This window comes from Phocoena phocoena, chromosome 13 (genome assembly GCF_963924675.1).
Source record: "Phocoena phocoena chromosome 13, mPhoPho1.1, whole genome shotgun sequence".
Lineage (NCBI taxonomy): Eukaryota > Metazoa > Chordata > Mammalia > Artiodactyla > Phocoenidae > Phocoena > Phocoena phocoena.
Window position 1 is genome coordinate 23,656,512 of NC_089231.1, and position 72,089 is coordinate 23,728,600.

The 72,089-nt window shown below is 42.7% G+C and overlaps 2 protein-coding genes across 2 annotated transcripts; one reads left to right on the forward strand and one right to left on the reverse strand.

Moving 5' to 3' along the window:
• Window positions 1–33: 33 nt before the first annotated feature.
• On the reverse strand, window positions 34–14,684 carry SKA1 (spindle and kinetochore associated complex subunit 1). Its single transcript, XM_065890428.1, has 7 exons — window positions 14,505–14,684; window positions 13,895–13,993; window positions 11,111–11,235; window positions 8,878–8,975; window positions 5,286–5,423; window positions 1,180–1,349; window positions 34–336 (listed from the first exon to the last, which is right to left on the reverse strand). Exons 2-7 carry the CDS (start codon window positions 13,980–13,982, stop codon window positions 188–190), a joined length of 768 nt encoding a protein of 255 aa, XP_065746500.1. The 5' UTR covers window positions 13,983–13,993; window positions 14,505–14,684; the 3' UTR covers window positions 34–187.
• A 35,334-nt stretch (window positions 14,685–50,018) lies between these two features.
• Window positions 50,019–55,377, forward strand: CXXC1 (CXXC finger protein 1). The gene is made up of 15 exons (XM_065889664.1): window positions 50,019–50,135; window positions 50,918–51,036; window positions 51,138–51,238; window positions 51,555–51,790; window positions 51,881–52,060; window positions 52,474–52,500; window positions 52,577–52,822; window positions 52,990–53,097; window positions 53,228–53,412; window positions 53,672–53,879; window positions 53,962–54,072; window positions 54,187–54,236; window positions 54,338–54,434; window positions 54,710–54,862; window positions 54,944–55,377. Exons 1-15 carry the CDS (start codon window positions 50,133–50,135, stop codon window positions 55,088–55,090), a joined length of 1,971 nt encoding a protein of 656 aa, XP_065745736.1. The 5' UTR covers window positions 50,019–50,132; the 3' UTR covers window positions 55,091–55,377.
• Window positions 55,378–72,089: the final 16,712 nt, after the last annotated feature.

A 72,089-nucleotide genomic window follows, 5' to 3' on the forward strand; every position in this document is an offset into this window, starting at 1 on the left:
GGTAGGTGATTAAATATTTACTGCAAGGAAGTAGATTTTAAAATATACATGCTTTATTTATTTTTAAGTTTTATTTTTACAAGAAACAAAGAAAATGAAACGGCTAAAGAAATTATATATAAAGAAATTACATACAAGGAAACTATAGGAATAGCCTCTATACCCTACTGTTGGCTGGTTCAAAAGCTCATGTTATAACATATCGGGTAAGTCCTCCCCCTCGGACCTCTGATAGCCTCCGGCAGTGTCGTAAAATATTCAGTATCACGTGAAATCTCTTGTCAACTTTCAAAGCTGTGAACTCCTTTATGTCAGCTTCCACTACAAAATAATGGCCTGAAAAGAAAGATATTAATGCTAATTTTTACTAGGACAACTTTCAAGATGAGTCTTTAATGTATTACATTATGACTATGAATGGCATTAATCACTTTTTCCTATCATTATCCAAGCACAGTGAGAACTGGTATTCTTGCTAAAATAATTATTCTTTAAACTGAAGTTGCATAATGTTTACTGTAGCATTTCAGAAACGTAGCCCTGCTTATTATATCACTGGCTATCTGCTGGTATCTTCTGAACAATTCACTTTTCAAGACGCCATACGGTAGTGGTTAAGAGAATGAAACCCACAGCAGTTTTATCACTTAACTGAATGACCTTGGGCAAGTAACTTAAGCCTTCTTTACCTACTCTGAAAAACAGGAATAATAATAGTACACAACTCATAAGGGTGCTGTGAGGACTAAAGCCCTTAGTACACTATCTGGCACCTAGTAAGTGCTATAGTATAAGCATGAACAACTGTTATCATTACTATTCTAATTCTGAAAATACTGGATATCATTCCGTAATAGGCTCTAACGCCGTATTTCTCAGCCTCGGCACTACAGACATTTTAGGCTGATAATTCATTTTGTCAGGGCTGTCTTGCGCATTATAGGGTACTTTAGCAGCATCTCTGGTTTCTGCTCACTAGATGCCAGTAGCACCTCCAACCCCAGCTATAACAACCAAAAATGTCTCCAGAGGTGGCCAAATGTTCCCTGGTGGGAAAACTGCCCCTGATTGAGAACTACCTCTCTAGAGTTAGAAGTTTCTGGAATTAATCTTGTTTCTCATGTTTAGTTGCATTCCAAACAGTTGACATGTACACATATATATATACCCTCATTTTACCTTTGGTTTCCTTCGTTTCTTCATCAATAAATCTGTGATAGAGATTTCTGGCCACAGAACTCATAGACTTTTTTGGTTGATGTAAGATCTTATATTTACTAACTACTGCCTTGTTGATTTCTTTAATAACATCATTAATTTGACAATAGGTTAAGCGTGATTTCATGTACCTGTAAAAAAGAAAATGATTAATTTTTCTAAAGAATCATCATACACAACTGTTTTCTTTGCAAAACATTTACATATGATGACTTTATACAGTAGCAAAGCTATTAGTACTCTATATAAAAAATTTTATACCAACTTCCAAATAAACCAGACACATCTCAACTTTTGAAAAATTAGAGACCACAATATATTAGTGCTTATCTTCCCTAGTTATGTCTGGATACATAAATTCCTATTCTCCACCTACAGAATTAACATTACAATTTAAAATAGGCTTTCAAACTCTGATTCAAATGGACTGATTAATTGCAAATAGAAGTTTATTTACATATTTTTAAACGTTTGTGAGCAAGGGAAAGAAAAATTTTAATATTAATAAATTATATAACTCATACCACTCTAGTTTCCTGCAAAAATGGATCTGTTCAGAGAGAAAAAGGAAAAAGGAGGAGGAAGAGAGGGAAGAGAAGATGAAGGATGACAAATGTGACAACAAAGATGACCATGCTGATTGAGACGAAGAAGAACTGATGGTACAGGGGCTGCAAAGGGACAAAAGGGCCGGAAGTTAAGCTACACAGCTGGCCGGCAGAGGACTACAGGCAGCCTCGACGGACAGCTCACTATTCATTCTGAACTCAAATGCCCTTAAGCATTGTCTCTTCCACTCTAAAGCCCACTCTTCCAATCCAATCTCCCTCCTGCCCGCCCTCCCAACCACCAGGGTCTTAGAATATAAGAATAGGAGACCCTTGATTCTGAGTGGTCTGTACAGACCAAAAACAAAATTTTCATGACCTGCTTCAATTTTTCCCTTCAACAAATCATGGATTCATTATGTTAAACTCTGTCCTTTGCCTCTATTCAAAGGGGCAGTTTTCTAATCGAAACTTCCTTAAGATAAAATAATATATAAATATGTTTAAAGGAAAATGTTCATATTGACCAAAACCCATTCATTTTCATTATTCCCTTCCTTTCTAGATTCATTTTCACCACTCATTTTTCTAACCACAATTTCCACAGTTGATGCCGCAGCACAACGCAATGCAATTCCTTTAAATCATGTGAACTATTTCCTAATTTCCTCAAAACAAGTGCCAATGTTTTCCACTTTAATTCCATCTCAGTATTAACTTTTTAAAGATAAATAAAGTCCTATGCTTGGAATACATTCTTCCTTATCCTAATCTTCTAACTTCTCTCATTCGTTAAATAACTCCTTAGTTTAAAAATGAATACTCTAGGGCTTCCCTGGTGGCGCAGTGGTTGGGAGTCTGCCTGCCGATGCAGGGGACGCGGGTTCGTGCCCTGGTCCAGGAGGATCCCACGTGCCGCACAGTGGCTGGGCCTGTGGGCCATGGCCGCTGAGCCTGTGCGTCCGGAGCCTGTGCTCCGCAACGGGAGAGGCCACAACAGTGAGAGGCCCGCGTACGGCAAAAAAAAAAATGAATATTCTACCGTGACTATTCTAATATCCTCCCCTCAAGGAAGCATTTTCTGAAGACCCTTCTATTCCAATGTTCTCACAGCCATTTGTTCTTCCCTTTAGCTCAGCCGACGAGCAACAATAACAACGACAATTTAAAAAACCGAATAGCATCAAACAGAATTTTAGCGACAATAAAGCTGTCAATTAAGGAAAGGACCAAGTGACCAAATCAAACAAACCAAAAAACTAAAGAGAATTGTCAGCCTCATTCCTAGTCTCAGAACAGTGAAACTGCCAGATACTTTTCAAGTGGCTGCTATGCATATGAAGAGATGGTCAACATCCTCTGTCATCAGGAAACTGAAAAGTAAAGCAGTCAGGTACATTATACTTACTAGAATAGCTAACAGAAAAAACTGACAAAACTAAATGCAGGCGAGTGTGGGGAACAACAGGAACTCTCATTCTGCTCGAATACAAAATGGTACAGCCACAATGGGAGACAGTTTGACAGCTTCTTACAAAGCTGAACAGTTTTACCATAGGATCCAGCCATCATACTCCTAGGTGTTGACCCAAGTGAGCTGAAAACATGGCCACACAAAAACCTGCACGTGAATGTTCACAGCAGCTTTAGTCATAATTGCCCCAAACTGGAAGTAACCAAAATGTTGTTCGACAGATGAGTGAATAAACAAACTGTGCTACATCTACACCACGTAATATTAGTCAGTGATAAAAAGAAATGAGCTATCAGGCCATGAAAAGACATGAGGGGAACCTTAAATGCATATTACTAAGGCTACAGTGTATGACTCCAACTATATGACACCCAGGAAAAGGGAAACTATGGAGACAGTAAAAAGATCAGTGGCTGACAGGGGCTCAGCGGGGAGAGATGAAAGGGTGGCATACAGGGTACTTTTAGGGCAGTGAAACTATTCTTATCATGATGGACACATGACATTACGCATTTGTCAAAATCCATAGACTGTACAACACAAAGAGTGAACCCCAATATAAACTACAGACTTTAGTTAATATCTAGTTAATAGTATCTAGACTGGTTTATCAATGGTAACAAATGTACCACACTAATGCAAGATGTTAGTAATAGGGGAAACTGTTTTCAGGTATGAGAACAATGTACTATCTGCTCAATTTTTCTATAAACCTAAAACTGTTCTAACAAATAAAGTCTATTAATTAAAAAACAACAAAATCAAGATGGACAACTCTCAGACAAGTAAAATAATCATGCCCTTTGCCCCAGGGATTCTCCTCCTAGGACACTATCTCAAGGAAATAAGGAATTATAAAATAGACTCGTCCAAAAGAAACTTCATTGTACCATTCTTCATAACAATGCAGTCAACCCAAATACTTAATAAGGTCATGCTTAAATAACTTATAGAGTAGCCACACAATAAAATATTATATAACTATTAAAATCCAAGTTTTCCATGATAGTTAGTGATGGAAAAATGCTCATGATAAAAAAAAGGAAGTAAACTATATTCACAGAATAACTACGTTGTTGTAATGACAATCAGAAACAACTTGTTATGTAGGTGAAGTTAAAATACAGAAGGAAATACTCTCTCTTGTCTGAGTGGTGGAATTACAGATGAGTTATCTTCTAACAACAAACATTTTCTAACAACGTGCATTATTTGTATAAGAAAGTAAAACGAAATGTAATAATATAAAGCCAGAAGTTAAGTAAAGCCCTGGAATTATGAGAGTTTAAAAACACGATTTCCATAATTGGTTCCCCATGTCATCTGTGAAGAGCAAAGGAGCCCTCTCTCGGGGGGGCATCTTGTTTTATTCACCCTGTATTCTTTTCCTCAGCACAGACTCAAACAAGTGTGTGGCATAAATTAATGGACAAATGGAAACCAAACAAACACAGCACTCTCTGTTCTAATTCTCAAACCTATACAACACACTCACTTTCCTTAAAATTGCAGCAAAACTGAAGCTACTTCCGAAATGTAACTGGATAAATCTGTATCATAAAATGACCCTGAGAGGACTCAACAACAAATTGATCCATCTCTAGATCTCTCTATGAAAAGGTTTTACAACTAAACAAAAAACATAGTTTTGTTTTTTTTTTGCGGTATGCGGGCCTCTCACTGTGTGGCCTCTCCCATTATGGAGCACAGGCTCCGGACGCGCAGGCTCAGTGGCCATGGCTCACGGGCCCAGCCGCTCCGCGGCATGTGGGATCTTCCCGGACCGGGGCACGAATCCGTGTCCCCTGCATCGGCAGGCAGACTCTCAACCACTGCGCCACCAGGGAATCCCAAAAAACATAGTTTTAAACATCTTCAACAAAAGATTTCCTGCATTTTCACAGTACAATGTAAAACTATTTTAGAAAAGATCGATGTTGGAACACAGCATGTTACAATTAATATAATCAAGGCTTATACTTATCAACATGTATGTTGATTATTAAAGAGTTGAATTTATCTTAAAATTTATCTTAAATACTTACGCAGGAATGCCATTAAACTCATCAGAAGTTACAAATGGCATTTCTTTAACATGTTTTTGTTCTTTGGAGGGCTTCTTTGTGGGTGCAGCTTCTTCAACTTTGATGGGTTCTTCAGGGTCAAGATCTGATCCATTAACACTACAAAATAGAGATGCACAGATGTACAGGTAATCGTCAGAATTCTGCAGCATACCAGAAAGTTTTGCAACTGAAAATGATCAGTATCAAACACAGGATTCATCTTGTTATAAGTTTACAGCCCACCTTTTTTTTTCTATCCCTACCCCTAATGCTCATGAAGACCTGAATAGTGAGAATGTTAAAAAAGCAAGTCCCTAAATCTTCAGTAATATAATTGTTGTTTACACACTCAAAACACGGTGTAAGTAGAACACGCGCCAAACATCTTCATCAGTTACCCCACTGGTTCCTCAAAGTCAATGTGCGTAAAGTTGAATTTAACTTCTAAATGGCTTTTCTTCCTGACTTCCCTATTTCTGGACATGGAAACATCGATCACCTTATATTTCTATCTTTCTAATTTATCCCATTGGTTGCTAGTACAGTAGTCCCCTACATACAGATGAGTTTCGTTTCAAGAGTGCGTTCGTAAGTCCAATTTGCTCCTAAGTCCAACAAGTTAGCCTAGGTACCCGACTAACACAATCAGCTATGTAGTACTGGGCTGTAATAGGTTTATATACTTTTCACACAAATAATACCTAAAAAACACACACAAAAAATAAAGAACACATTTTTAATCTTACAGGACAGTACCTTGAAAAGTACAGTCGTACAAACAGCTGGCGCTTCTTAGCAGTACCAGCTGTATCACCGCTGCTTTTACTCGTTTCTGGATATCCCGGGCTTGAAATAAAGATACTGTACTACTGTACTCTATACAATACTGTACAGCAAAGTACACAAAAGCACAACCACTTGTAGAGGACGCACGCATGTGACAATGCACACATGTGGCAATGTACGCCAGACACATGAACTAACTAACATGATTGGACATGCGAAAGCATGTTCACATCTTTGAAAGTTTGCAACTTGAAGGTTCGTAAGTAAGGACTTACTATATCAATCCTGCCTGCTACAGACTCATTTTAGTTGCCAGCAATTAGCATGGATCACCCTTGGCTCAGTCCTGCCCAATTTCTGGAGTCAATGAGAAGCCCGATATAGCTCCTACCCACAAGCAAATAGAGTCTACAAGTAGGCTGTATCTTCTAGGTTGTTTAACTGCCAAGGAAGGAATGGAGCCCTGTTGCCAGCAGCAAGTCAAGTGATAAATGGAGATGGAGTACAGGAAAGAGAAGATCCAACCCAGGAGCAAGGGAAGGGAATCCCAGGAAAGACAGGGAGGTGAGATCCCAAGACGACAGCTGAGTACCAGACACAGAGGGCCATCAGGCCTGACTGAAGTGGTGTGATGAGGATACGGCCGCGTGGTGGGTTGTCAAGAGGAAGATGCCCGATGTTATGGCAGCATGATCCTTACATGAATCCTAACCTGAGACTCCATGGTAAGCCTGGCTGATTCTTACCTGTACTTGCTTATCTTTAGGCCCTGCTGTGTGTATCAACTGAAAATAACCATTTCTACCTATAGAAAGGTTCTGCTGTGGCCTGGCCCTAAAAGCTGACGCTAGGCCATAGTGAGTTTAGAATAAAATTCCTCCTATTCCTCGGGCCATATTCCTGCTGGGTAGCCAATGTCCAGCCCAACAACCCTGGCAGATATCCTATGATGACCTCTGTTCCTAGCATTTATTAATGACCTTGCCCACTAATTTTCTCTTCTTGGAGTGAAATTCCAAGGTACCCTGACATACAAGGGACTCTGTGGAGCTTATCTGTTCCTGCAGCAACATGGCTCTTTTCCTACACAGCAAGGTTCGTGCCTCCCTTTCAGTTTTCAAACTTAAGCAGTATGCTGTTTGTGGAAACACATACGCAAAACTGTGATTATCATAAACTCCAGGATGATTACCTCTTTGATAGAGGGAGGGTCTGCAATAGAAAAAGTGCTGTAGGTACTGGAGGGTCCTATTTCTTAATCTGACTGGTGGATACGCTGATGTTTATCATGCTTCTTTGATTTACACTAATTACTTTAATTTACACTAATTACTTTAATTACTTTTCTGTATATATGATACATTCGAAAGTTAAAAAGTTAAGTTAGCCATGGAATGTTTTTACATACTTGGAGCCCCCCTTTAGAAATACAATTTTGTAAATCAACTATACTTCAATAAAGTTAAAGAAAAAAAGAAATACAATTCTGGGCAGAGGACTGGAGAGATGGGAGTGGAGGAATACTGGAAAGACAAAACACAGGAGCTCCCCAATCATGAAGACAAAAGATGACGGAAGATCTCGTGGAGCCAGACAATCACAGGGAGGGCAGGGACAGACAAAATCCCGCAGAGGCCGAACGGACGGCTGGGGCTACGAGACAGAGAGACAGGTTGAAGATGCCAAGTTCCTGTCTAGGTGATGGGTGGGTAACAAGGAGACAGTTTAGTCTTAGACACACAAAGCTGGAGGAGAGAACAGCTCATTCATGAGATTCCCAGCAAGCGATTAAAACAGAACTAGATGCCATGTCAAGGCCAGAGTTGGACATTTGAGAGCATCAATAATGGTGTTAAGTTTAAGCGTGAGTAAAACAGAGCTTTAGGACACACTTGTAATTTAAAAGAGGGCAGAGAAAAAGGAGGCAGCCTAGTCGAAGATGTAGGATGACAACTAAGAAAGCACAGTGGCAGTACAAATAACAGAATTTCAAAAAGATGGGCAGCAAAATAAAATGTGAGAAGAATCAGGGCAGAAGAGGTATTTTTTACCTCTTTGTGACCTTCAAGCAATCATTTTCATAAGTATGGTAGTAATTAACAGCCAAAGCTAGGTTTTAGGGGCTTCAGGAAAAGGGCAGGCACGAACATACCCTGGCAGTGAACAGACAGAGGTAGGACAGTACTTTGAGGGTAAAAACAGAGCTAAGTTTTTGTTCCTTGAGCTGTTTTTAAGGTGGGAAGCTCATTAAATTTAGTTTTACCCTAAGGCAGTGGTTCTCAAGGGTCAGGGGAAATTCTGCCCCGCAGAAGACATATGGCAATGTCTGGCAACATTTTTCATTGTCACAACTGGGTGGAGGGGTGGAGGGGTGGAGGTGGGAGGGGATACAGGAGGCTACTGATATTTAGTTGGAAGAGGGCAGGGATGCTACTAAACATGCTATTTTCACAAAAAAGAATTATCTGACCTAAAATGCCAATAGAGCCAAGGTTGACAAACTCTGCTCTAAGGGAAAGAAATGAGAAAAAGTAGAAAAAGACAGTCTAGAGGAGATTTACCCTTGGGAAAGAGGGGGGACATATTTCCCAGAGACTGTGGGATAAGAAAACTGGTAAAGATGGGGGAAAGACTATTTCTTGTATAAGTAACAAAACAAAACAAAACAAAACCCTGGATAATCACTAACAAAATTGCAAGTATATAGAAAAGCAAAAAGATTTGAAGTGTTCGTTTTAATAGTTTGATAAAACCAGATAGTAAAAATAATTATAAACATACTTACAAGTTCTGGGTTACTGTTACTTGAGGCAAATGGGGAGGAATGTTTTCTTTCAGATGTTCCACATCTTTATAATCTTCTTCAAGACATTCAAAGAGTTCCTAAAATAAGAAAAGAAAAAGCTCACAAATAAGCATCTGTCCTGCCTATGTGTGCTTTAACATGTTAGATAGAACGTGAAAGGGGCTTCCCTGGTGGTCCAGTGGTAAAGACTCTGCACTCCCAATGTAGGGGGCCCAGATGCGATCCCTGGTCAGGGAACTAGATCCCGCATGCCGCAACTAAGAGCCCGCATGCCGCAACAAAGATCCCGCATGAGGCAACGAAGATCCTGCAGGCTGCAACTAAGACCCAGCGCAGCCAAATTAATTAATTAATTAATTTTTCAAAAAAAGAGCATGAAAGACTATGTACCACAATCACAATGATTCTGAGTATTCAAAACGCAGAGCGGTGAAAAAGCATTGAATACAGCAATATTTAAAAAGAGCCCTTTGGTTCTCGAGCTGATTTTGGATGGCGATATATTATTTTTCTCTACTGGATTTTTTCAGAGGACAATTGTTAGAATAACATTACAACAGGCAGGGTTGACATTCATGTCTTTCTAAAATACTTTAACCTTGGGAAGCAACTGAAAAGTATATGAAAGATTTATGTTTCTCATTCTGGTAAAGTGCTTTTGTTGACTTAGCAAATGTTCCCCAGCACCGGAGTGATAATGCATTCCCAGAATGCAACGATGAGATACTGCTTGGAACGGCTTTCATATATTCCAGTTTAATGAAAATTCCTACTTGATCATAACCACTTTCATTTTGTGTTGTCTTTATTTAACTTTCTCTAGAACTTGAGGTTATGAACTCACGCAAATTTAATAAGAAAAATACTCTGTACCTTCGGATTCCCGTCATCTGATTTTCAATCATAATGTAAACAAAAATTCCAAATAGTCTTTAATCCTGAGCTGAACATTCTCGAAACCCACACCTAACCGTGGGCATTCTTGGGCAGCGTAGAAGTGAAACCATTATTGGTTTCTGTTTTGAACTTGTATAACATCTTTCTTTTAAAGAGATGAATGATGTTCAGAGATACTAATTTCATTTCAACTGATAGTAGGATAGGCACAATCATGCCCAGTCCCAGAGCTGAAAAATCTTTACAGACATTGAAGATTGTAAGACTTAAAAAGGACCAGAGAGGCCACCTTGACCATATCAACGGCTCTAAGAGCATGAGGTAATTATGGTACAGATTGAATATTTTCCCATCCCATCAGAAAGTACACTAGCACTTTGATTAGGTGAAGGCTTATTTAGAATAAAACGTGTGTGTGAATGAGGCTCAAGTTTTTCTTTGCTTAAGAATCCTTATACTATATTCTATAGAAATAGAGAAATGCAGAATAGAAGGAACCCAAGAAATAGTTCACTATGACCCATTACTTTTCAAATGAGGACACTGAAGCCCCAAGAGGAATAATGACCTTCTCAGGGTGGCAGAAGGTGCTTCGGGGAGCCAGGGTGAGAATCCACATCTCCAAACCCCAGGGCAGGCATTCCTCCTACACCACACTCCCAGGAGATCATTTATTTAAATTAAACCTACCAAGAATTATTTAGGAGAGACTTCTCTGGTGGCGCAGTGGTTGAGAATCTGCCTGCCAATGTAGGGGACATGGGTTCAATTTCTGGTCTGGGAAGATCCCACATGCCACGGAGCAACTAAGCCCATGCGCTATAACTACTGAGCCCACGCGTCGCAACTACTAAAGTCCGCATGCTCTAGGACCTGCGTGCCGCAACTAATGAGTGCTCGTGCTGCAACTACTGAAGCCCGCATGCCTAGAGCCCGTGCTCCACAACAAGAGAAGCCACCGCAATGAGAAGCCTGCGCACTGCAAGGAAGAGTAGCCCCCGCTTGCCGCAACTAGACAAAGCCCACACACCACAACAAAGACCGAACACAGCCAAAAAAAAAAAAAAAGAATTATTTCGGATATATTCCTTTTTAGTAAATAGACTGGCTACCAGCATGGAGGAAGAAACACATCTGGAACTCTGGAGTCCTTTATACTGGGAAAATAAAATGCAAATGGCACTCTTTACCATTAATAATAACTTACAAAGCTAAGGACATTATAAACTTAAAGAATCCTTAAGAATTCCCTGGTGATTAGGGAGTCTGTATCTATTGCCTTATTATTTTGTTTTTTTCACTAGAAAACCATTACCTTGAGTGAACTGTTGGTTTGTTCTTGATACTGAATTTCCAATTCCAATTTATTTAGAAGTTCATTTACTACAATGATCTCATCTCCTATTTTATTTAATATAGTCTTCAAGGTAGGTTCTTGCCCTATTAATAAACAAAGATAAAATGGAAAATAAAATGTATAGAAAAGCAAAAAACATACATGTATCCAACTGAACTCTTGGGACAGAGCTCTCCCTTAAAGAGACACTGAGGGTTGAGAAAGAACTATTGTTTCAGCCCCTAGGAACTGTCTCTATGGATAATCTTAAGAACTCATTTCTAAGTAATATGAAAAAAAAGGAAGGGAGAGATAATTACAGTTTCCCCTGAATCTTTTGCTTCTGGAGAACTGTTCCACTAATAAAACACCTAGAAATGCTAGATAAAATACACACCCCTTTACATGCATAGTTGAGTTCTTATGAGAAAAAGGCAAATCACCAAGGGCTTCCACAAGAGCGAACCACAGACCAGGCCGTACGTGTCAGCTGATGCTGCAGCCGCCCTAATGGTGGTGGGGCGGGGGACGAGGTACAGAGGAATGCTGGAGAGAGGAGGCTGTCGCTCTCAGCAACCTAATATATTTGGTTTTAATGGGGATAAGAGCCAAGGCTTTGGGACTTCAAAGCACGGGATGCTGAAAGTGAGAATCCCTAACGAGGCCAGGATCCCTCTTCATGGGCTATATCTTCAGTGAATGTGTAAACCTGAAAAATTCTAATCACTGGCCAGGAAGATAAGCTTATGTTTGGACTGGCCTGCAAGAATGGGTGGGAGGCGACGGAGAGTAGCCTGCTCTCAAATTCCCAACCCCACCTCCTAATCCCTCTCTCTAGCTTCCTAGATACGAGGATGGGAAAACCAGAGTCCCCTCCGCCCTAGAAATAAGTAGTAAAAAAAAGAATTTTTAAGGGCAGATCAAAAGCACATAAAGGAAAACTATCCTCACAATCAAATCTTTCCATCTTCACTTCTAGCAACCAAATCATGAAGTACACATAACTGAAAACATCCTGTGACCACATCTATAGATTACGGATGCAGTAGAGTGAAATGGCTAAAGCCTCCAGGCCTGAAGTCAGAGACGCCAGTACCTGCCCTCACAGGGTTACTGAGAAGTAGGAAAGTACATATAAGATGGGTGAGCACTGTGCTTGGAACCTAGTAAAGCACTCAGTAAAGGCAAACTATTATTAATCGACGTAATCTAATAAAGCAATGCAAATTGCATTTGACAGTAGGTTCCTAACAACTAAAAGAAATTAACAAGTAAATTAGAGTATTGATGTCTCTGCTGAGATTAATTGCAGGGGGTAAAACAACTAGTTGGATATACTGGTATCTCAAATAACTTCGTCACCTAAATTTTAGGGCCTTGTTTGCTGATTTGTAGTAAAATAAATTCACTACTTTTGATAGTAGTGATCTAGTAAATTACAGCAGCCAAAGTGGCAAACAAATTACTAGGCTTTCCTAAATAGGCCATGGAACCAAACAGACAAATTGTTCTCCCCACGTACAAATGATGGTTACCCAGTGTGTAGTTATCTAACAGGTCAGACTGCTTCATCTAGGCTTCATGCTTTGATGGGGTCATTTGAATTCAAGGTTTGATCGTTAACAGATCTCTAAATTATATTTTTCCAATAGTAATCATGCCCTCAGAAAGAGAATCTAAAGAAGACTACTTATTAAAAACCTAAATGTCCTTTTTCAGATTATTCAATAAAAGTGGCATAGAAGTAGGCAAAGACTACACTGGGAATCGGGACACAAAACCTGTAGTTCCAACTGACTGTCCATAAGCTGGGGGACCGGGGCAAGTCACCTGACTTCTGAGCCTCAGTTTCCTCATGTGCGAGACCAGGGGGCTTGAGAATATGAACCCACAGTCCCTTCAGCTTTAACTTTCTACAGAATATGTCAGCCACCAACTGTAAAATGGATGAGGCTCTTTATTAGTGGTTCCCAACAAGAGATGGAGAATATCAAAGTCTCAGAAGGACATGTATAATTTGAAAGGACATTCCAACAGTATAATTTCATATTTGAATTTTTTTAAATTATTAATTCATAATACAAACTACAATAAAAGTTCAACAGGATCTCCCCAGCAGATGGAATTCCACCTATCAATAAATCTTTAGCTTTCCTACATATGGCTAGAAAGTACATCATTTTTGTAAACAATATTTTTCCAGACTTCACAAGGATCTCCTACTTCTCTGCACTTCCATTGCATCATCCACTTTCAGCACTTCAAAATATCTTGGAAGATGGTTACAATTTACAAGTTTCTGGATGTTTAAAAAATTAACTTCATTTTCAATTAGTTGTTTCCTAGTGATATATATTGATCAGCTTCCTCCAAAGCAGTCTGCAAGATGGGTTATGGGCTACTTCTATCTCTGTGGATCTTTTCCACTTCTGGTTTTTTCCTTGTCTTTTAGTATCTCTACTTAGCTCTAGAACTAGGAACATTAAATAACCCTCAAATCTTACTATTCTGCCTTGTGTGTCTCAGAAAAACATAAGTAAATAAATATAATTAATAGCTAGTTCATTGTTCAATGTAACTTACATTTTAGTATCCTCTGCAATATTCAAAATACTGAGGGCAGACTGTTTTAAGAATCACCATTCAAAACTTAAAATTACCTTTCTAAGATACATTCACTTAACCAGGCATAAGATATCAAAGTGGGACAATAATCATAATGCATTTTGTATGTACAAAGTCAGTAGAATCTGTTTTACTTACCACAATTTCTTAATGACAGAGTTTTTTTAATATTGCCAATCTTTTCATTAATATGAGAGCATAATTGTTCCAGATCTGAGGAGGCCATCCTTTAAGCCTCTGAAGAAAAAGATATACATTTATAAAAAAAGGGAAGCCAGACAAATTTATATTCACTTTCAAAATTCAAGAATGGTAAATACCCAGTAAGTCACATCTCCCTGAAAAGAAAGTACAAAAACTCAAGAGAAATATCTTTCAATTCCACAAAATTCAGTTTCTGTCCAAAGTCCAGCACTGACTTGTCTTAGAACTTTCTGTAGTTAATGCATCCCAAACCAGGGTACAGGGGATAAGCCTGTGTCATTTCCTCATAGATTTAAGGGGACAGATGCCTTTACTTACACATAAAAACAACATTGGTATTTTCTTTGAAAACTCAAAGACCCAAGAATTTTAAGGAAAAACACTAAGTTCAAAGAAACGGGTCCAGGTAAGCATTTCTCCCACGCTGTTGGGTTTGGGGCTTTACTATTTGGGGTCGGTAAGGAGGTGGAGGGAAGGGAGTAAAGAAAACAGGTGCTATTCACTCCGAGAGTTGGTGAGGTCTAAAGCATCCACCCCAGCTAACCGGGCGAAGCAAAGTCAAGCCCTCTCTTCCGCCCTACGCGGCACCGCCCCGAGCCCCCCACCCCGCCCAAGCAATGCCTTCCGCCCGCTTCCGAAGGCGGGATCCTCAACACCAGACTCCAACCTTATGCGGACCCAGGAGCAAAGGGCCCACTCAGCGCGGTCGCGAGGCGAGAAGACCCCTCCAGTCTCCACCGGAAGCCCAGGATGGCGAGACCCGGCTCCGGGAGCGAAATTCAAACTGCCCGCTGGGTCTTGGTACCGCGCAAGCGCACATCAGCGCTCGCGGAACACTGCTTAGGGGCCTCCTGCGTTTCCAGGTTTACCCAGGGCCGCAGCTGAGCGGGGCCAGGGGCGGGGCAGTGGTGCGGGGCCGGACCGGGGAAAAGGCGGGGCTGGGTTGGCTCGGGCGCGAAAGGCTGCCGGGACAAATGCCCCTCCTACTCCGTGCCGTAACGGGTGATTTCAGTCGGTCACCCAATCCTGACAGTCCCTCAGCCAGGGCCAAGCGCTCGGGGGATCAAATCGCGAGCTTAAACTGGGTCTCCAAGTTGGCTACACATTAGAATCACCAGGGCAGCTTTTACAAATTCCAGTGTCTAAGCCGTACCTCAAATCAGTGAATTCAGACACTCTGTAAGTGTTGATTTGTTTGAATTAGAATCCAAACAATAATTTGCACATTGTTATTTGGTTGATACATTTCTTAAATCTCTTTTAATTGCAACAGGCCTACTTATTTAGAGCTAAATTCTTTTAGCAGGAACAAAGCCTTTCATTGTAGGACTAAATATAAGGCTTAAAATGTCAACATTCTATGAAAAGTAACATAATAACAGAAATTCACCCTGCAGCATCAAGGACAAACATTATCAGACTACTTCCCATGAGAAAATAAACAAGAAGAAGAGAGCATAAAGGCACTGAATACAAGATGAGAGGGGGGAAATGTGGAAAAAAACCAGAAATGAGCAGTTGGATCACTGCCTACTTCTTATTTCCTTCTGGGACTGGTTTACTTGACAGGACTTCTTCAGTTGCAATGACAGAAACTCTATCCAAACTGACTTAAGCAAGGAAAAAGACTTTATATGGTGTATAAAACTGTAAAGTGTGTGTGTGTGTGTGTGTGTGTGTGTGTGTATGTGTTCAGTTACAGCTGAACCCAGGTACTCAAGAATACTATTAGGAAGCCATCTCCATCTCTCAGTTATGCGTTCCTCCCTGTTGGTTCCATTCTCAGGCGGCCTTTTCCCTATGGTGACCTCTGGTACCTCCAGACTTATACCTCAATGGGTTAGCAGTTCTTGCTTTCCTAAGAGATCTAGCAAAAACCCTAGGATGGAATCTCAACAGCCTGACTTGGGTCATCTGCCCACTCTGAATCAATCAGTCTAATTTGGAGGGGTGAAATGGTCTGATTCGCTAGGTAGCCTGGAGCTGGAAGCCAGGACAGCCCTACCCAAAACACAAAGTCTGAGAGTAGGACACAGGTAGTTTCTCAGGAAAATCTAGCTGCTTTTATGAGACAAAGGGGACAGGGAGAAGTAAAAACAAAACAAAAACCTGTCTTCTTCAAGGTTATGACTCATTCAAGGTGAAGGAGACAACTTGCCTCACAGAAATTATGTTATGGGGAATTAAAATTTATTGGTATCCCATCTCTTTCCACAGAGAAGCTATGTTCCATTGTCATGCCCAAATTACAAGTAAGAAAGAGAGCTATTCTGCATTGGAATGATTGTATTGCTGATATAATTCCTTGGGAAAATTCCAGAACCATTGCTACAATTCACTATTCACTTCCATAGTGTTCTGAGAAGGATTTTACTTATGATACTGATATTGTCAAGTTCTGAATCCTTTATATATTCATCCATTCTCATCTCCATCTCTTTCATTATGTCAAGAAGAATTTTTTTTTCATTCTTTTTCAAGCTGAGATGGTTGGTTGAGAGAAAGTTATTTGTGTTTGGAATCTCAATAATTTATTTCTTCCAGGATAGCAATGTCCTGACCTGCACCTATCTTCCCTTTCCTGTTGAAAGGGAAGTCATATGTCTGGACAGTCATATGACAAGAGGGAAAAAAATGAAAAGAACAAGATGTAAGAAATTGCTAGACTGTTCCTTGCAAGAAATAGGAGCAAAAGTAATGTGAACTCTAGTCTTCAGAGAAAAATAGTAATAACAATAACATCAATTAACATTTATTGGGTACTTATTCTAATTCAGGCATTTTACATAAATTATCCTGTTTAACCTTTGTAATAAATTTATGAATACTTAAATTATGATCTGCACTTTACAGATGAGGAAACTGAGGCTTATAATTAAGTAACTTAATTATAAGCCCAAGTCAGTAAATGGCAAAGTGGATCCCTGACCTCAGAACTGTCCTCTTTACCATGATGCTCTGCTGCCTTCCCAGGAGAAAGGGGTCATTTTCTCCCATGTTTTGTGTTTCCAAACCTATAGACTTCCATCATCATTTAATTCCCTCATGATATATCACAACATGAGCAATTTTAGATTACCTATAAATTTGAAGTTTTTGATACCCAATTGACTTTGACAGAAAAGACTTTATTCATGCTTTTTGTACTTCTCTTTGTCTTTCTCTTGCAGCTAAATGTCGAGCTTAACCTCTGGATGTCCCTAAACTGTCACTGTAGACTAGAGACCAAAGATCTCGTTAAGCAACAGGCCTCTGCATCTCTAGGCAACTTGGGAAATATTTATTCCTCTGGTTTTGACCGATGACTAGTGACCAGTGGGTCCAATAAGTTTTGGGACAGGTTCATAGCTCTCTAGCACTGATGGGTCTTCCTTTCTGAGATGCCTCACTGATCACGCAGGATAAGTCTGACCTTTTAGGGAGTTATAACATCCAGACAGATTATGTTTTTACATTTACCTATTAAAGTACTCTCCTTTAGCTTGTTTTATTTATTTATTTATTTATTTATTTATTTCTGCCCTGTGTGGCTTGCAGGATCCTAGTTCCCCAACCAAGGATTGAACCCAGGCCATGGCAACGAAAGCACCAAGTCCAAACCTCTGGACCACCAGGGAATTCCCTTTTGCCTTGTTTTTAAAAGCCATTTTCTAGATGAAAAAATTAAAATCCAAAGCATGTACTTGTAATACAGATCCCACAGGGACTATTTCTCAATTCTCATTAGCTGTCATAGCAGCTGAGGTCATCCCAGAAAATCAAAACTTGTCACTTTTACAATGTTTCATACCCTACAATGATTTATAGGGGAGTTTTTTTAAAGCGGAGAGGAGAGGAAAAAGAAAAAGAGCTTACCCTTTCCCCCAGTGGTCTTTCTTAACTTTATTGAGTCTTTATCTTATGTATAATTTTTTAGTTTTATAGTCAAGCCGCAATTTCTGTGCCAGAAGGCTGCTCTTAACAAAGGCCCAGAGGCATGTAATGTGGTTAGAGGCAGGAAAGGAAAGTCCCCAGCATGAAAACTTCCCTCTCTCTCTCTCATCTAAAAATTCCACCCAGTAGTAAAACAGAGGAAGATGCAAAACAAAACCATCAGGAGACATTTTCATAGTCCCAGCTCAGTCATTAACTGGCTCTGTGAACTTGAGAAATGAACCACTTCTGAGATCACATCCGGCTCAAAGCATCAGACATTTTTTTCTTCAAAAAATGTTTCTCTCTTCCTGTAACTTGCTTTTTAAATATAAATATGACTAGGTAAGGATAATAGACTTTTAAGTTAGAAAAGAGAACTAAGATTGTCCCATGGATTTTCCTTTCCTTACTTCTTAACAAATGTACCTCAAATAAGTTTTTTAAAAAAAAAAAACATTTTCCAAAAAACTACTAATAACTGTCGACAAAGAAAGAGAGATAATGTAAGGTAATAAACATTTAAAACTGATGTCAAGGAGGGAAACAAGATTCTGGAGCAGAGAGGAGAAGCAGAGCATGGCCTGGCTCCTAACGACACCACCACCGCAGAAATCATATTGGAGAACCTCCATATCTGAGAATTGAAGGAAATCTGAAGATTACCACCTGAGGGATAGTCTTTCTTTTTTCCCTCTTCTCGGCCATGGCTCTCTCTCTAACTGAGTCTAGTTTCCCATTGGAAAATGATCCAAAGTTTGAGCTATTCCTCAAAGCAATGGACTATTGCTTGAAATTGTGAAAAGCAGAACATTGGTTTAGGGTGTCTAACAATGAAAGAAAAAAGGGAGAAAGGAAGGCAAGGGAGGAAGAAACCATGCAAAGAAAATAAAGAAATATGAATAAAGAAAATGACTTACAGGAATACATATTTAAACGAATGGAAGAAATTTTATATCCATATGAATTGTATATATATTAATTAATTAAAAATAAGACCTCATAGAAAAGAGAATAAACAGAAACAAAGGAAAAAGATGTAAGGAGAGCATTAAACTTAAAAATATAAATTGAGGGTCCAAACACCACCATTACAGAACTAGTATACTGAAGTACAAATAGCAAGAAATAGAAAAGACACCATTGAAAATTAAGTTAAAAGAGAAGTTTAAGATGATTACAATACATGCAGTTGAAAAAAGAAAAGAAAGAAAGTAACGTAAATGCAGAGAAGCCCACAGAAACAGAAGATAGAAATGATCCAACATGAGGATAACTGGTGTCCGAAATGTAAAGTACACCAAAAATGGGCCAGAAGAATCCAAAAGATGTAATAAGGGGGGGGGGGGGGGAAACGTTGAGCCTCTAGATTGCATTCCAGGAAAATTTACTAAGAGATACTCTACAACTAGAAATATTCAAGTTAAATTATTCAACTTTAAAGACAAAGAGTTCTTTAAGCATTAAGGTAAAAAGCAAATTGGCTACAAGAAGGGAAAATATCAGGGTGCCTCAGATAACTGCACTTAACTTTTTATTTTGAAAAATTTCAAACATACATAAAAATAGAAACAGTTGAGCAACAAACACTCATATATCCTTCACTTAATTTCTTCAAATGTTAATATTTTGCCATATTTTGATATATATGTACTTCAGAAATATTATTGTATATTGCAAAATCTAGGGAAACCACTTGTATTTGGCCGTACTGCTCAGCTTGTGGGATCTTAGTTCCCCAACCAGGGATTGAATCTGCACCATGGCAGCGAAAGCGCCAAGTCCTAACCATTGGACTACCAGGGAATTCCCCAAAATTTTTAAAAAGAAGAATCACTTTTTACTAATAAAGAATGCTCAACTAAAACCAGGGAAGTTAGGAAAATAAGCCTCTGGTGACAAATAGAAAATAGTTACAAACATTGTTGGTATAATCCAAATATACCAATAATCACTTTAAATGTGAATGGGTCTAATTACACCAATTAAAAGATAGAGATTGTCAGATTGGGTTTAGAAAAAAAACACACACACACAGGACCCAACTTTATGTTGTCTATAAGAAACCCACTGTATATATAAAGAGTCTAATAGATTAAAAGTAAAGAGAGAGGTAAAGATATACCATGATAACACTAATCAAAAGAAAACTGAAATAGCTATATTAATTTTGGACAAAGTAGACTTCAGACCAAGAAAAATTATCAGAGATAAACAGAGAGAGACACTACATAATAATAGAGGGGTCATTCTCCAAAAAGACATACAATCCTAAACATGTATGCACCTAACAACAGCATCAAAATACATGAGGCAAAAACTGATAGAAACGAAAGGCAAAATAGACAAATCCACTCTCACAGTTGGAGACTCCAAAACCCTCTGTCAAATAACCAATAGATCAAGCAGGCAGAAAACATTAAGGATATGGTTTAACTGAACAACACTATCAGTTTGATCTAATTAGCATTTATAGAATACTCCATCAAACAACAGCAGAATAAACATCCTTTTCAAGCTTGAATGGACCATTCACCAAGAGAGACCACATTCTGGGCCATAAAATATACCTTAACTAATTTAAAAGAATAGAAATAATACATAGTATGTTTTCAGACAACAATGGAATTAAATTGGAAATCAATTGTAAAAAGATAGCTGGAAAATCCTCAAATATTTCGAAATTAAACAACAAACTTCTCAGCAACACATGGGTGGAAAAAGGAATCTCAGGTGGAATTATAAAATATGTGAGGGTTTCACTCCTGGGATGGCAATGTGGGGAGCCCCTAGGACCTGCTCCCCAGCAGAACAAACATAACTAGTGTAGACTGTGAAGGGGAAAAAAGCCATTTAAAATGTCTGGAAGTTGTCTGAAGGGCATACAGAAAATTAAGAAATATTTATTCATAAAGGCTTCTAAAACTTAGTTAAGACCAGTGAAAGTTTGTGGGCCTTGAGCCACCACCTCCTTCCTGTCTTTCCAACTCCAGCTCAGCTCGATGGAAGCTCTATTCCAGACAGTTGTGGCCAAGAAGACAGTGGGGATCGTTCTCCCCTCGGGTTTCTATCAGGGAACACAGTATCTCACCAGCAGGGCAAGCCACCAGTATTGCGCATTCCCTCCAACTCTGAGTTGAAAAGGCTGAATTTCTGGTGAGAGCGACCAAAAAGTCGGGGGATCCCCTTCCTCTACGCAGCCCCTCCCTACGAAGAGGCTCCACCCCAGGCTTGGCAGGCTGAGACTACTAGGGCCCCAGTGGCCCTCCCTCCAGCTCATTCACAGGGCAGAGGGTCCATGCTGGGAGGGGCCAGCCGCGAAGACCCCACCCAGCACCCAGAGTAGTGGTTCGCAGATTTTGCCCTTTGTGTAGCATTTTAATTTTCACTTTTGCCTTTTGATGTACTCTTTATATGTAAGCATCTGTCATTTTAATGAAAAAGTAAACCAGTATGGACTTTCTTTAAACGGGGTGAGGGTGGGGTTTGGACTGGAAGCAAATATGTCAAGTAGGCTAGCCGTGGTTATATCCACTGTTACTGCTGTGATAGGATTTTTGTCCCTGCATTTTCAATACACATAAATAAAGGACGCACGTTCTTAGCTTGAGCTTCTTTAACAAAATTTATAGTCTCGGTGTCTTAAACAACAGACATTTACTTCTCACAGTTCTGCAGGCTGGGAAGTCCAAGATCAAGGTGCCAGCTGATTCGCTTCCTGATGAGAACCCACTTCCTGGCTTATAGACAACCGCCTTCTCTCTGTGTCCTCCAGTGGCAGGAGTGGTTGGGTTGGGGTAGGGCGGGGATGGGGAGAGAGGAAGAGAGAGAGAGAGAGAGAGAGAGAGAGAGAGAGAGAGAGAGAGAGAGATCTCGTCCTCTACTTATAAAGGCCACCAATCCTATCGAATTAAGCTCCCCAGCCTCACGATTTCATTTAACCTTAATTGACTCCTAAAAGTCATATCTCCAAATAGTCACAATGTTGGGTTAGGGCCTCAATATATGAATTTTCAGGGGACACAATTCAGTCCACAGCAAGGTTGGCAGTCTCCAACTGAAACTGGGAGGCTAATCTTTTATATCTCTGGCTCCTAGAGTCTAGCAATTTTTAAATTTTTTAAATTATTATTTTCTTTTCAGCCACTCCCTGCGGCATGTGGGATCTTGGTTCCCAGACCAGGGATCGAACCCGTGCCCCTTGCAGTGGAAGCGCAGTCTTAACCACTGGACTGCCAGGGAACTCCCTAGATTCTAGCATTTTAATGTGACAGAATGTGTATATGTAATAGTAGGATAAGATGATAGGATCAGCTGCCTATTTAGAGGAAGGGACAAGGACACAAATGAAAGAAATTACTTAATAATTTTTCAATAATAAGAAAATCCATCCTCTTTCTCATTCACACATTCTAGAGAATGGTTGCTGCATACAGGGGTATAAAATGTCCAACGCAAACACTAGCAATGTATGAATAATCCCTTGAATCCTGGCAGGCTGTGGGTGACCTGACCTCAAGAGAGACTCAGAGCTGCCTGGAAATTGGAGCATTGGTTTCTATCAATACTTAAAAGGAAGAAGAGAGAAATATTAATAGAGCACATTTGTAGTACACAATTTCTCCAGTTTTTCACAATTAGAGGTTGTGTTTTAGCACTTTTTTGGGCATATGCTTAGTTCACACAGAGGAGGAGAATAACCACATTGTATCATTCAATACCTTGGCAAGGATCAGACTGAAAACTCAAACGGGATAATTGGAGGAGAATTTAATTAAAAAGCTACCCACAATGTGTAGGCAGAGATTACAGAAGGTAACAAGTGATGGCGAGGTTCCCTGGCGTTCACAAACTCAAGGACCAGTTATTATCTCTAAGCACGAATACTAACGGTCACATGAGCCTGGGGAGACAGTTCTATGGAGGTGCCACCAGGCAGGAGCTGTGGCCTCTGGTTAGGTTCAGAGCACACCTGTCAGGAACGTAGCAGGAAGGAAGCTGGGAGAATAAGTACCTGCCTCTACTGTCCTCCCACCTGTGGATCTTCCCAGTCCCATTGGCTACATCCATCCTGAAGTCAGAAAGCAAAGGAAACTCTTGAAGTAGTCTGTATAGGTCAGGCCCCCTGGGTCCAGGGCTGGATGGAAGGCCATGGAGAGTGGTTACTGAGGGGCAAGCGGAAGGCAGTCAGGACATAGTTAGATTGCGGCATTCATATATTGACATACTTGGTGAATTTGGTAAAATATTTCTCAGAACACACATCAATATTTATATATAAATATTTGAAATCGGGTACTGTAATGTTACATAACTGTATCTTTTATTTGATAGACACTTTTCCCAAAGCACTTAAAGGATATTATTATATTGATATTTACAAAGTGGGCAGTTGTCCGATTCTTGAGATAGAGAAGAGTAAATCTTGCCACATTTTCCAGAATCAATTAATTGTGGAAATAGCTGCCAATCAGATCTCTAATAACAGGGCAAAGGAAAGCCAGAAAAGACTGTTTGGGTATCATTTATATCAGTGTGTTCATTTTGCTGAATACGTTCTAATTTCCTGGAACTAAGGTGTTTTTCTTGCTTACCTTCTGAAAGTTCTTCTCCTTAAGAAAAACGTAGCAATGAAAAGGAAAACTCAGTTAGAATTTCATCTTATTAACTGTCATTTTGATGTCCAAGTCTGTATGATGAGGTAATTTCCATGTTTTGGAAAACTTCTGTCTGTGTGGATGCAACCAAACATACTGAAGTACATTCTGTATAACAGGTACATTTACAAATCTTGTGTAAGCCTTATCTAAATCTAAATTAATAATAACTCATGCATTTCAAAGGTGCTTATAATAAATTGCAAGATTTTCAATCTTTGCCTCAAAGATTTATCAGAAATCATCAGAGCACTCTTAGGATTTACTATATCCCCAAACCTCCAGATAAACTTCCTGGATAATCTAGAAAATGGTCAAATTACACCAGGAATCTCTCACTCAGGAGTCTGAACTGCAGATAAGGGTTCCCGGCCGCACTCACAGCAAGCAGCACCATCACGCCAGCCCACGTGTGCCTGCGCCATGCCAGTGCCTGGAGCAGCAAAGCTCGGCCCTCCAGAGCTTAGCAGTTGTGCATTCAGCAGTGCAGTGGCTCTACTCCCCTTCACCACATCCCAGTGAAGCTGCTCCCAGGACCTTCACTAGCCCAGACTTTCCCCTCTGCCTTTTCCTTTGTACCCAGCATGGGTCCTTATCATGTCTTTAACCTCAATGCCTGGACCCAGCTGTTCACCTCCCTTCTCCCCTCCACACAATGCATTTCTGCACTATCCACCCCATTGTTTGTCTGGGTCCGGATCTCCCCACCATCCATTATGCTCCATGAGTCTTGCCCAGCTGTTGTCCTGCCCCTTCCACTCTACCCTGACTCACTGCCATCCATGGCACCTTTGGATGTGGCAACAGCATTCTTCTTCCTATCTTTTGACTCACACTTGTTATTGTTTACAAAAGTCAAATCAGAGCTGTGATTCAGCCGACAGGAGGGCAGCCAAATAGAGGAGGCAAGGACGGGATGGTCAGGAGTGAGCACAGTGATCATGGTGGGTCTCAAGGCTCCCTTTCTGAAATGCTGAAATTGATGCACAAGTCCACCCTTGGGCCCTGCCTGCCTCCTCAGCTTCATCTCCCAGTACCTCTTGTTTGTAGGGATACACCCGTGCCCCTGTGCATGAGCCCTGCCAAGACACACACAGACCCTGCCAGCCCATCCATGTTATTTGACCCCTCTGTGTCTTTGCTCACGATGTTCTTGGCTATGTCCCTCTTTATTTTCTACCTCAAGCATTTCCATTCATTTTTCAAAATTCAGCAGATAAATCCGCTTCTATCCAAAGCCTTCCTGAACCCCTTCATTTGGGTTAGGTTTCCTTGCAAATTTCCTCCTGCAATTCTGATTCAACTGATCTCCGGGTAGGGTTCATGATTAGAATTTAAAAAAAATTCCTCAGATAATTTTCATGTGCTTCAGGGTTAAACACTATTGAGGGAGAAGAAAAGGAAGAGGGGAAGAACCAAGGAGCTGAGGATTTGCAGGTACCAACCTGAGGCTAACTGGTCTCCTTCTGAAATGTAACATTGGGAGGTATTATGGGTTGAATTGTGTACCCCACCCCTCAGATTCATATGTTGAAGTCCTAACCCCACTACCTCAGAATGTGACCTACTTGGAGATAGGGTCTTTCAGAGGTAACCAAGTTAACTGAGGTCATTAAGTGGGCACTAATCCAATATGACTGATTTCTTTATTAAAAGGGGGAGATTTGGACACAGATCCCTTGAAAGGGAAGATGAAGTGAAGAGACACAGGTGGAAGATGGCCAGCCACAAGCCAAGGAGAGAAGCATGGAAGGAATCCTTTCCTCACAGACCTCAGAAGGAAGCAAACCTGCCAACACTTTGATTTTAGACTTCCAGCCTCCAGAACTGTGAGACAACAGATCTCTGTTGTTTAAGCCACCCAGCCTGGCACTTTGTTATGGCAGTTCTAGCAAACCAACACAGGGCGTAACTGTAAGAAACTGCTACAGCCATGCCCTGGATTTACTGACTAGCTACAACTAAGCCTGGGTTCTTCCTGATGATGGAGCTATGTATCATTTCAAAAGACCATGAACTCCAGAGGATAGGTTGTTGTGTCCAATATATTCAGTTTAAGAATTGAGTGAGAATGTTCATTTAATGTTTATGTAGTAATGTAGAGTTAAGCCTTGAGTGGAAAACTGTATTCCCAGATGATGCAAAAAAGATGAGATATTATCACGAAACAGAATACTTTATCTGTGTTTGGTACCACTAAGTCTCAACCAAATCAAAGTTTTACCTAGAACACAGTATATTTGTTGTCTTCTTCAAACTTGATAAAACAGACTTTGGCTTTACCGGAATGCTGGTTGGAAGGCTCCCTTGCCACATGGTCACTAGATGTCAGGGCACACCATTCTTTTGAGGGCACCAGCAAAACATAATGCAAACTTAGGGAATCTTGGCCACAGATGGGCAGTCAACATGCTCTAAAAGTTTATGAAATTAAACTTCACTATCTTCCTTTTTAGCACTCGCTTTTTCTACTATAAGAGGAGCACATGTTTTTAATTGAAAATTTGAAAAACACCGAAGAGTATAAAGAATAAAATGAAAACTCTCATTACTCCACCTGTCAGAAACAAACGTAGGTCCACGTGCTTACTCCTAGGATAAAATGCGTAAACGTGGACCATTTCCAGCATTCCCTGTAAACACCCTCTGCTCATGGTTTCCTCTTCTCTCACTTATTATGACTTTTACCCAAACCTAACCATAATCCCAGCTCTGATCCAACCTTACCTAAACCATAATCTCCCTTTTAAATGTATAATGGCTATTTTTTGAAATTTGTTGGCACTGTGGGTGAAAGGATACATTCACCATTCATAGTACTCACCATGGATACCAAATCTTGTGACAACAGCAGCAGTAGGTACCAAACGAGGAAAAACAATTTTTAATTTTAAAACAGTAATTTTAAAATACAGGTGAAACACTGACACCTGAGGAAATGTCACAGAGAAATTCAACTTTGGTGAAATGTTTGTTCAAATCTATTGTCTGTGTTTTAAGATTGGGTTGTTTAGCTTTTCTTACTTTTGAGTTTTGAAAGTTCCCTATATATTTTAGATAGACGTCTTTTTAAAATATATTCTCCCAGCCCTTCTTGTGTTTTCATCCTCTGAACAATGTCATTCACAGAGCAAAAGTTTTGAGTTTTGATGAAGTTCAGTTTCTCTACATTTTTATTTAATGGATCTTAATTTGATGTCATGTCTAAGTACTCTTTGCATAACTCCAGGTCATAAAGATTTTCTCCTATGTTTCCTTCTAGATGTTTTATAGTTTCATGTTTTACATTTAGTTGTATGGTACATTTTCAGTAACTTTTTGCATAAGATGTGAGGTTTGGGCTGAGGTTCTTCTTTTTTTGCATGTGGATGTCCAACTGTTCCAACATCATTTGTTGAAAAATACTATCTTTTCTCCATTGAATTGCCTTTGCATCTTTGCAAACAATCAATTGGCTGTATTTGAGTTAGTCTATTTCTGGACTTCCTATTCTGTTGCATTGATGTATATGTCTATCCCTTCACTAATGCCATCCTGTCTGAATTACTATAGTGTCATGTCTTAAAATGAAGATGTGTGAACCTACCAAATTTCTTCTTTTAAAAATTGTTTTGGGGTTTCCCTGGTGGCGCAGTGGTTGAGAGTCCACCTGCCAATGCAGGGGACACTGGTTCAAGCCCTGGTCCGGGAGGATCCCACATGCAGCAGAGCTGCTGGGCCCAAGCGCCACAGCTCCTGAGCCCGTGTGCTACAACTACTTAAGCCTGAGCACCTAGAGCTCGTGCTCTGCAGCGAGGGAGGCCATCGCAGTGAGAAGCCCGCACACCATGCAGCAACGAAGACCCAATGCAACCAAAAATAAATAAATTTTAAAAAATTGTTTTGGCTATTCTAGTTCCTTTGTTTCCATAAAATTTTAAAATAAATTTGTGTATATATACACCAAAAATTCTGCTGATACTTTGACTGGAATTGTGTTAAATCTGTTGCTCAACTTGGGAATGACTGACGTATTAAATATATTGAATTATCTAACCCACGTATCTGACATTTTTCTCCATTTAATTACATCTTCTTTTATTTTTCTCATTAGCACTTTGTAGATTTCAGCATACAGATACAGCACATATTTTGTTGGATTTATACTACGTGTTTCATTATTTTGGAGTTATTTAAATGGTATTATTTAAATTTTTTTGCTTTCACGTTGGTATGATGTTCATATGGTCACACGATTAATTTTGTCTGTTGACCTTTTATCTTGTAGTGTTACTAAACTACTTATAAGTTATGGAAGCCTTTTTTAAAGTTTTTTTTGGATTTTCTACATAGAAAATCATGTTGTTTGAGAATAGGGGAAGTTTTATTTCTTTCTTTCCAATCTGTATGCCTTTTACTTCTTTTTATTTTCTCATTTTACTGACTAGGCTGTAAGTATGATGTGTAATAGGAATGGTAAGAGCAGATGTTGAGCAAGTGACACCTGTTGGCTAGCAGCAACAATCCCAGGGTGTCAACACTTCCTGGTTTGCAAATGTCAGGGTAGCAGAGAAAGACATGACTTGCATAGGTGCCGGATGGAACAATGCTTTCCTCACGTAGAGAAGAGACAGAGCAAGATCAGCTTCAATAGTGTCTGTCCCTCATGGCCAGCAGGGCTTGCCCAGCAGCTGACACAAGGAAATGGTCTGCATGCACCCCACTTGTGCTGCAGGTAAAGGAATCCATTACCTCCCCTCCAAGAACAGATATAGCAATGGGGTTGGCCAGGTACTATAGGACACACACCCATAAGCAGAACAAAGATGTACGCATTAAGCCTGGAACAGGGCAAGATATTCCCAAGCAAAGAGATATGCCTAGCTTGGGCTGTGAGGGCTCTTTATCTCTTTGCTAGGAAATGTTCCAGGTCAAAGGCCTCTCTTATACAACTGTGCAAGGGGCAAGAAGCTGCACGTGACTGCATTTCCCAACAGCAGACATCCTTGCGTTGTTCCCATTCTTAAGGAAAAAGCATTCAGTCTTTCACTATTTAAGTGTGGTGTTAGCTATAGATTTTTTTTTTATGGATGCACTTTATCAGGTTAAAAAGTTGATCCTGTACCTTGTACCTTGCAACTTTGCTTAATTTGTTTATTATATCTCATAGTTTATTTTTTGTGAATTCTTTGCTATTTTATATATATAACATTATATCATCAAAGAATAGAGATGGTTTTACTTCTTCCTTTCTAATCTGGATTTTTTTTTTCTTGCCTAATAACTCTGAACTTCCAGTAGAATGTTGAAAACAGTGGTGAGAGTGGCCATTTCTTGTCTTCTTCTTGATCTTAGGTGGAAAGGTTTCAGTCTTTCACCATTTACTATGATACTAGCTGTGGATTTTTTTCAAAGCTGTGCCCTTTATCATGTTGAGGAAGTTTCCTTCTATTCCTAGTTTTCTGGGTGTTTTTACCATGAAAAAGTGTTAGATTTTTTTTTTTTTTTGCGGTACACTAGCCTCTCACTGTTGTGGCCTCTCCCATTGCGGAGCACAGGCTCCGGATGCGCAGGCTCAGCAGCCACGGTTCACGGGCCCAGCCCCTCCGCGGCATGTGGGATCTTCCCGGACCGGGGTAGGAACCCGTGTCCCCTGCATCGGCAGGCGGACTCTCAACCACTGCGCCACCAGGGAAGCCCAAAAAGTGTTAGATTTTGTCAAATGTTTTTCTTCATCAATTGAGATGACCATTTTTTCCCCTTCATTCTACTAATGTGGCATATTACATTGGTTGGTTTTCTTTTGTTGAACCACCCTTGCATTTCTGGAGTAAGTCCCACTAGATCATGGTGTATAATTCTTTTAATATGCTGTTTAATTTAGTTTGCTAGTATTTTGTTGAGGATTTTTTGCCTCTATATTTTTAAGGGATATTGGTATGTAGTTTCCTTGTGATGTCTTTTCCTGTTATACTTTGGTATCAGGACTGCTGGCCTCATAAAATGAGTTATGAAGTTGCTATAGACTGAACGTGTCTCTCCTTATGTTCATATCTTGAAACTTAATTCCCAATGTAACAATATTTGGAGATGAAGCCTTTGGGAGGTGATTAGATCAAGAGGTGGTGCCCGCACGAATGGGATTAGTGCTCTTAGGCTCCAGAGAGTGCCATTGCTCCTTCCACCATGTAAAGACACGGCGTGGTGACTGTCACCTATGAACGAGGAAGCAGGCTTTCACCAGACACAGAATCTCCTGGTGCCGTGATCTTGGACTTCTCAGTCTCCAGAACTGTAAGAAATAAATTTCTGTTGTTTATGAGCCACCTAGTCTATGGTATTCTGTTGTAGCAGCACAAATAACTAAGACAGTGTTCCCTCTTCTATTTTTTTGGAAGAGTTAGAGAACAATTAGTGTTAATTCTTCTTTTAAGTATGGTAAAATTTACCAGTGAAATCGTGTGGTCCTGGACTTTTCTTTGTTGGGAGACTTTTAAAAAAGAATTTTCACACTTTCTTTGTGTGGTAAAATATGCATAACATAAAATTTACCATTTAAACCATTTTTAAATATAGAGTTCAGTGGCATTAATACATTCACATTATTCTGTGACAATTACCACCATCATCTCCAGAGCTTTTTCATCTTCCCAAACTGAGACTCTGCATCCATGAAGCAATAACTCACCATTCCCCTCCTCCCCTGCAGCTGGCAACTACCTGGGAGATTTTTTAATTATTCATTCCATTTCTTTAATTATTATAGTTCTTTTTAGATTTTCTATTTCTTCTTGAGATATTTTGGTAATTTTTGTGTTTGTAGATATTTGTCTAGTTCATATAGATTATTTCATTTGTTGGTGTAAATTTGTTCATAGTATTTTCTGAAAACCCTTTTTATTTCTGCAAGATTAGAGGTAAGGTCCCCACTTTCATTTCTGATTTAGTTATTTGTGTTTTCTCTCTCTCTCACACACACTCTCTACCTAAATTTTGTTAATCTTTCCTCAGAACTAACTTTTATTTTTGTTGATTTTCTCTATTATTTTTCTATTCTATATTTCATTTATCTCCACTCTGCAAGCCAGAAGGGAGTGGCAGGACACATTTAAAGTGATGAAAGGGAAAAACCTACAATCAAGATTACTCTATCCAGCCAGGATCTAATTCAGATTCGACAGAGAAATTAAAACCTTTACAGACAAGTGAAAGCTAAGAGAATTCAGCACCACTGAACCAGCTTTACAACAAATGCTAAAGGAATTTATCTAGGCAGGAAACACAAGAGAAGGAAAAGGCCTACAATAACAAACCAAAAACAATTAAGAAAATGGTAATAGGAACATACATATCGATAATTACCTTGAATGTAAATGGATTAAATACCCCAACCAAAAGACATAGACTGGCTGAATGGATACAAAAACATGACCCGTATATATGCTGTATACAGACTGAAAGTGAGGGAATGGATAAAGATATTCCATGCAAAAGGAAATCAAAAGAAAGCTGGAGTAGCAATTCTCATTATCAGACAAAATAGACTTTAAAATAAAACTATTACAAGAGACAAAGGAGAACACTACATAATGATCAAGGTATCAATCCAAGAAGAAGATATAACAATTGTAAATATTTATGGACCCAACATAGGAGCACCTCAATACATAAGGCAAATGTTAACAGCCATAAAATGGGAAATCGACAGTAACACAATCATAGTAGAGGACTTTAACACCCCACTTTCACCAATTGACGGATCATCCAAAATGAACATAAAAAAGGAAACACAAACTTTAAATGATACATTAAACAAGATGGACTTACTTGATATTTACAGGACATTCCATCCAAAAACAACAGAATACACTTTCTTCTCAAGTGCTCATGGAACATTCTCCAGGATAGATCATATCTTGGGTCACAAATCAAGCCTTGGTAAATTTAAGAAAACTGAAATCATATCAAGTATCTTTTCTGACCACAATGCTATAAGACTAGACATCAATTAGAGGAAAAAAAAACTGTAAAAAATACAAACACATGGAGGCTAAACAATACACTACTAAATAATCAAGAGATCACTGAAGAAATCAAAGAGGAAATCAAAAAATACCTAGAAACAAATGATAATGAAAACATGATGACCCAACACCTATGGGATGCAGCAAAATCAGCTCTAAGAGGGAACTTTATAGCAATAAAATCTTACCTCAAGAAACAAGAAACATCTCAAATAAACAACCTAACTTTACACCTAAACCAATTAGAGAAATAAGAAAAAAAAAAAGAAACCCAAAGGTAGCAGAAGGAAGGAAATCATAAAGATCAGATCAGAAATAAATGAAAAAGAAATGAAGGAAACGATAGCAAATATCAATAAAACTAAAAGCTGGTTCTTTGAGAAGATAAACAAAATTGGTAAACTATTAGCCAGACTCAAAAAAAAGGGAGAAGACTCAAATCAATAGAATTAGAAATGAAAAAGGAGAAGTAACAACTGACACTGCAGAAATACAAAGGATCATGAGAGATTACTACAAGCAACTCTATGCCAATAAAATGGACAACCTGGAATAAATGGACAAATTCTTAGAAAAGCACAACCTTCCGAGACTGAACCAGGAAGAAATACAAAATATAAACAAACCAATCACAAGCACTGAAATTGAGACGGTGATTAAAAATCTTCCAACAAACAAAAGCCCAGGACCAGATAGCTTCACAGGTGAATTCTATCAAACATTTAGAGACGAGCTAACACCTATCCTTCTCAAACTCTTCCAAAATATAGCAGAGGGAGGAACACTCCCAAACTCATTCCATGAGGCCACCATCACCCTGATACCAAAACCAGACAAAGATGTCACAAAGAAAGAAAACTACAGGCCAATATCACTGATGAACATAGATGTAAAAATCCTCAACAAAATACTAGCAAACAGAATCCAACAGCATATTAAAAGGGTCATACACCATGATCAAGTGGGGTTTATCCCAGGAATGCAAGGATTCTTCAATATACACAAATCAATCAATGTGATACACCATATTAACAAATTAAAGGAGAAAAACTGTATGATCATCTCAATAGATGCAAAAAAAGCTTTTCACAAAATTCAACACGCATTTATCATAAAAACCCTCCAGACAGTAGGCAGAGAGGGAACTTACCTCAACATGATAAAGGCCATGTATGACAAACCCACAGCCAACATTGTTCTCAATGGTGAAAACTGAAACCATTTCCTCTAAGATCAGGAACAAGACAAGGTTGTCCACTCTCACCACTATTATTCAACATAGTTTTGGAAGTTTTGGAAGTTTTAGCCACAGCAATCAGAGAAGAAAAAGGAATCCAAATTGGAAAGAAGTAAAGCTGTCACTGTTTGCAGATGACATGATACTATACATAGAGAATCCTAAAGATGTCACCAGAAAACTACTAGAGCTGATCAATGAATGTGGTGAAGTAGCAGGATACAAAATTAATGCACAGAAATCTCTTGCCTTCCTATACACTAATGATGAAAGATCCTAAAGAGAAATGAAGGAAGCACTCCCATTTATCATTGCAACAAAAAGAATAAAATACCTAGGAATAAACCTACCTAAGGTGACAAAAGACCTGTATGCAGAAAACTATAAGACACTGATGAAAGATATCAAAGATGATACAAACAGATGGAGAGATATACCATGTTCCTGGATTGGAAGAATCAACATTGTCAAATGACTCTACTACCCAAAGCAATCTACATATTCAATGCAATCCCTAACAAACTACCAATGGCATTTTCCACAGAACTAGGACAAAAAAATTTCACAATTTGTATGGAAACACAAAAGACCCTGAATAGCCAAAGCAACCTTGAGAAAGGAAAACGGAGCTGGAGGAATCAGGCTTCTGGACTTTAGACTATACTACAAAGCTACAGTAATCAAGACAGTATAGTACTGGCACAAAAACAGAAATATAGATCAATGGAACAGTATAGAAAGCCCAGAGATAAACCCACGCACATATGGTTACTTATTTTTGATAAAGGAGGCAAGAATATACAATGGAGAAAAGACAGTCTCTTCAATAAGTGGTGCTGGGAAAACTGGACAGCTACATGTAAAAGAATGATATTAGAACACTTCCTAACACCATACACAAAAATAAACTCAAAATGGATTAAAGACCTAAATGTAAGACCAGACACTATAAAACTCTTAGAGGAAAACATAGGCAGAACACTGTATGACATAAATCACAACAAGATCTTTTTTGACCCACCTCCTAGAGAAATGGAAATAAAAACAAATATAAACAAATGGGACGTAGTGAAACTTAAAAGCTTTTGCACAGCAAAGGAAACCATAAACAAGACCAAAAGACAACCCTCAGAATGGGAGAAAATATTTGCAAATGAAGCAACTGACAAAGGATTAATCTCCAAAATTTACAAGCAGCTCATGCAGCTCAATAGCAAAAAAACAAACAACCTCCCCTTAAGGACCAATGTCCCCCTCTTTGTTCTGGACTTTGCCCATTAGATTCTGCCCTCTGTTTCCTATGTAATTAACCCCCTCCCCCTTGAATTTAAAAAACAAACAAACAAAACAAACAAAAACCCAGCTCAGATCAATTAATCAGCCCATCAGTAAATCATTCTATACAACTAAATATCCCAGCCTTTAATCATTTTGCTTTTAGCATTGTTTTCCATGAACATTTTTCCCAGTGCATGTTTTAGACCCTCAATAAAGCCTCTTGGTGAATTTTCTAACAACACTACCTGCAGCTGGGGGAATATGTCCCACAGGGCAGTGCAATACAGGATCCGCTATCCCTGTACATTCTATTGCTAAGCTATTTATCATCCAAAATGGAATGTCTGGATTATCTGGCCCATGATCTACTGTGCTGTTCTGTTCTTGACCAGCTCCTGGAGGTCCTGCCCTTCCATCTGGCCTGCCGCATAGATGTTCATGACAAATTTGGAATTGACAATATCCTCATCACACTCAGATTTGTTATTGTTTAGAAAAACAGGGTCAGGGACTTCTCTGGTGGCACAGTGGTTAAGAATCTGCCTGCCAATGCAGGGGACGTGGGTTCGAGCCCTTGTCCAAGAAGATCCCGCATGCCGCAGAGCAACTAAGCCCCTGCGCCACAACTACTGAAGCTCGTGCGCCTAGAGACTCTGCTCCGTAACAAGAGAAGTCACTGCAATGAGAAGCCTGAGCACTGCAAGGAAGAGCAGCCCCTGCTCACCGCAACTGGAGAAAGCCCTCAGGCAGCAACGAAGACCCAATGCAGCCAAAAATAAATTAAATAAATAAAAAAATTTTTTAAGTGAAAAGAAAGAAAAACAGGGTCAGAATTGGAGTTCAGCTGACAGGAGGGGAACCAGATCAGGAATGTCTGATACACAATGGTCATGGGTGAGCACAGTGATTGTGGCAGGACTCACTCTTTTTTCCCCCTGAAAAAAGTGCCTTCATGGCTCCCTATCATCTTCAAAGGAAAGCCCAGGTTCCTTGGTATGACATACCGGTTGCCCTGGCTCCTGCCTACCTCAGCAACCAGCCTCTCTAGCCAAGCAGTTAATCCCACCCAAACAGCTGCTTCTGGAGGTTGCCACTTCTGTGTGCCTCCAACCGCACCCTACCAGTACAAGCATGCTCTTTGACACCTCTGAGTTTCTGTTCATCACCTTCTTCTGTCCAGAATATCCTTCGGCCCACAAAATCTTTTTATCCTCTGTGAATAATTCGAATCATCTTTCAAAATTTAAGTCAATAATTACCTCTGCAGGGAATCTTCCTTGATCCGTTTAGACTAGGTCATATTTTTCTGAAATTTGCGTTCCTTTATTATTGATGCGCTTTTAACAATTTAATGAAAGTGTTTGCTTTTATATCGTCTCTCCAACTACATCGTGAGTTTCTCATGGGAAAGGACTGTTATGGTAGTTACATAATCGATTTCCTGAGCGTCTGCACCTTTCCATCAGAACCTGAGAGCAAGCGAAGAACGGAGCCTATGGGCGTGACCAATGGTGAGATGAGAACTGCGCAGACTCAGCCATTCAAGGAAGTCGCGAGTCCTGGAGTCTTCGGTTCCCATGGAGACAGAGCCGCTTCCGGTCTCTTACTTGGAAAGTATCCCCTCTGAGCGCAGGGCGCTGATAGGCGTCCTGCAGCGGGAGGTGTAGGGCCCCACTCCCAATGGTTATCATGGTAAAACTCGGGGGTTGGCGGGAGTGTGCGAGACCCTTAGATTTCTCCGGCTTTCCCCATCCTTAGGCCCAACCTAGCACACCCAACTGGATCGCAGTCAGGGCTCCAGTTAAGAGGGGACTGTGCTCTGGTTCACTAGGGCGGTTTGGCAGGTGAGTTCACTACGTACCCTACTCCTAAGAAATATACCCCACTAGTCAGACTCAACATATAAATTATGTCTCTGGAAAATCATCATTTGAGGTCTTGAATGTCCTTCAGTGTCCAAGATACATCGGGGAGGGGGGTTGGGGATGCTGTCCACTTGTGATAGGTTATGTCCCAAGAGACAGGGCTGAGAGGTTATGTCCCAAGAGACAGGGCTGAGAGGCAGGAGATCTGGGCTCTGAGCTGGCTGTTAACCAGCTTGAGATATGGAACTAGTTCTGCACCTCTTGGAGTGTGGTCTGTGGTATGTGATGGAGCTGTGGATTTCATGCCTATGTCCCTCAGCCTTCTATGACTTCTTTATGTGACCAGTTCTACCCTGAGAGATGCTTGGCGGAACTGACCCTGCAGACCTGGAAACTGGAGGAAGGACAGGCGCCTGGAAGGACTATGGTTGTGGAAGAGACCAAGGGAATGCTGCTTGCCATAGAATATTGATAATTTCTGCATAGCACCGTAGAATTGTTGGTATAAGCACCCACATTCCTTTGTTTCTGCCTAACCAGTACAACACTCTAGTAACCCCTCCATTTGCATTTATGCAATTACAGACATACTGATTTAGCCCCACATTGATTCTGCAATGTGTACAGTATGATGGAAGACACAGGAGGTCACAATTATCCCATGCATTGCTGGTGGGAATGTAAAATGATGCAGCCACTTTGGAAAACAGCCTTGCAGTTCATCAGATGATTAAAGGTAGAGTTACCATATGATCCAGCAATTCCATTCCCAGGTATATACCCAAGAATAATGAAAACCTATGTCTATGTAAAAACTTGTACACAAATGTTCATAGCAGCACGGTTCATAACTGCTAAAAAAGTGGAAACAACCCAAATGTCCATCAACGAATGAGTGGTAAAATGTGGTATATCCAAATAATGGAATATTGTTTGGCTCTAAAAAGGAATGAAGTACTAATACATGCTACCACATGAAAGAACCTTGAAATTTTGCTAAGAAACCAGTCACAAAAGTCTACATATTGTATGATTCCGTTAATATGAAATGTCCAGTCTAAGCAAATCTATAAAAACAAAAAGTAAATTAGTGATTGCTTAGGGATGGAGTGGTTGAAGGGAAGTGGGGAATGTCTGTTAATGGGTACAGAGTTCCTTTTTTGAGGTGATGAAAATGTTCTAAATTGATTTTGGTAATCGTTGTACAACTGTGAATATACAAAAAGCACTGAATTGTACACTGTAAACAGGTAAATTTTATGACATGTGAATTATATCTTAATAAAGATGTTTTCCAAAAAACAATGAGATAAATAAAATACATTGCTCATGAGACTGGTACAGCCACTCTGGAAAAGTTGGCGGTTTTAAAAAACTTACCAAATCACCCTACAATCCCAAGTAGGTATTTACTCAAGAAAAATGAAAATTTATGTTCACGTAAAAAATTGTACGCAAATATTTATAGCAAGTTTATTCATAACCACCAAAACCTGAAAACAACCTAAATGCCTTTCAGTAGATAGATAAAATATGGTACATTCATACAAAGAATACTAACACAATTAAAAAGAAGGAACTATTGATACATGCAACAACTTGGCTGGATTTCAAAAGTATTAATCCAAGTGAAAGAGGCCCATGTGAAAAGTTTCCTTTTATATGACATTTTGGTAAAGATGAAATTATAAATAGTATAATTATTAACATGTTGCAGCAAAGGAGTTCCAAACACCCTAAAAGGAAGAGTCTGGCCCAAAGACTCTTCCTGATGGATTGAAGAAGTTGCTTGTACAATGCTGAGGTTAAAAACAGTTACCTTATCAAGGAAGAGTTGTAACTAATCTTAAAATACTATAATGGTAGAAAAAAAGTCAGTGACTTCCCTCCTCTCCCGTTTTTGTCAGATCAAAGGAAAATATTTATGAAATGAAAACAGTAACCTTTGTATTTGCCATTCTTCTTTGTAGTATTACAAATGATTTTTCAAAAAATCCTTTATTTAATGAGCAAATATAAGCACATATATTGTAAATTCATAAAGATTACATAATACATTTAAGAACAAACAATACAATGTTTCATAACTACATTTGTTTTTTGAAATGCAAACAAAAACACTATCTATATTAAGATAAAACAGTAAAAACTGTTCCAAACTATTTCAAAGAAATTACAAGAATTTTTATTTTGGTTCTTTGTTTTGTTTTCACACAATTCCCTGTTATGCTTGAGATCAAAAGAATGTTGGGACAATTACACTTTTTAAAACAGCGCAAAGCAGAGACATAACATGGTAGCCTACCATAAACATTCTGAAACTTGCAAACATTTGTTTTATCTTCCTAAATCATCAAGAGAAGAAAAGGGTCAGTTGGGGACACAGGAGGGAAACAAAGTCATATCACAATACTAGAAAAAAAAGACAATCTGGCAAGTGGTGATAGTAACTTTTAATTCAGTTGTGTTGTGAAAGGTGGTGCCTGGGAGAGAATAACAATTATCACACAGCAGCCTCCAGCAGATCTCCCACTGCTGATGAGATTCCTCTTTCTATCCTAGTACTCATGGCCCACAGAAGGTACGGAGGATGGAGGCTGACAAACGCAGTCAGATACCCAAGGAAGCAGCCTCACGTCCCCTGTCCAGGTGACACCTATCCCTGATGGGCTGCAAACTCCAGCCAGCCAGTGATGCAGGTTTTCTGACTCCTGCTTCTCCTTGTGTCATGGTCCCCCAGGGACCCGTGATGCACTTCCTGGCTTACTGAGGTCAACCCAGTTCCCAAGCCACACGCTCTTTATGCCACCTGTCACCGGATCTGAACTGGTTGGGCCAGGGCTCTGTGATCTGGCTCTCCCTAGGCAGCGGCAGAGGGGTGAGTCCTTGAGGGGGAAGAGAGTGGCACTGTCTTGTGACTTTGTTAAATTAACATTTGTTAAGTGAGGCACAGGGTGCTGGTTGGTGACAACAGGACCACAAGAATAATTAGAGAAGTTTATTACTCACAGGTCCTGGAGAAAGTACACTTCATCTCTACAGCAGCTGTCAGGTCAAGGTAGAGTGCAAGAAGGCAGGACACGGGGGCACATGCCCTTGCTAGGGTCCCTGGGTGGAGTGCTTTGGGCTTCCCAGGCTAGGATCCTATAGGTCAATTCAAACCAGAATTTTGGTAAGCCTAAGGAGTTCTATCTAAGGGGTGCATAAGGCATACAGGCGCTGGGAAGCGGGGGAGACTGTTGATCAAAAGAGCTGTTGGGGAAGGCATACCAGGAACTTCTGTTTGCCTGTGACTCTGTGGCTGCCATGGAGGGTGTGCGCTTGCATGAGGGGGCTAGTGTCAGTTTAAGGTCCCTGCAAACCACTTGGCCAAACAAAATGGATGAGGAGGCAGCAATACCCAGGAGTAGTAGCTCAGTTAAACTCTCCGTTATGTCGACATGGGTTTCTCCGTAAGAGTGAAGGGCGCCCGGCGGCCGGCTGCAGACCCGGCCAGGAAGACGCCCGGCCTCCACCCGGTCCCCGGGGCTCGGCTGAGAGCTACCCTGCCGGTGGGTAGTGTCTGGAGGAGTCTCCCCAGGAGAGTGCTGGGCTCGGGCACAGCCCGGGCCTCCTGTCGCTGAGCCGAGGCCCCTCCAGCTCCAGGTACGTGCTGATTGCCGGGGCATGCAGGATTTCCAATATGAAGACCCATCCTCCCAGGAGCGGTTTCAGACGTTGGACAAACATGCAGAGGGCGGACGGACCTCACGCGGGACTCGACTTCCGGGGCTCCTTGGCTGGTTGTGGAGCTCTTGGAGTGCCCGAGGTCTCCGGTTGGGGACCCTCCCGCCGATGCCAAAGCCGAGGCACCCGCAGGCAGCGGAGGGGACCCGGCGGGGGGCGGAGCCGCGGCTGCTGTGGGAGGCGGGGAAGGGATGCTACCAAGACCTTCGCTCTCCTCCGCCTGATCCGGGAGGGGCACTCCTGCCCGCCCACCCCCATTTTAAGCCAGTACAATAAACAACAAAATAACACAAATCTTCCCGACGTGCTAAGAGAGCCCGAACTGTGCACTCCTGGTACCAGGTGCGACCTAACCAAACCTTTATACCTATTATAAGATACAATTAGTTGTATAAATTGGAGTTGTATTTATACCTTCGACTTTGCCAAGGGGAAAGACGTACTAGAACATGGTTTGCCTTCCGGGCAGAACCCCGAAAATATCCAGAGGTGGAGGAGAGAATCTCGAAGCCTCGAGCCAAGAGCAAGTACCTGGTCTCGGCGTTCCAGGTTCCCATGGTCACGCTGCCCACTTCCGGCCAGACGTAGACACAGCGCCACACACCTTCCTCTTGGAGCTGGTAGCCCGGGGCAACCAGGACGCCGAACCTTGAAGCACTCCTCACTGGTCGCTGCAATTTGTGACATCCTGCCAGTGTGGCGGCGGCTGACGTACCAGGGGCTCTAAAATGTAAAGCCAACGTTTTGGCTTTCTGGGGCACAGGAAGGTGAAAGGCCTGACACTCCCTACTTGGCAACCCTGGCAATTGAGGAGTTGGAGGGCAGGGAGCTGGACATGGGAAGGGAAAGGGGAAAGAAGGGAGTTAATGACCTGGGCCCTAGACCCTAGAAAGTTGTCCAGCTGCCTCCAATTCCTGGGCCCAGACTAGCCCAGCTGGACCTGCAGTCAGGGCTCATGTTAAGGGGAAAGAATGACATCCCATGTTTCTGGATGGAAAACTTAATGTTGTTACCTGATAGTACTGCCCCAAATTGATCTACAGATTCAACACAACCCCTATCAAAATCCCAGCTCACTTCTTTGAAAAATTAAACAAGCTGATCATAAAATTTGTATGGAAATTTAAGGAACTCAGAATAGCCAAAACAATATTTTAAAAGAATAACAAGTTGGTGGACTCACACTTCCTGCTTTCAAAACTGTCAGAGGCAAATAATCAATAAACAATCTATGATAGTGAGACCATCACTTCAAATAAAACAGTTGATGGCATTTGTTGCCAATGATAAAATTAGAGCTTTCATAAGCATGATCATTGTCAACAATACCCACAACTGCTCACATTCGGACAACATAGCCAACTGGTAAAGGAAGCACCAGATCTGAGTCCTCACCCACACCTTGCTCTTATTTGCCACGGTTAAATTCCAGTAGCCCAGTTTCCCAGGGGTAAGCATGGAAAGTAAAAGAAGAGTGAGTTAATAATGTGGTTTGGGTCTCTTAGAGCCAGCTTGGGACTTTTATTCCCCTACCCAACCATGAGGCTGAGCATTCTATCAAATTGGAGGCATGCTTCCTAGAATTTCCACAATATTGCCTATCTTATTGTGTGCTTTACTGGAAACTGAGTTTTGGTTGCCCACTTATATAGTTTTTCTTTTTAGAGTCCATTACACTCAAATCAACAATGTAGATTTTCAGATTAAAATAAATAGAAAAAGGAAAGCAAATTAAACCCATAGTGATCAGAAGGAAGGATAATAAAGATTAAAGTGTAAGTTAATAAAGATGCAAAATCAAAGAGCTAGGTCTTTGAAAAGATTTGTTGGTTTTTTTTTCACCACACGGCTTGTGGCATCTTAGTTCCCCAACCAGGGATTGCACCCAGGCCCTTGGCAGTGAGAGCATGGGGTCCTAACCACTGGACTGCCAGGGAATTCCCATGAAAAGATTTCTTTAAGGACAAATTAGCTAGAATGACCAAGAGAAAAGTGATTCAAATTACTAAAATCAGAAGCGAAATAGCAACGTTACGGAAGTAAATGATTATTTTAAAAAATAGTATAAATCATTGCCAATAAATTAGATAATTCAGTTGAAATGGACAAATTCCTAGAAAGACACAAACTACCAAAAATGACTATAACAGAAATAGAAAATCTGAGTAGACCTATAACAAGCAAAGAGACTTAGTAATTTTTAAAACTTCTCACAAAGAATAGCCCAGCCCACATGACTCCACTGGTGAATTCTACCAAATGTTTAAGTAATGTCAATTCTTCACAAACTCTTCAAAAAAAAAATACAAGAGGAGGTAACAGTTCCAACTTATCAAAAGAGGCTAGTATTACTCTGGTACAAAAACCAGACAAAAATATCACAAGAAAATAAAGCTATAGATCAAGATTTCTTATGAATATAAAACAATATCCTCAATAAATTACTGGCAAATCAAATCCAGCAACATATAAAAAAGATCATACACAATGATCAAGTGGGTTGTATCCCAGGAATGCAAGCATGGCTTAACATAAAAAATCAATCTTGGGCTTCCCTGGTGGCGTAATGGTTGAGAGTCCGCCTGCCGATGCAAGGGACACGGGTTCGTGCCCCAGTCCGGGAAGATCCCACATGCCGCGGAGCAGCTGGGCCCGTGAGCCATGGCCGCTGAGCCTGCGCGTCCGGAGCCTGTGCTCTGCAACAGGAGAGGCCACAACAGTGAGAGGTCCGCGTACCGTGAAAAAAAAAATTAATCTTTATAAATCAATATTTATAGAATATTAATCTTCTCAATAGACACAGAAAAGCATTTGACAAAATTCAACAGCCTTTCATGATTCAAAAACAAAACACTCAACACATTAGGAATAGTAGGGAACTTCCTCAACCTGATAAAAGGCATCTACAAAAACCCCACGGCTAACATCATACTTAATAGGAAAATACTGAATACTTTCCCTCAAGACTGGCAACAAAGCAAAGATGTTTACTTTATGTCTCTATAGATTTGCCTATTCTGGACATTTCATATAAATGGAATCATACAATATGTGACCATTTGTGTTTGCTTCTTTTATTTAGCAATGTTTTCAAGGTTCGTGCACGTCGTATTGATAGCATGGTGTATGAGTACTTCATTCTTTTATGTAATGGTATAATATTACATTGTAGAGCTATAATACATTTTGTTTGTCTATTCATCAGTTGATGGACATTTCGATTGTTCCCACTTTTTGGTTATTTGTTGCTATGAACATTCATCTACAAGTTTTTGTATGGACATACGTTTTCATTATCTTGGATGAGTGGAATTGCCAGATCAAATGGTAGTTCTACGTTGAACTTTTGAAGGAGCTGCCGAAATCTTTTCCAAAGCAGCTGTACCATACTATACTCCCACCAATGCATGAGGGTTCCAATGAATTCTTGGGCCGAATGGTATGGCTAGAGTTGGCTGATTAGCCTGGAATCTCACTGTAAGCTGAAAAGTGTCAGGAGTGGTGGGTCATCCTTGGTATCCCTAAAAGCAGGTCAAGAGTTCTATGTAGTCAATCCATCAGGAGCAGATGGGGCCAAAGTCTTTTTCTCTGTGGCCATCCCAGATGGTGGATGCACTGCAGTGTCTGGTGGTGATCTGAGCAGTGCGGTTTGATCAGCAGCTTGATTACAGTCAGTCTCATCAGAGAATAATCCCTTACTGTGAGCATCTACATGAGCGACCAGAAGGTCTGGTTAGCAGCTGCAGTTTGTTCATGGCCCCAGAGAAGAGTGTCTTACTCTGCCAGTCTGTACGCTTAAGTGGCAGACCAAACAGCCCAAGAATCAGTAAACAAAGCAAAACAAAACGGGTTCCTGAAGGGAAGTACTGGTTGCAACTATGAAAATGCCTTTTGAGTTCTTCCCATGGAGCACAGACGACATCTGCTTTTGATTCTACATAGCTCACAGCTTTAACAGCAGCTGTAGCATAGTTGCCAGCTTTTCATGCAAAAATGAGACATTCTTTTCTTTCTTTTTTTTTTTGCGGTACGCAGGCCTCTCGCTATTGTGGCCTCTCCCGTTGCGGAGCACAGGCTCCGGACGCGCAGGTTCAGCGGCCATGGCTCACGGGCCCAGCCGCTCCGCGGCACGCGGGAGCCTCCCGGACCGGGGCACGAGCCCGTGTCCCCTGCATCGGCAGGCGGACTCTCAACCACTGCGCCACCAGGGAAGCCCAAAAGTGAGACTTTCTTGACACTGAGACTTTGATTTGCCAAACAACAGGTTATCATCTATTAAGAGAAAGCTTTGGAATCGGGATAGAAGCACTTGTGCTATATCCTGACCTTGCACTGGTGCCAATGGCAGGGGAATTTGTCCCATAATACTTCTCTACCTGTAGCTCTACCCCAAAGGGGGGAATGTTTCCTGGAAGTTTATGAGCATTTATAGTTAAAGCATATAACACATCAATTTTATTATATATTTGGCAGAGGAAGCTATAGCAACAGTAGATTAATTGTCCCAGGGCCCTCACCTATATGGTAACTTTAATTTTTTTTCCCCTTTTCACTGTAAGTTTTGCCCAAATTCTATCAGGAGATCATGTTACATTCTGGCTGAGAGCCTGAGGATTGCTGGAGGATGGTGGAGGCTAGGCTGTAGAAGTTGGCTGGAGCAACTGGGAAGCCTTTTTTATGCTTTGGCTCCTTGCCCACTGGATGCGTCCTCCACCCCTGTGTATCTCCCAGTGTCTGGAGAGCACCTGGGTTCCGAGGCTTGCTCTTTCTTCCTCCTCACACGCCACAGCTTAGTCCTGCAGGCCTTGGTACAATCAGCTACCCCTGTGCCTCAACCACCACCCACCCCCACCCACCATGGTAGGATGAAGACTTGGGCACCTGTATCCAACAAATCCAACTCAGTAAAAATTTGAGTCCTTCCTCTACCCGGAATTCCCCAGTTTACTTGACATTTTCCCTTTTAAAGCAGCTAAGGTCAGAGTAAAGCAGAGATCAGGGAGGGAGAGAGTAGCTCAGCACCAGTAAGCAAGGCTGTGCATATACTTGAAGCTTCTTGCAGCTGCCCACTCATGCTAAGCATACAAACTCATAACATTTTTAGTCTACCCAAAGCTCTATATCCTCATTGCGGACATTATTTATTTTCAGTTTTTCAATCCCCTAATTCACTACCCATAGCCTACACTGCCTTTTGACCTAGGCAGCAGGGTCTGCTCTCCCATTATCCTGATGACATTGCTTTCTTCTCTTGCACTGGAGGTGAGTGAACAACCACCAAAGCACCAGTCAGGTGACTTCTTTCAATCCTACTTCTTGCTGCCCAGTCTGTAAACATTCATTAACAGGTTGGACAGTGGGGGACACTTAATCCCCCATCACCCACCACTTAGGCAAGAGCATTTGTTACTGGATCCCAGGGAGTCTTAGTGTTCAGTGCCCCAAACTCTCAAGTAGACAAGCGTTCCTTAAGCACTAGTGTGGTGGTTAATGAGGTTACATGAATCACTACTATAGCTGTTCAGTTGCTTACCACGCTTCCATAGACTCAGTTGGTTAGGACACAACAAGCCCAAATACATTCAGACAGTTCATTGCGGTTAGCAAAAGCACAATCATCATGATATCAATTTCCTGCATCCCTAGTCCTATGGAAAACACTAAAACAGAGGAGCCATATAATGGGTAATTAGAATGGTGGTCATTCTTTCACTGAAGAGTCAGCTCTAAACTTAAGCCAAGGGCTTCTATAACCTGCAGCCATATCCAAAGAGGAGATGAAATGAAGTCCTGAAGTCAACTGCAACTGAGAAGGTGGATGAAAAATGGTCTTTTGGCTGTTTCTGTTAAGGCTGCTTGTCTCCTTTGGTATGGGGGAATGCAGGGCATTCTACCAAGACTCATTTACACTGCAGTTAAGCTTTGCTTACTTGGCCTGTATGGAGATGTATAAGGTAAACAGGGTGCCGTGGTATAGCTATTCCTCCAAGAGACTTCAAATCTTAAACCAATCTTGCATTCCTGGGATCATTCATGGCATAAATACAGTTGCTCATGGTGTGTTATCATTTTTATAAATTGCTGGATTCAATTTTCTCATATTTTGTTAATGACTTTTTCATCTATGTAGTAAAGAATTTAATGGCCAAAGAGAGGTCTGCCCTTTGCCCTCCTTGGCTTAAGGTGGTAATATCTAACTAAGCCTGTCAATGCTATTCCTCACAGGAGTCTCTTTGTTTGTCTGCGGATATTTAGTCACTCGACAGTCAATGTGATTTAGGGTTGTGGCTGGCCATAAGTCTAACAGTGTGATTTAGGGTGAGGACTTTGGGTCACATGGTATCAGCTTGACCTCCTGAGGGGCTAAAAACTGAGATCAAGCACACGGGCAGTCAACAGTGCCTATGTAATGGAACCCCAATAAAGATTCTGGACACCAAGGCTCAGGTGAGCTTCCCTGGTAGACAGTTCTCCATGCATATTGTCATACATTGTCCCTGGAAGCAGCTAACCCTGTCCATGATTCCTCATGGAGAGGATAACTGGAAGCTCTGCATTTGGAGCCCTCCTGGACTCTGTCCTATGACTGATTTTAATTTGTATCTTCTTCCTGTGGTAACAGTGGCTATAACAACTTTCAGTGAGTTCTGTAAGTCCTTCTAGCAAATTAGTTGGGGACCCTCAGACTTGCAATTGGTGTCAGAAGTAAGCATGGTCTTGGAGGCCCTTAAACTCTGCCATGATGTGAGAAGTAAAGATGGTCTCTTGGAGACTGTTCCTCAAATTTTGCAGCATCTATATTCATGGGGTATATTGGTCTATCATTTTCTTTTCTTGTAACGTCTTTGTCTAGTTTGGTATTAGGGAAATGACTCCTAAAAGGAATTGGGGAGTATTCCTTCCTCCTCTATTTTCTGAACGACTTTATTTAGGATTGCTATATTTTTCCTCCTTAAATATTTGACAGAATTTACTAGTGAAGTAATCTGGACTTGAAGTTTTCTTTGTGGGATGGTTTTTAATCAGAAACTCAAATAATTTTGTATCTATATGGCTACTCAACGTTTCTATTTCCTCATGTGTTATTTTGGTAAATTGTCTTACTAAAGACAAGGAATTTGTCCATTTTATCTAAGCAGTCAAATATATTACATTAAGTCAGTATAAATGTGTGAATAATATTCTCTAGTCAATATCTGTAGGATCTGTACTGATGGCTCTTTTGCATTCACGATTTGGGTAATTTATGTTTTGTCACTGTTTTTTCTTAATTAAATAAATCGTATTTAATTTAATAAATTATATTTCAAAAATATAGTAATTGACTATAAATTTAGTTAACTCAGTGTAATTAATTACATAATACAATTTTAGTTTAATGAATTAAGGTGAATTTGAATTAAAATTTAAATATGTAAAATTAAATGAACTAAATTAAACCATATGAAATAAAATGTAATATACTAAATTAAACCAAAATTAAATTGAAATTAAAAATACACAAGACATTGAATTTAATACATTAAATTAATATTAAATTGTTTTAAACCAAATTAAATTTAATAAATCCAAATTCAGTTATGTTAAATTAAATTTAATTTGAGTAATTAAATTTCAGTTAAACTTGAACTATATTGCCTTAAACTTATTTTCCTACATCAAACTGTAATAAAATTGAATTATATAAAATTCATTAATTGATGGTAATAAAATAAATTTATCTAAGTACCTTACCAACACATATTCAACTATACTAAAGTTAATTTAATACATTAAATGAAAAACTAAATTAAAAATTAAATTTAATTCTACATTAATAAATAAAAATGAGGCAAGTCTTATGCTGGATCTGAAGGTCTCTGTTTAGCGGGTTAAAAACCCCTTTGGGGAGGAGGTCACAGAACCCATGCTGTAGCCTCTGTGTCTTGGTGTCTGTGACAGTGTGGAAGAGACCATGAGTAAAAATGTTTAGGAAAGGTGAAAAAAAAATCAAGTCTAAACCACGAATAGCAAAAAAGTTGCTACTATGTCCAGAGCCAAGAAAGCCAGAAAAACTCTCAGCCAAGGGTGAAAATTTTCATTTTCCCCAGACCCTTCTCCTCAACCTGAAAGAAAGTCATTTTGACTTTGAACGTGGACATGTGGACATTTATAATGACCACAACTTCCGTATCCAGTGTGTGTGTGGAGGGGGGCAGGTGTACTGACGTTTTGTACCCCACTTGATTTTCATGGTTGCCCAGGTTAGAGCATTACCCTGAAGAGATGTCTAGTTCTCTGATCTGTACAGATTTTTGATTATACATAATTTTTTTTTAAAATTTAAAAATTAAAAAAAAAAAATTAACTTTATAGGAGAGAATACTAAATACATATGAAACAAGAGAACCAAAGGGGACATCACCAGGAATTGAGGAAATCTATGCTCCGGTAGTGGTGGGTGTCAGCTAGGCAGCAGTAGGGATGAGATGGGATTAAACCAAAGTGTGCTTTGTTTTGCAGAAACTAGCCATTAATTTGCAGAAAGCTGCAGACACCAGATGTTCCAAAAAAGTTACAGTGCATTCCAGTAAACAAGATACCACAGTGAGAACAAGTAACCAAGCACCTACTTACTTGCAGTTTTGGGCAACCTAGAGTAACCTTTGCCTCATTATCATGATCATGCCTTCCCGGGCTTAAAACTCCCCAGGGACACAGTGATTTTTTTTTTTTTTTTGCCACACCGCGTGGCATGTGGGATCCTATTTCCCCCACCAGGGATCGAACCCATGGCCCCTGCATTTGAAGCGCAGTTTTACCAGCAGGCAAGTCCCTTTTTTTTTTTTTTTTTGACACAGTGCTTTGAGAGCTATCTCCCTGTCTCCTTACTTGTCGCTAGTAATAAATGCTTCTGCTTTAATTGAAAGTTCTTGGTGTGTTCATTGGCTAAGCACCCCAAGTGACAGACCCATTGTGTGTGGTCAGAGGAAGACTTGGTGAAGCTGGTGGTCCCTGATTTCAAAGTCTACTTTGGTCCAACCATTCTCACCAGAGATGGTCAGGTCACCATCATTTATGGCCATCGATTGTTGCTCTGGACTAATTCTGATGGATGAATGCTGCTGTAGAGGCCCAGAGGCTGAATCATCTTGCGAGGCCTGGCTAAGGAACTGCTGGGAGGAGTGTGACAGCTGGAAAGAGTGGTGGGAGGTAGCAACACAGATATCAACGAACAATCTATATTAAAGAATATAAGAGAGTTTTACTTGCTCTAAGATGAGGACTGGCCCAGGAGTGCAGCCTCCACCGAGGAAGAAAACACTCCAGAGAAGCATGGTATTCAGCAATTTTTTTTTTTTTTTTTTGCGGTACGCGGGCCTCTCCCGTTGCGGAGCACAGGCTCTGGACGCGCAGGCCCAGCGGCCTTGGCTCATGGGCCCAGCAGCTCCGCGGCATGTGGGATCCTCCCGGACCGGGACACGAACCCACGTCCCCTGCATCGGCAGGCGGACTCTCAACCACTGCGCCACCAGGGAAGCCCATTTCAGCGGTTTTATACCATGTCAGAACAAAGAACATATATCAGACATGACAGAGGTACATTCCTTCAAGGTTTCAACAGAGATATATAGTTACAAATTATCAGATACACAGTGAGTGCGCATGACCTTGGCATCTGGGACGGGAACTTTATCTTCCAAGGAATACTAGCAACGGTGTCATAGGAAGGGAAGCATTTCTCCCTGTTGTCAGAGTGAGCATGCTTTACTGTAATGGTTAAAACAAATGTACAACATATATTTGACAGACCGTAAGTCAGGCTGTTCCAGTTTACATAAAGTTCAGGCCACATCAGGTATAAGCCTGACTGGCTTCCCCAGCCCCCAATATACAAAGATTTCTTCAATCAGAGGTAATGTGGGAGGCATATGACAAAGGGACTGCTTTCCTTCCCAGCGTAAGGCACACAGTATGCCGGCGCCGATTAGTACATGCAGAAGGGAAAAATGATTCTACGGTGATATGAGAGCGACTTAATCCAGGTAGTGTTCCTAAAACGGGCCCCTTTCCCTGTGAACATCTAGGCAGTACCAGCTGCTGGCGCCGGAATCGACCGCCAAGATGGCGGCGCCCTCTCGGAAGCGATTAGCACGCTGCCATGTGTTGCCAGTGAACGTACGGACTACGCCATCTTACGGAATCAGACTCCAAGATGGAGGCGTCCAGAAATACAGGCGTGGCCATGTTTCCTGAGAATGTATGGACTCGCCGCTGTACGGTCTCAGTAGTCAAGATGGCGGCGCCTGAGAGACTGTCGGAGCTCTAGGCGGGCGACCGACTTGTTTGTCGCGGAGCCGACGCACTGGGCCTGCGCAGTAGTGCCTGGGAGGCGCGACCAAAACCGGAAGTGCTGGTGGGCGCTTTTGCAACGGCCCGGGACGACGCTGAGGGTCTGTGTAGGTTCGCGGGTCGCTGGCGGGGTTCGTGAAGGGGTGCGCTGGGAGCAGAGAGATGGTGAGTACGAGGTCCCAGGAGGGAGTCGGCGGTAGAGGTCAGTGGGGCTGGAAATGGTGGTGTCCATCGGCAGACGCATGGGGGTTTGTGGTGAACCATAACGAGAGTCAGTGGGCAGAATGGGGCGGGGGACTGTTTCGAGCCTTAGAATGTTGGGGGTCTGCTGGTCAGATTTTTTACTCGTGTGTGAACCGTCTGAGAGTTATGTGATGAGCCATTATGCGGGTCCGTAATGGAAGTTTAGTGGTAGTTTCTTGGGGGTCCGAATGGGGGGTTCTTTGTGCGGAGTGATGAGGGGTTTGCGAAGTGTTGTACTGGGCAGTCTGGAGTGAGCCGTGATGAGTCTGTATCGGGGGATCTAGGGGGGCGGGGTTGTCTGTGAGGTTAGTAACGGAGGATCTGAGGGGACCGTGCTGTCTTGAGACCCGGTGATGGGGGTCTGTGAGATGCCATGACGAGGGCAAAATGTGGTGAGTGATGCGGTGTCTGTAACGGGCAGCAGCTGGCTCAGTGGGTGAATAGAGTGATGGGGTGTCAGTGGGGTAAGCGATTGGAAGTTCAGAGGCAGAGTGATGGGGATTTATAAGCAGGCTAAGGGGGTGTCAGCGGTGAGTGGGGGGGGTGGTCTGTGGGGGCTATGGTGGAGAAATTTATGAGGAGCCATGGTGGGAAGTCTATTGGCAGACTGTTGAGGTCTGTGGTGAGCCGAGATGGAGCTGTACTGGAGGGATGAGGCATCATGATGGGGGTTCTCTAAGGAGCCATGTTGGGGGCTCCCACAGGAGGCGGATGCTTCAGACCCAGAGCCTCCAGATGCCGGGGAGGACAGCAAGTCAGAGAACGGGGAAAACGCGCCCATCTACTGCATCTGCCGCAAACCAGACATCAACTGCTTCATGATGTGAGCCGCGGAGCGGTGGGCGGGATGGACACCTGGCCGGGTGGGGAGAGGCCGATGGGTCTGGCCCCTCACATCTCCCTCACTCGCCCCATGCTCCGCAGCGGCTGTGACAACTGCAATGAGTGGTTTCATGGGGACTGCATCCGGATCACTGAGAAGATGGCCAAGGCCATCCGGGAGTGGTACTGCCGGGAGTGCCGAGGTGAGGGGCCGGAGTGGACAGGGCAGGCAGCTGGGGCTGCCAGGGAGGAGAAGGAGAAGCCTTAATGGGAGGGTGGTTCACGGGGAGTAGTGATCTGTGTCTGTGGGCAGAGTGATTGTTGGTCAGTGCTAAGCCGGAATGGAGGCTCCATCGTGAGCTGTGATAGAAAGCTCCACTGGAAGGGACAGCTCTGCCCTCGAGTAGGGAGACAGAGCAGGTGGGTGGGACCGAAGAGGAGAGAAGAGGAAGAAAGAGTTCTGGTGCCACCCACATCCCCTGGTGCCAACCCACGCTGGCTCCACCCTCTACCCCGCAGAGAAGGACCCCAAGCTGGAGATCCGCTATCGGCACAAGAAGTCACGGGAGCGGGACAGCACTGAGCGAGACGGCAGTGAGCCCCGGGATGAGGGTGGAGGGCGCAAGAGACCTGCCCCGGATTTGGACCTGCAGCGCCGGGCGGGGTCAGGGGCAGGGGTTGGGGCCATGCTTGCTCGGGGCTCTGCTTCGCCCCACAAATCCTCTCCACAGCCCCTGGTGGCCACACCCAGCCAGGTGAGTGGCCGCGATGGCTGGGTTAGGGGAGGTGATCCCATCTCAGGCCCTGCTCGGTTCCTGAGCTGTGTTGCGGGCGCCTCTTGCTAGCATCACCAGCAGCAGCAGCAGCAGATCAAACGGTCAGCCCGTATGTGTGGGGAGTGTGAGGCCTGCCGGCGCACCGAGGACTGTGGCCACTGTGACTTCTGCCGAGACATGAAGAAGTTTGGGGGCCCCAACAAGATCCGGCAGAAGTGCCGGCTGCGTCAGTGCCAGCTTCGGGCCCGGGTGAGCATGGGCAGAGCTGGGCAGGGTCGGGTGGGGGGCCAGGATGTCTGGGAAGAGCTGATTGAGGCTAGGATGGGTGGGCCGGGTGAGGTGGGGCCTAATCGCATATGGACAGGTGGGGAAGGACCTGGCTGGTTCAGACGAGTGGGTCGTGACCAGATGTACTGGGCTAGCAGGGGAGTCCGCAACCCCAGATGCGCAGGGTAGGGCCAGGCGTTCCTAGGTGGTCAGACGTGTCAGCGCAGCTGGGGCAGGGCCGAGCGTGTCCTGGCGATGGGGGGCGGGGGGCGCTGGTGTGTCTAGGGAGGTGAGGCGGGGCTAGTTGTTGGGAGTCGGGCACTTGTGGGAAGGGCTAGGGCAGGGCCCCCTCCATCCACCTGGGGCTGACCTGGGCCTTCCTCCTGCCGGCACAGGAATCGTACAAGTACTTCCCTTCCTCGGTGAGTCCAGCCCCCCAGGGCGGGCGGGGCCTGCGGGCAGGGCGGTCAGGGCCAGTCCTGAGATTCTGCCCTGCAGCTCTCGCCGGTGATGCCCTCAGAGTCCCTGCCAAGGCCTCGCCGGCCACTGCCCACCCAGCAGCAGCCACAGCCATCGCAGAAGCTGGGGCGCCTCCGCGAGGACGAGGGGGCAGTGGCAGCAGCAGCGGTCAAGGAGCTGCCTGAGGCTATGGCTACACCCGAGCCACTCTCGGACGAGGACCTCCCCCTGGACCCTGACCTGTACCAGGACTTCTGTGCGGGGGCCTTTGATGACCATGGCCTGGTGAGTAGACAGAGCGTCCCACGTGGAAGGGTAGTGGTTACAGAAGCAGAGAGTATCCATGATGAGGAGAGAGGAGGCAGAGGGTACGGAATACTGACGTGGGGACCGAGCAGGTGGCAGGGAAGTCACGAGTGGAGCAGGTGAATCAGCGTGTGCCTCACTTGCAGCCCTGGATGAGTGACACGGAGGAGTCCCCGTTCCTGGACCCTGCGCTGCGGAAGAGGGCGGTGAAAGTGAAGCACGTGAAGCGTCGGGAGAAGAAGTCTGAGAAGAAGGTGACCGAGAGGGTGCAGTGGGTGTGGGGAGGGAGGGCGAAGGTCAGGGGCTGAAGGGCTGGGGTGCAGGGGGAAACGGGTGCGGGGCTGACTTCAGCTGCGCCCTGCCCTGGCCCATCTTGTCCCACAGAAGGAAGAAAGATACAAGCGGCATCGGCAGAAGCAGAAGCACAAGGACAAATGGAAACACCCGGAGCGCACTGACGCCAAGGACCCTGCATCGCTGCCGCAGTGCCTGGGCCCTGGCTGTGTGCGCGCTGCCCAGCCCGGCTCCAAGTATTGCTCAGACGACTGCGGCATGAAGCTGGCAGCCAAGTGAGTCATTGCTGGAGGGTTCAGGGGAGTCAGGGAGTACAGGGTGGGGCATGGCCAGAGCCCCCTGTGTGTCTGCCAGTCAGTCACCATTCAGTCACCCAGCACCCACCGGGCCATCCACCTGCTCCCGCATCTGTCTGTCTGTCCGCCCAGCCATCTACCCTTCAGTCACCTGGTTCCTCACCTTTCACCGCTGAGTCACCCGTCTGCTCTGCGCCCCTGGATCACACTGCTCACCCAATTCACTGCCTCCCTGCAGCCGCATCTACGAGATCCTCCCCCAGCGCATCCAGCAGTGGCAGCAGAGCCCCTGCATTGCTGAGGAGCATGGCAAGAAGCTGCTCGAACGCATCCGCCGGGAGCAGCAGAGCGCCCGCACCCGCCTTCAGGAAATGGAGCGCCGATTCCACGAGCTCGAGGCCATTATCCTGCGGGCCAAACAGCAGGCTGTGCGCGAGGACGAGGAGGTGAGCGGGCATGGGTGCGGCAGCGGCGCAGGGCCCAATACCTGCTCCCGCCTGGCCTCATCGTCTCCTCCACCCCGTGCAGAGCAATGAGGGTGACAGCGATGACACGGACCTGCAGATCTTCTGTGTCTCCTGTGGGCACCCCATCAACCCACGTGTTGCCTTGCGCCACATGGAGCGCTGTTATGCCAAGGTCAGGGTGTCGGCCTGAGGGGGGTGGACGGTGTGGGGATGCCCCTGGGTCCCTGGGGGTGGGGGTGCATGCGGCGCACATCCACAGTCCCTCCGTTTGTGCTCACCCCTCCAGTACGAAAGCCAGACGTCCTTTGGGTCCATGTACCCGACCCGCATCGAGGGGTGAGTGTGGGCACTGCGGGGGTTAGCGGGGCCGGGCCTGGGCGCCACCCTCCGCTTCCTCTGCTGCCTTCTCTGCTACCTTCTCTGCTCCACACCCCCAGGGCCACACGACTCTTCTGCGATGTCTACAATCCTCAGAGCAAGACATACTGTAAGCGGCTCCAGGTGCTGTGCCCCGAGCACTCACGGGACCCCAAAGTAAGCTTTTCCCTCAGCTTTCCCCATTCTGTCCCCCTCCCTTCCCCCCGGGCCACACTTCTCCCTTCCTCCCTCTCCCGCTTCCCTTCTTCCTGCCGGCCCACTTCCACAGCCCCCACTTGCCCTGCCTCCTCGCCCTCCGTGCCTCTCCTTTCCCTGTTGCACCCCTTCCTACTCCCCCCACCTCGCCTTTCCTTCCCACCCCCCAGCCCCCACTCCTGTCCTCCTCCCAGCCTCGCCGCTCCGCACTCACGCCCACCCCGGTCTCCCCGCAGGTGCCAGCTGACGAGGTATGCGGGTGCCCCCTTGTACGTGACGTCTTTGAGCTCACGGGTGAGTTCTGCCGCCTGCCTAAGCGCCAGTGCAACCGCCACTACTGCTGGGAGAAGCTGCGGCGTGCCGAGGTGGACCTGGAGCGCGTGCGCGTGGTAGGTCTCGGCGGCAGATGCGGGGGGAGGGGGGGTGGCTCGGGGATCCCCTTGTCACGGCTCCCCCTGCTCCCCCGGCAGTGGTACAAGCTAGACGAGCTGTTTGAGCAAGAGCGCAACGTCCGCACCGCCATGACCAACCGGGCGGGCTTACTGGCCCTGATGCTGCACCAAACCATCCAGCACGACCCGCTCACGACCGACCTGCGCTCCAGCGCCGACCGCTGAGCCCCAGCGGTCCAGACGCCCTCCCGCCCTGCGGCGCGGGCGGGAGCGGCCCCGGAGCCCCCATTTGTCTGGTCTGCTATTCATGTTCCTCCCAGGGTCCCTGAGTTTCTGCCTGTGCCCGTGCACCGTTTGACCACCTGTTTGCCCTTACCACAGGGCCTCAGAACTTCCTCACGTCCTTGTCTGTTCTGCCTCTCTTCTCTGTGCCTGGGAGGGCTTGCGGAGTCTCCGTACCTTTGCCTCCCCCACTCTGGTTTTGTTAATAAAATTTTGATGAACCAAGAAAGCTAACTATGGACCGTCTCCAAATTTTTTTTCCATTGCAGCGGCTTTCCTGCGCCCCTAGAGTAGAGTGGCATACCTGTACTCTGGAGAGGCTGCAGTACAGATGTAGGCTGCGCATATCCAGTCGGTGCCCACTCTGTGCTCTGCAGGCTCCGCCTTGGTCTGTGGGGATATGAGGTGCTGAGGGAGAGTCCAGGGACCTATACTGTGAGCCTGTCCTCTCATTGTGTGACAGTGGGTATACAGTCAGTGCTCAGTCCGTGTATGGCTGATTCATCATTCCTGTGTGAGCAGGAATTTTCTTATTTACTCTTATTGATGGTCTCCAGACCAGAGTTGTATGAAATGACGGACACAAGGCCCTCCTCTTTCCCCAGAAACCCCTCTCTCGGGACGAGTGTACAGCAGGAGCCCACTGGGTTTCTGTCGGGCGCACCAGCCTGTCCTCTCGTTGTCAGGTGCAGTGAGCCACACAACACTACCTTTCCAGCATGGACCCGCCCTCTCGGGCCTCCTGTTTGCCTGCAGAGCAGCACCAGCCCTTCCCTAGTGGAAGAAGCTCTGGCCATTGCCAGGCATGACATGTCCCTAGGCGCTCTAGTGACTCCAGCCGGGAAGAGAGAACGGGACACAGTAGCCCTGGGGGAGATCTTATGTTTTAAGGCAGGATAAGAAAATTTAAGCATAACGTACTCCCTACCCGTATTGGGCCCTCCCCAGTGGGCAATGTGCATCTGCATTACGCATTAGCCAGACGTCCTCTGGAATAACTGAGGACGGGGAAAGGAGACGCGACCCATGAGCCCCCCCAACAAACTGGGGGCTGGCGAATAAGCCAGAACTACAAACAGTCCTGATTGCTTGGAGCCCCCCCCACCGGCAAACCGGGGGCCTGCGAAGAAGCATTGAGTGCTTTGGGCACTGATCCATGAGATGTCCTCAGTCTAATCAGAGTGGTGGGAACGCAAGGAAATGTCCTTGTGCTACTTCAGTATAATCAAGATAATGGTGGGAACTTGGTGCTGCTTTTGCGCTCAAGGACGAAGCACGGCAGGTTCTCAAGAAAGCCAATTATTGCTTGTATAATTAATAAAAACATAGGTTGCTGCTTTGGCACTTCTGAAATGTTAAAAAAAACAAGTCGTAAAGTGTAAACCTAGATAATGCTTTAATAAAAGCTACCACAGCAGGACAGATGGCGCTGTTTTACCTGAGCGAGCGGCAGCCCTCTACTGCTGTGTTTCGGCACAATTCATGTCGTGTGATGAGCTTACTTTCGGCCCTGTCCTAAGATAAACTACAACATTTGGCGCCCGAACAGGGACCTGAAGGTAAGTAATCGCGTGATCGCGGGACCGAAGGGGAAATTGGTCCGCTCAGAGTAAGCAAAACCTTCGGCAACAGTAGAGTAACTGTAATGGGGAAATACCATTCAGTAGACTGTCAATACATTAAACTCCTAAAACAGTTATTATGGAGTTCAGGAGTGAAAGTGAAACCAGAATCTTTTGATGAATTGTTTGCGCTGGTACGTAAACATTGTTACTGGTTTCAATCTACTGGTCATAACCAGTTAAATTTAAAAGTTTGAAAACAGGTTATGCGAGCCTTAAGTAGAGCTCATCAGCATGGAGACCCTATATCTGTCCATATTTGGTCTCTTTGTAAATTAATTTCCCTTGCCCTGGAACCATTACAATCTGAGACGGAAAATGAAAATGGGGCGCGCCCTCAGCGTCCGAATTCTGCTCCCGATCATTCTGCTGCTTTTCATACTCTGTTTCGTGAGTCTCCTATAGAGGACCTTCCTCCGCCTCCTCCCCTTGTGTCTAAGACAGGAGAGGATTTTTCAGATTCCAGTGATGAAGGGGCTTTTTCTGACGATGATAAAGGTTAGGAGCAGACTAACAAACAAAATGAGATGCCACTTCCTCAACAGAATGAGATTTCTGATATACTTTCAAAGCTAAAAAAATTTGATGGTTAAATTGGAAAAAAATAAAAATAATGCTAGCACTCCCTCATATCAGGAGCCATGTCCTACTATTCCTTCGACTCCTCCTTTAGAATTAGCAGCTTATCCTGTTGGAGCCTCTCGTCAGTTTCACTTTCCTCTAAAACCTAAATTTAATAGACTATTGTTGGAAGAAGAGATGAATACGGAAGAAAAGCAATATTCTGAATCATTTTTTGCTTTCCCTATTGTTAGACAAGCTATGCCTGCTAATGATCAATTTCCGAATGGCTATATGAACGTTAAATATAGCCCTCATAATGTAAAAATTTTTTAAATGCTAAAAGAAGCCATTAATGCATATGGGATGCATTCTAATTATGTTCAAGGTCTTTTGTTTAGGTATGCTTCCAAAAACATTAATTCCTCAGGATTAAAAGGCGCTTGCCAAGACTACTACTTGGTGGAAAGAAGAAGGCACCTCCATTGACCTGGGGGCAAATAAAAAAGTTTGCAGACACTGCCAAAAATCTTGTCATTTCACAGGGTAAACCCCTCACTAGCACCAATCTTTTTGTAGCCATGTTGGCAATGTTGTCTGCAAAAGTAATAAACATATCAGCCAATGAGGTAAATTGTACTAACCATACTTATTGGACTTATATTCCTAACCCTCCTCTTAATATAGGGGTTACCTAGTGGGATGCCCCAATTCTTGTATATGTAAATGAGTCTGGATGGTTGCCTGGTCCTTTTGATGATAGAGGCCCTTTGAAGCCGGAAGAAGAAGGAAGGATAATAGAAAATTACACGGTGGGTGTTAATGGACCTCCTATTTGTATGGGAAAGGGAGATCATTGCCTTAAAATGAATTATCAGACATGGTTAAGTGTTGTCAAAAATAAAAGCAGATATCATGGGTTATATCTTTTGGGTGCTTATAGTTTTGAAAGTTCTAATTCCACTCTTAATGAGAATGTTTCCGCACCTTATTTGCCTCCATGTCAGGTGCCTCTTGTGGATCGATTATCGGATTGGATCCATTGGACTCGATGCCGAGGAGATATGGCTCGGGTTCTTGTTAATACTTCTTGGGGAAGCGTCATTGATTGGAGCCCTTTTGGCTCCACCCAAGGAAAAAGCGGTCTGAAAAATTTATACTAGCACAGAAAGGATAACACTATTTATAACAATACTATTAATGATACCATAGTATGGCATGCAGGAGGGTTTTCTCCTCCTGGTCCTCATTTAAATGGATATCCTATCCAAAAGGATTTATGGAAGCTTATGACAGCTTTGAAAAAGATTAATGCCTGGGTAGGACATATGGTTAACAAATCTGGAAATCATAGTTTGACTTTTCATAAAAATGTTACTCGATATACTCGTAGTTGTGTGAAATTACCTTATATATTGTTAAAGGGACCAGCTGTATGGAATGAGACTCAAGGTATTATAATACGTAAAAATTGCTCTCTGTATACCTGCATTAACTCTAGTATATCTTTTTTTTTTTTTTTTTGCGGTATGCAGGCCTCTCACTGTTGTGGCCTCTCCCGTTGCGGAGCAACAGGCTCCGGATGCGCAGGCTCAGCGGCCATGGCTCACGGGCCCAGCCGCTCCGCGGCATGAGGGATCCTCCCGGACCGGGGTGCGAACCCGTGTCCCCTGCATCGGCAGGCGGACTCTCAACCACTGTGCCACCAGGGAAGCCCTCTAGTATATCTTTTAACGTATCTACTGAAAGTTTGTATATCTTACGAGCTCGGACAGGTCTTTGGCTTCCTGTCAATCTTGGAAGGAAATGGCAAAAATCTCTTCCTATGACTGTTTTACAATATTTAACTGATACATTAAAAAAATAAAAGATTTATAGAAATGTTGATTGCAGCTGTCATGGGTATTATAGCCATAACAGCTTCTACTGCAGGATTGCTAATGCTCATTATAATAATAATCATATGTTTAATTATAGTCCGACGACGACTGAAAGTCACCCGCCATGCAACATCGCAACAAGCTGCTGTGTTTTCCTTGATGCTGCAAAAATTACAAAACAAAAAGGGAGAAAGGTAGTGGAATAACTGAGGACATGGAAAGGAGACAGGACCCATGAGCCCCCCTTTGCAACAAACCGGGGGCTGACGAATAAGCCAGAACTACAAACAGTCCTGATTGCTTTGAGCCCCCCCCCACCCCGGCAAACCGGGGGCATGTGAATAAGCCAGAGCTGTGAACAGTCCTGAATGCTTTGAGCCCCCCCGCGGCAAACCGGGGGCTTACGAAGAAGCATTGAGTGCTTTGGGCACTGATCCATGAGATGTCCTCAGTCTAATCAGAGTGGTGGGAACGCAAGGAAATGTCCTTGTGCTACTTCAGTATAATCAAAATAATGGTGGGAACTTGGTGCTGCTTTTGCGCTCAAGGACGAAGCACGGCAGGTTCTCACGAAAGCCCATTATTGCTTGTATAATTAATAAAAACATAGGTTGCTGCTTTGGCACTTCTGAAATGTTAAAAAAACAAGTCGTAAAGTGTAAACCTAGATAATGCTTTAATAAAAGCTACCACAACAGGACAGACGGCGCTGTTTTGCCTGAGCGAGCGGCAGCCCTCTACTGCTGTGTTTCGGCACAGTTCATGTCGTGTGATGAGCTTACTTTCGGCCCTGTCCTAAGATAAACTACAACACTCCTCAAAGGCAGGAATGTCTGCTCAACCATAAAGATCCATTTTTTCCTTCTCGATGCCAGCAATGTAACTCCTAGACGATAACATTCTTAATTCTTTCCTAATTTTGTAAGGGGTCATGGTGACCTGGTGCTGCTTCCTATGTGCAGATCTGGACTATGTATCTTTGGTGAACTTTATGTAAGATGTCAGTGTGTCATTTTGATGTACGACCCTTTGTCTCAAAAATGTATACAACTTATAACAGGCGGAATAGTCCTCAGAGTTTTCTGAACAACTTCTGTGGTTCTAATCCTCAGGTTGTCTCGAATAAAATTCTCTATTTCTCCTTTAGATTGACTGTTGACTAATTTTTCATCAACATAGGTCTTATTCTGTTCAGTACCTCTAGCTGAAGCGGGTATTGTTGAAAAGTAGGCAGAGGCTTGGAGTTGTCAACAGTCATTTAAATAGGAGTGGCTGACACAGAGGTATATAGTGACAGGGAAACATTTTATAGGCTATACATGTTATCAATCATATTGACTTGTTGCACAAACAGTGTACGTGTACTTTTAGCAGTAGAATTTAAGCAAGCAGTGATACACGCCATGCGTAGCTTGATAGCTAGGAAAAGGATAATAATACATACAGTGAAAATAATAATCATCTGTAAAACAGAGCAAAAAAAATTACCTAATCCTGAGGAGAGCCAACTAAACAGATCGTTAAAAGGGTCTTTTTTTTTCTTTTAATGTCATAACCATTTTGCCTCTTAAAAATTTTATCTAGGAGCATCTCTACTTCTGCACAGGTGTTGATATAAGTGCAACAAGTAGTGTGAGCAATAACACAACTCCTTGTTTAGCTAGTAGAAAATCAGAGGTAGGGAATTCCCTGGCGGTCCAGTAGTCAGGACTTCATGCTTCCACTGCAGGGGACACGGGTTTGATCCCCAGTCAGGGAACTAAGATCCTGCAAGCGGTGAGACCAAACAAACAAAAAAAAGATCAGAAAAAAGAAAAGAATATTGAAGGTAACTATTATCCAATACTACTTAGGTTAAGGAATTGAGGGATGTCTCTTGTGCTGCAATGCTTTTTCTAGTCTCTTCGGCTATTTGACCAACGGGTGGCTGATAGATTTCTGACCATATCTCTCTTTACATATACTCCTTCACTAGGAATCAAGATTCTCAAAAGACTTTGCTACCAGGTGTCTTAATAACGTTGATCTCTTCTGTAATGGAGAGAGAAAGGAGTTTTATCTGTCTCTTTCATATAGACGATGGGATAACATAACATCCCAATAAGCATAAACCGTCTGCCTGTCAGCTCTTAAGATATTTATGTGCCCAGTTTTGGGAAGGTGGGTCAATTCCAATGCCGTATATGAAGACAAAACCTGAGGATGCAAGTGTCCCAAAGTTGCAAGTCCAACAATCGGTTAAATGGCCCCCAGTAGCTATACTCTGTGACAACTTTACTAAAGAATTTTCTTTCCATCCTAAACACTGGGTCAAAAGTATAGCCAGAAGAGAAACAATAACTCTCAATGTTGACAGAGAGACAGACAGTTGGTAAACAGTACAACTGAACCAGTAGGATGGGTCTTAAAGAGCTGGTCTGGACTCTTGGGTTAGCTGTCTGCTACTGTTGTCGATTTCTTCTCATCCCAGCTTGCTGAAGCTTGTCTTAGTTGAAGTCAGGTGTCAGAAACAGGGGTCACGGTCCATTTAGGAGCAGAAGCCTTTTTAAAAAATGAGAGATAGGAACCTAGGAGTTTACTCCTTTGAGCTTTGCAGCACATGGGGTTAGTACTAATACCTGATATGGCCCTTTTCAATGCAGCTGCAAAGCATCTTGTATTTATGCCTTTTCCAATGGACAAAATCTCCAGGTTGCAGTCCATGATCCATAAGGTCTTCATCTCCTGGGAGCTCGCGGTGAAAGGAATGTTGCCAGCTTTTCATTTTCTTTAAGTGCCTTAACGAGTCCCTGACGATAATGCAACATATCACACCCTTATGCAATGTTGGTTCATACATGCCTTCATCTGGGCACATAGGTCATCCAGCGGTTATTTCAAAAGGACACAGTTGCTGCTTACCAAAAGGAGTGGACCTAAGGTTGAGAAGCACCAATGGGAGAGCTTCTGGCCATGAAAGATGAAAAGCCCCTGAGAGTTTTGTCAGTTGGGTTTTGATAGTGTTGTTAGTTCTTTCTAACAGTCCTGAAGATTGGAGGGGGGTGATAAGTGCATTAAAGATGCTGCATTATTGGCTAAATGTCATAAATAGATTTAATTATTTGTCTGGCAAAGTGAGTCCCTGGTCACTATGTAACTCAGAAGGAATTCCCCAAACAGGAATTATTATTTCCAATAGTGATTTACCTACTGTTATACCCCTTGCTCTCCTGCAGGGAAAAGCTTCAACCCAGTGTGAAAACATACAGATCATCACCAAGATTATTTATATCCTCGAGGTGGTGGCATTTGGACAAAGTCCAATTGCCATACCTCAAAGGGTCCCTTAGGAAGAAGAACGTGGCCTTGTGCCCCATGAAGTGGTTTTCTGGGATTATATTTAAGACACAGAGTACAGCGAGTACATACTTTATGAGCCACCATGGGAGAATGTTTCCAAAACTATAGTTTCCCCTGTAAAACCATGTTTCAGGTGCCTCATGAGTTAAAGAATATACGTGCTGGAGTAACAGCCACTGTGCTCTAAGAGACACTATATGTTTTTAAAATCAGGTCCAAAGCATATTTGTGTGATGGGTTCAAAACTTCCCCCTTTTTGTAGCCACATCTGTTTATCTTCTTTAGTGGCGATTTCTTGAGCCTGTGGAAGGAAATCTTTTACTGGGTTAGCAGGGTTCACAGAGAGCAGTGGAAGTTCTCAAAGCTGAACAGGATGAATTTTTAAAGTTGTCTGTTTTTCTGCAGCATCAGCAAGCTGATTTCCTTTAGCTTCCTTAATGTCAGATTTGGGATGCCCCAGTGTTTTAATAACTGCCAACTGTTTTGGTAGTGGTATAGAACTACAACCTGCAGTTAAGAACTCTGCAACCTGTTTCCATTTTTCATAGGCTGCCTGAGTTAAGATGGATTTTAAGGTGTTTATGGCCTCTCTTCCTTTTGGCATCCACTCAACCAGATCAAGCTGGTCAGACTTAAGTAATGCATTTAAAGGTTGAGAAATAAGTGGAAAATTAGGTACCCAATTGCTACAATATTCAGTCAGACCCAGAAATCCCCTCAATTGTTTCTTTTTTTGGAGAAGTGAGAAAGCTAAAATCTCTTTAATTCTTTTAGAGTTGATTAATAGTCCTTCCTTAGATATAAAGCGGCCCAAATGTTTTACAACAGGTCAGCAAATTGGAGTTTATCTTTAGGCAACTTGTGTTCCTTAGAAGCTAGTTGTTGTAACAGATGGATGGTGTCTTTTTGAGAATCCAATTCATTTCTAGAACATAAAAGCAGGGGCTTCCCGGGTGGCACAGTGGTTAAGAATCCGCCTGCCAATGCAGGGGACACCGGTTCAAGCCCTGGTCCGGGAAGATTCCCACATGCCGCGGAGCAACTAAGCCCGTGTGCCACAACTACTGAAGCACACGCACCTAGAGCCCGTGCTCTGCCACAAGAGAAGCCACCTCAATGAGAAGCCCGTGCACCACAAAGAAGAGCAGCCCCCGCTCGCCGCAACTAGAGAAAGCCCGCGCTTAGCAACGAAAACCCAACGCAGCCAAAAATAAATAAATAAAATGAATAAATTTATTTTAAAAAAAAGAACATGAAAGCAAATCATCTACACATTGAATTAAAGTGGAGCCACCAGGAAAGTTTACATCAGCTAAATCAGCTTTAAGCACTTGAGAAAAGTAAGTGGGGTTCTCACTATAGCCCTGTGGCATGGCAGTCCAGGTATATTGATGATTTTCCCATGTGAAGGCAAAAACGTACTGACTGTCCTTCTTTACTAGGATACTAAGGAAGGCATAAATCAATTACTGAAAAATAGCAGCTATCGGCTGGAATGACTGAGAGCAGAGTGTGTGGATTTGGGACCACAGGACAACGGGAATCACAATGTTATTTATAGTTTTCAGATCTTGAACAAATCTCCAACCTTTCCCATTTGCCTTTCTCACTGATAAGATAGGTGTGTGTGACAAGGACTGGTACAAGGAATTATAAGTCCCTTCTTAAGAAAGTCCTGAATAACAGGGTTTATTCCATTTAATGTCTCTGGTTTAAGTGATATTGTCAAATATTAGGTAGAGGCTTGGAGTTGTCAACAGTCCCCTTAACAGGAGTAGCCAATTTAATTGTTTCAATATCTGAAGAAGAAGGTGACCATAATTCTTTAGGCACTGGCAATAACAGGTCATTCATTTCTTCTTGGTCTGTTTGAACCGCTGATTTTTATAACCATCTATTTTTCAGTAACTAGATTTTGCTCAGCATTAAAATTTCTAAACCCAGAAGCATTTCACCTTTTTGTGAAAAGGCAATATGAGCACTGCTGGCTTCTGAAAGGTCTCTTCCTATCAGATGAATTGGGGCACATTTTACTATGAGAAACACAAGTTTCCCTGTGATAGTTCCTAACTGAAAGGTTAGCGACTCTGATTTTAAAATTTGCAAAGGTAAATTAGAAACCCCTACTATTTGAATTGACCTTATACTCCAAGGGAGAGGGCAATGAATAAGGGTAGGGTAAAGGCCAGAGATTGTAGCCCCAGTATCTACAATGGCCTTTGAAGTTTCCCCTCTGATTGTTGTCTCAATTTCCCCTAAGGTATTGGTGAAGAGCTGGGGGAAATACCCTCTCATAATTGTCAAGCACTCCTATTTCTTTTTGTTTTGCCATGTTCCAAATTCCATTTAAATGTATGGCACTCTCATTTGAAGAGACCATGGCTTTTGCACTAAAAACTAGTGCGGGCATTTCGTTTTGGGCCAGGGTTAGAAGAAAAGTGTTTTAATAGGGCCTCTAAGTTGCTGTAGTTGTACATTCATGACTTTAGTGACTCTTTCTTCTTCTTTGGAAGGTTTTAGAGAGATTCTCTGCAATAGTGACAAGCATGTTCGAATGTATTATGGCCCATTCCAATTCATGTCTCTTAATTAGCTTTGCTATTTTTTCATCTAATCCCTCTCAAAGATTGAATTTAGAATTGGATCATTGTGATGACTTTGAAAACTTTCAGGGGCCATTCCAGGGTGCTATTTGAAGGTTTTCTCAAACCTCTCAAAGGAAAAAAAAGTTTCTCTGCACTTTTGCTTGCATTGGTGGATCATGGCCCACTCTATTTTCTCAGGAAAAGTGTTGGGGATGGCTTGGTACAAGTTACGAGCAAGTTCTCGACACCTGTGAACACCTGCATGCTCATGCTTATGAAAATCTTCCATACGTGTCTTCCATTCTCCCTTTTGTAGCCATACTTGGCTTTACTTTTGGATACCAGCAATTGCTCAAGCTATTACAAATCTAAGTATCCTGGCTCATGTATCCTTACAGAATGAATTCTCTTAAAAACCCTAAAGGATCTTGTAAGGGGCCTGGAAAATCCTTAGTTAAATTTTTAAGTTCAGCTCTAGTCCAGGGAGTATATATTAGTTCAGGCTCACCTCTTCCAGTAGGTTTCTCTTTAAAGGGACCTGCAATGATTTTAGGGCTCTCAGTTATTCCCTGGGGTCCAGTTAATTTTTCCTTTGGAGGTGGAGGAGGAGGTAGAACAGACAAGTTGAGATATGGACGTTCAGAAAGGAGAAGGTATAAAGTTCAGAAAGGAGGGAAAGGAGGAGGAGAAAGGGATAGGGTACCTTCTGAGCTTTTCTCCAATTTAGCAACAGATTCTAATAATTTTCAGTTAGTTTCCTGTAAAGGTGTCATTTTATCATTAACATGCTTCAAAGCTTCTAAGTACCAATTGAAATATGCTTCCCATCCTGTCTATGTAATTTTTTTTTTTTTTTTTTTTTTTTTTTGCGGTACGCCGGCCTGTCACTGCTGTGGCCTCTCCCGTTGCGGAGCACAGTTTCCAGACGCGCAGGCTCAGCGGCCATGGCTCACGGGCCCAGCTGCTCCGCGGCATGTGGGATCTTCCCGGACCGGGGCACGAACCCGTGTCCCCTGCATCGGCAGGCGGACTCTCAACCACTGTGCCACCAGGGAAGCCCAGTGTCTATGTAATTTTATAGCCAGCATTTTCCAATTTTGCACGCAAGTAAACTAATTTTGGTAAGTCGAATGTTCCCCGTTTTGGCCATTTAAGAGTTAAGTTAGAGCCTCCCATTTTACCAAGTTCTTGCAAGTATCAGCTCCATACATACTGTACATGAAGCCAGCCGAAGTTCCAGTGGGTGGCTATCCATCTGGGAACTGGTAGGCTTTAGAAGCACGATTTCCCATTTTCCTTTTGTTTAATTTGTATTATGAGGTCACAATTTCTAAGGGCGCTGCAGGGTCAGAAGTGTGCTGCTTGTGAGCTTAGCTCCTCAAGGTGTCACCCTTGAGTCGGTTCAGATCTTCTGTGTCTCCGTTTCTCCTGTAAGCTGTCTAAAGCCACGATGGGGGCTTGGAGCACCGTAAATTACCTAAAGTGTTAAAAGGGCGTTTCCTATGGGACTGCTACTCATTATAAGGATTAATCCTCAGACACTTCCTCTAGGTTCTCAGTCACCAGAGAAGGCCTGGTGGCTGGAAGGAGCAAATGTCCGTTTTCTTCAGAGATTAATAGGTTCAGTCTCTTGTTCTGCTGTCAAACAGTTTGTTCAAACCATTTATACACAATCTTTCCAACTTGAGCCAAATTTAAAAAGACCAGCCAACCCAGTTCACTCCAGAGTTCCTTCTTGGCTTTCCCCTTCTAGGAACCTCCATCTAGCCCATTGCCTAGGAAATTCCCCCTCCGTCCCTTTTACCTGGAAATGTACCGGTACCCTGTTAAGACTATAAATCCTAAAATTTTAACAGATTGGATAAAATTCAGGATCATCATGCAAAGCAATGAGGTCCAGATATCAGGAGAACTCACCAAAGCAACTGAGGAATACCAAAAAGCCGGTGGGGCTCAAAGGGCCAGTGCTGGGACTGAGCGCTGGTTTAGAGTAGACTCCAGGTGTCCTCTGGTGGGTGTCTCTGATATCCTGCTAACTACGCCAAGCAAATATCAACAAAAAAGTAATCAATATCGATCTAAAGTGGAAATAGAGAATTTTATTTGAGCCAACCTGAGGGTTATAACCCAGGAGACAGCCTTTCAGAAAACACTGAGGGTTGTTCCACCTGTTAGAAGTCGAAGGCACAGTTATATACATTTTAAGACAAAGGATCATACGTTAAAATGACACACTGACATTTTATATAAGGTTCACCAAAGATACATAGAGCAGATCTACACCTACAAGGCAAGCAGTCACCATGACCCCTAACAGGATTAGGAAAGGAAAAATTAATCTTCTCTGTAGGTACACTGCTGGTGTCAGAAGAAGGAAAAAGTGATCTTTGCAATTGAGCAGACATTCTTGCCTTTGAGGAACGCTGGTTAATGTATAATACAGATGCACATTGCCCATTAGGGAGGGCCCAACATGGACAGGGAGTATGCTACGCTTAAATTTTCTTGTCCTACCTCAAAACATAAATTTTATTCCATCACCTGTTATTCAGGAATTTCTTTTAAAAAGGCTTATAGTTCCCTGTACTAGTCCTTGTAACATGTCTATCCTGACAGGAAGAAAGCTGAATGGAAAAGACTGGAAATTTGTCCAAGATCTGACAGCAATACATAATATTGTGATTCCTCGACATCTTTTGGTCCCAAATCCACACACCTTACTCTCAGTCATTCCAACTAAAAGCTGTTATTTTTCAGTGATAGACTTATGCAGTGTCTTCTTTAGCATCCCAGTAGAGAAGGACAATCATACCTTTCTGCTTTCACATGGGAAAATCATCGATACACCTGGATAGCCATGCCACAGGGCTATAGTGAGAACCCCACTTACTTTTCTCAAATACTGAAAGCTGATTTAGCTGATGTAGACATTCCTGATGGTTCTACTTTAATTCAACATATAGATGATTTGATTTTATGTTCTAAAATTGAACTGGATTCTCAAAAAGATACCATCCATCTGTTACATCAGCTAGCTTCTAAGGGACACAAGTTGCCTAAAGATAAACTCCAATTTTGCTTACCTATTGTAAAACATTTGGGCTACTTAATATCTCAAGAAGGACTATTGACTGACACCAAAAGAATTAAAGGGGGCTTCCCTGGTGGCACAGTGGTTGAGAGTCCGCCTGCCGATGCAGGGGACACGGGTTCGTGCCCCAGTCCGGGAAGATCCCACATGCCGCGGAGCGGCTAGGCCCGTGAGCCATGGCCGCTGAGCCTGCATGTCTGGAGCCTGTGCTCCGCAAAGGGAGAGGCCACAACAGTAAGAGGCCCGTGTACCACAATAAATAAATAATAAATAAATAAATAAATATATATATATATATACATAAATTTATTTATTTTTAGCTGCATTGGGTCTTCGTTGCTGCACATGGGCTTCCCCTAGCTGCGGCAAGCAGGGGCTACTCTTCGCTGCGGTGTATGGGCTTCTCATTGTGGTGGCTTCTCTTGTTGCAGAGCATGGCTCTAGGCACATGGGCTTCAGTAGTTGTGGCATGTAGGCTCAGTAGTTGTGGCTCGCAGGCTCTAAAGCTCAGGCTCAGTAGTTGTGGTGCGTGGGCTTAGTTGCTCCACAGCATGTGGGATCTTCCTGGACCAGAGCTCGAACCAGTATCCCTTGCATCAGCAGGCAGATTCCTAACCACTGCGCCACCAGGGAGGTCCCTAACAAATGTCTTGAAGAGAAAAAGACAAGTTGTACCAGCAACTCCCTATGTCAAATACCATATAGATAGCTCTTGGAAAGCCTGCAAGAGCAGTGACCATGTTTAATACCATGTTAGCAAAACTTCCAATTGATGAGGCTATCAATGAGAGCTCTCTTGGAAGGATCACTTGCACTCTCTCAGGTTCTGTCTTCATATGTGGTATTGGAATTGACCCACCTTCCCAAGAATGGACACATAAATATCTTAATAGCTGGCAGATAGAAAGTTTATACTTATTGGGATGTTATGTTACCCCATTGTCTATATAAAAGAGACAGATGGACCTCCTTTCTCTCTCCATTACAGAATCAAGAGATCCATGTTATTAGGATACCAAGATATCTGGTAGCAAAGTCTTTTGAGAATCTTGATTCCTAGTGCAAGAGTACATGTAAAGAGAGATATGGTCAGAAATCTATCAGTCACCATTGGTCAAATCATTGGTCAAATACCTGGAGTGACTGCAAAATGCATTGCTGCACAACAGACATCCCTCAATTCCTCATCCCAAGTAGTATTGGATAATTAGAATCACCTTCGATTTTCTACTGGCTAGTCAAGGAGTTGTTTGTGCTATTGCTCACACTACTTGTTGAACTTATATCAATACCTCTGCAGAAGTAGAAATGCTCCTGGATAAAATTTCCAAAAGGCAAAATTGTTGTAAGACTGAAAAAAAAACCCCTTTAAAAATCTGTTTTGGTCACTCCCTACAGGACTAGGTAATTTTTAATTTTTTTCCCCTCTGTTTTACAGATGATTATTATTTTCGTTGTATGTATGATTATTCTTTTCATAGCTATCAAGTTACTCATGGCGTGTATCATTGCTCACTTAAATTCTACTGCTAAAAGTACACGTACTTTTTTTGTGCAACAAGTCAATATGATTGATAACATGTATAGCCTATAAAACGTTTCCCTGTTAGCATATATCTCTGTGCTGTTCACTACATTCAATTAACTAATTTCTCCTTTAGTTTGCTTAATTCTGAAGTTTTTATGATGAGGAAATCAGTGTTGCCAAACCAAATGGATCTTGACATTTTAACTGCTTGGCAAGGAAGAATGTGTGCTATAATCCAGACTGAATGTTGTGTTTTCATGCCAGATCTGTCCTCTAATATAACTCATCTAATGAATCACATTAAAAATTAAATCTCTGCATTAGGGAATCCCCTTCCTAGTCTAGGTTACATCTCGGGTAAATGGTTCAGCTCTGGGGGTTCATGGTTTAAATCTCTGCTTATGACTTTATTATTGTTGTTGGCTATATTGATTGTGTTCTGTATCGTTTATAGAGTAATAATCTATTGTGCTTTTTGCTGCATATACAAACCTGCAAGTAAAATAATGATGTCTATAAGACTTGAAACCATTGATCATACGTATAGCTCTATATAAAATACTGGACAGGCACAATGCACGTAGGAGGAAGATTGGACAATAATTGGCATGAGTTCTACTGAACAGCATGAGATTAGCTATGCGTCCTTGTCTGGTACTTTACTGACACATAAACCCCTGAAAGATAGAAGAAACTGGCCTATTGGGACCTGGTATTGCAGGACCGGATAGATCCAGGACGGGTAAGATACCACCCTGGTGTCGAGGGACCAAGCATTTCATAACCTAATACTTTCTATCAAAAGATTAATGATCAAAAGTGGGAAACGATGGAATAAAATTTATGTTTTGAGGCAGGACAAGAAAATTTAAGAGTAACATACTCCCTGTTTATATTGGTCCCTCCCTAGTGGGCAATGTGCATCTGCATTACATATTAACCAGACCTCCTGAAAGGCAAGAATGTCTGCTCAACCATAAAGATCATTTTTTCCTTCTTCTCATGCCAGAAATGTAACTCCTTAGAAGATTCATCTTTCTTTTCCTAACCCTGTAAGGGGTCATGATGACTTACCAATCTGGGAGCATTTGCAGCTGCTAAAAGGAGTACAGGGGCATTTAGCGGGGCCAGAGCTAAAGACAGAATCTGAATACTAAGTGAGAGACACATCCACATAACAGGAACTGGTGTTCTCCCTCCCCCTGGGGTTCTCGTGACCGTCATTCCTCATGGATCATCATTAACCATCTGTGTCAGCAGACAGACAAACAAACAAACAAACTAAACAACATTCTTTCACTTTTTTTTTTTTTTTCTTTCGGTACGCGGGCCTCTCACTGTTGTGGCCTCTCCCATTGCGGGGCACAGGCTCCGGACGCGCAGGCTCAGTGGCCATGGCTCATGGGCCCAGCCGCTCCGCGGCATGTGGGATCTTCCCGGACCGGGGCACGAACCTGTGTCCCCTGCATCGGCAGGCGGACTCTCAACCACTGTGCCACCAGGGAAGCCCCTCTTTCACTTTTCATATAAGATGAAGGCAAGGGTAAAAGTTGAACAGGGAACTTCTCTGGCTTGGGCACATTCCTTGTGAGTAGGCTAAAGCTCAGTCACACGGAAAGGGAAGGGGATAAGACTGCAGGCTTAAGATGGAGCTGAGAAAAATGGAGTCTGTGTGGTTCAGCCACACATTTCACCCCCAACATCTATATGGCCCACACAATCTTATCTGCCGTTCTTCCTTGAATACCCTAGGGCCAGATGTTGGGAGGTAACCTGCATGCCTAACCCACAACAGCAATATACACAACAGCAAGCACCAAGAATCCCTGCTACACAAGGAAGGATGCCTAACAGGGCCATACCCCATATGCCAGGTAAGGAGGTCAACCAACGGATGAAGTCGTCTGCAAAATAAATATTCCCTACATGGTTAATAGCCTTTTTCATACGAGACGATAAATCAGTGATGTTAGATTCATAAGAGGGGCTGTAAGTGCAGCATTGTTGTTGAATTAGGACATGTTTCCCCTTGTGCCTCTGTCAACATGTCCAGAGTCGTATGGTTTTGTAAAACTACTTTCCTCATTTGTGCAGTTTCCTGATTTAGTAGAAAATGCTTTATCTAGAATTATTTAATACAGAAGCAGTGAACTTGGCTAGGGCTTGTATTTCTAATTCAGCATGAATGCCTACATATTGAGGGAGAAAGATAGAGACCAGCCATTCACAACAGGAGAGACTATGGTTCCACCTAGTTTTGAGAGCCAGCAAGTTTGAGAGTGTCTGGCAATGAGGAATAGATCTTTCTTGACAAAGAGGGAAAAGCAAGGGTATAG

Coding starts and splice junctions, on each gene's coding strand:
- SKA1 (XM_065890428.1), bottom strand. CDS start 13,982: ATGGCCTCCTCAGATCTGGAACAATTATGCTCTCATATTAATGAAAAG. Junction 11,236..13,894: donor TCTGTCATTAAGAAATTGTG/GTAAGTAAAACA, acceptor GTTTATTAATAG/GGCAAGAACCTACCTTGAAG. Junction 1,350..5,285: donor GAGTTTAATGGCATTCCTGC/GTAAGTATTTAA, acceptor TCTTTTTTACAG/GTACATGAAATCACGCTTAA.
- CXXC1 (XM_065889664.1), top strand. Junction 51,791..51,880: donor TGGTGGCCACACCCAGCCAG/GTGAGTGGCCGC, acceptor GCCTCTTGCTAG/CATCACCAGCAGCAGCAGCA. Junction 54,863..54,943: donor ACCTGGAGCGCGTGCGCGTG/GTAGGTCTCGGC, acceptor CTCCCCCGGCAG/TGGTACAAGCTAGACGAGCT.